This window comes from Sander lucioperca, chromosome 13 (assembly GCF_008315115.2).
Source record: "Sander lucioperca isolate FBNREF2018 chromosome 13, SLUC_FBN_1.2, whole genome shotgun sequence".
NCBI lineage: Eukaryota > Metazoa > Chordata > Actinopteri > Perciformes > Percidae > Sander > Sander lucioperca.
In genome coordinates this window covers 14,222,549-14,283,426 of record NC_050185.1, presented here as the reverse complement: position 1 = coordinate 14,283,426, position 60,878 = coordinate 14,222,549, and the positions used below count along the sequence as shown (strand labels likewise).

The 60,878-nt window shown below is 38.6% G+C and overlaps 2 protein-coding genes across 2 annotated transcripts; both read right to left on the bottom strand.

Moving 5' to 3' along the window:
• Positions 1 to 29,830: 29,830 nt before the first annotated feature.
• On the bottom strand, positions 29,831 to 43,820 carry ltn1 (listerin E3 ubiquitin protein ligase 1). The gene is made up of 32 exons (XM_031320168.2): positions 43,627 to 43,820; positions 43,190 to 43,396; positions 42,894 to 42,992; positions 42,336 to 42,566; positions 42,192 to 42,244; positions 41,904 to 42,084; positions 41,222 to 41,395; positions 40,798 to 40,988; positions 40,331 to 40,478; positions 39,984 to 40,241; positions 39,527 to 39,823; positions 39,019 to 39,234; positions 38,828 to 38,869; positions 38,542 to 38,731; positions 37,800 to 38,039; positions 37,565 to 37,718; positions 37,320 to 37,470; positions 36,940 to 37,150; positions 36,605 to 36,749; positions 36,258 to 36,371; positions 36,027 to 36,154; positions 35,800 to 35,935; positions 35,527 to 35,671; positions 35,054 to 35,267; positions 34,620 to 34,857; positions 34,308 to 34,385; positions 33,950 to 34,136; positions 33,581 to 33,746; positions 33,275 to 33,495; positions 32,956 to 33,150; positions 32,559 to 32,726; positions 29,831 to 30,647 (listed from the first exon to the last, which is right to left on the bottom strand). Exons 1-32 carry the CDS (start codon positions 43,666 to 43,668, stop codon positions 30,585 to 30,587), a joined length of 5,283 nt encoding a protein of 1,760 aa, XP_031176028.1. The 5' UTR covers positions 43,669 to 43,820; the 3' UTR covers positions 29,831 to 30,584.
• Positions 43,821 to 47,461: 3,641 nt separating this feature from the next.
• Positions 47,462 to 57,339, bottom strand: tmem135 (transmembrane protein 135). The gene is made up of 15 exons (XM_031320239.2): positions 57,094 to 57,339; positions 56,559 to 56,686; positions 55,946 to 56,038; positions 55,712 to 55,745; positions 55,542 to 55,607; positions 54,459 to 54,505; positions 54,293 to 54,334; positions 54,022 to 54,198; positions 53,860 to 53,929; positions 53,598 to 53,765; positions 53,248 to 53,311; positions 53,036 to 53,112; positions 51,330 to 51,428; positions 51,185 to 51,252; positions 47,462 to 49,592 (listed from the first exon to the last, which is right to left on the bottom strand). The coding sequence occupies exons 1-15, from the start codon at positions 57,229 to 57,231 to the stop codon at positions 49,457 to 49,459; spliced, it is 1,407 nt and encodes a 468-aa protein (XP_031176099.1). The 5' UTR covers positions 57,232 to 57,339; the 3' UTR covers positions 47,462 to 49,456.
• Positions 57,340 to 60,878: the final 3,539 nt, after the last annotated feature.

Here is a 60,878-nt window from a genome sequence, read left to right as displayed (position 1 = left end):
TTTTTCCCATAAAATGCAGATATATTTAAATGAATTAATTAAAATAATAAAGTTAAAGTCTTGAATGTAAATGATGAAAACTGACATCCACACAATTTACTTTATAATCACTTACCTCCAGTTCATAATCTAGAAAAATGCCAAAAACAGGATTATCTGGCAGTAAGAGTAAGTTTTTGACTAATTATTATAAATGTATATAATATATGCTTAGCATAATGATGACGCATTTAACTGCCTGTGGCAACATAAATATGTGCTGCTAAAAAGTGTTTCCACTTTTTTTCTCACTGTAGAAAGTAATAAGCACAGCCCTGCAGAATGTGTTTGGCTTGTGTGAAGGCAGATCTGCTGAAGAGATGGAAACACAGAGACTTACTAATTAGAGAAACTACAAACATCTTACAACATTTTGACTTTTCATCCAACTTGAGATCCTGCAGTACGTGTCCGACCTCAGAATGCCTTTCACTATAATGTATTTGCCTTCCCACTCAGCCTGTCCCACTAGAGGATTGTGTGCTTTGCATTCCTAGAGATATTTACAAGCAAATCAGTAATTTCCTCACATACAGTATGGTTCAGATGTGCAGGTGTCCTTATCTCCTTGAATACATAATAAGCTTTTGTCTCATGGGACTGTGGACTTCAATTAATGTATGTGTATATGTGTAGGTGCTATATGTATTTAATCAGTCAAGCTGGATCAAATTATAGCTGATGATTGTCACAGGCTCACAAATTCTGTTGACTTATTATTAGACAATCATGATAGTTCTTTAAAAGTACCATTTTATTAGTTCAGTATTTCACTTTCGCCCCATCACCTTGCAGTGTGCAGCTTCTGTCTGTGGGAACAATTGCAAAGGAAATGTTTCATCATTTCATTCTAGCTGTTCCTTCCCAGTAGGATGAACAGAGTTAACTAGAAAATGCATTTCCTGTAGAAAATGCTTGTGAATGCTGAAAAGCTAAATTGATATTGTTAAACTAGATTGCTGGCATAATTGCGCAAAAGTCATAGTATAGTATGTTAAAAAATCATTAAAAAGTCATAGTATAGTGTGCCGAAAAAAGTATATTATGTTGAAAAAGTTATAAAAATTCATAGTATAACAAGTCAAAAAGTCATAAAATGTAATAGTATAGTTTGTAAAAAAAAATCATAAAAGTCATAGTATAGTATGTCGAAAAAAGTCCTAATATAGGATGTCGAAAAAAATCATAAACTGTAATAGTATAGTTTGTCGAAAACAATCATGAATAAGTCATAGTATAGTATGTCGAAAAAATTCATAGTATAGTATGTCAAAAAAGTAAAAGTATAGTAGGGCAAAAAAGTCACTTTCTTTGAAAAATGAATCGCTATATAAGTATAGTATGTTGAAAACGGTCATAAAAAGTCATAGTATAGTATGTTAAAAAAATTATAAAAAGTCATAGTATAGTGTGTCGAAAAAAGTCAAATTATAGTATGTTCAAAAAGTTATACAAATTCATAGTATAGCATGTCAAAAAATGATATAGTATAGTCAAAAAAGTAATAGAAAGTCGTAGTATAGTATGTTGAAAAAAGTCATAATAGTATGTCGAAAAAAGTCATAAACGTAATACAGTAGTATAGTATGTCGAAAAAAGTCTTAAAAAGTCATAGTGTATAATATCGAAAGTTATAAAAAGTCATAGAATAGTATGTCGAAAAAATTCATAAGTCATAGTATAGTATGTCGAAAAAAGTCATAGTATAGTATGTCAAAAAAAGTCATAGAAAGTCACAGTATAGTATGCCGAACAAAGTGATGAAAACGTCATAGTATAGTATGTCCAAAAAAGTCAAAGTATGGTATGTCGAAAAAATTCATAGTATAGCATGTTGAAAAATGTTATACTAGAGTAAATTAAAAACGTCATATAATTGCTTGTCAAAAAAGTCATAGTATAGTATGTCGAAGTAATAAGAAGTCATAGTATGGTATGTCGAAAAAAGTCATAGTATAGAATGTCGAAAAAAGTCATAAAAAGTCATAGTATAATATGTCAAAAAAGTCCTATTATAGCTTGTCGAAAAAAGGCATAAAAAGTCATAGTATAGTGTGTTAAAAAAATCATAAAAAATTTATAGTAGACTGTGTCGAAAAAAAATCATAGTATAGTATGTCGAAAAAAGTCATAGTATAGTGAGTTGAAAAAAGTCATAGTATGTTGAAAACGGTCATAAAAAGTCATAGTATAGTATGTTAAAAAAATTATAAAAAGTCTATAGTATAGTGTGTAGAAAAAAGTCAAATTATAGTATGTTCAAAAAGTTATACTATATAGTATAGTAAGTCAAAAAAGTAATAAAATGTAATAGTCTAGTTTGTAAAAAAGTCACAGAAAGTCATAGTATAGTATGTTGAAAAAAGTCATAATAGTATGTTGAAAAAAGTCATAAAAGTAATACAGTAGTATAGTATGTCGAAAAAAGTCATAAAAAGTCATAGAATAGTATGTCGAAAAAAGTCATAGTATATGTCGAAAAAAGTCATAAAATGTAATAGTATAGTGTGTCAAAAAGTCATAGTATAGTATGTCAAAAAAGTAATATTATAGTATGTCGAAAAAAAGTCATAAAAGTAATACAGTAGTATAGTATGTCGAAAAAAAGTCATAAAAAGTCATAGAATAGTATGTCGAAAAAAGTCATAGTATAGTATGTCAAAAAAAGTCATAGAAAGTCACAGTATAGTATGTTGAAAAAAGTCAAACAAGTCATAGTATATGTCGAAAAAAGTCATAAAATGTAATAGTATAGTGTGTCAAAAAAGTCATAGTATAGTATGTCAAAAAAGTAATATTATAGCTTGTCAAAAAAAAGTAATATTATAGCTTGTCAAAAAAAGTAATTTTTTGTAATAGTATATTGAAAAAAGTCATAGTATAGTATGTCGAACAAAAACAATACACAGCCTGGACTGGGTATCGAACCTGGGTCAGAATCTGCAGTGATAACTTGAAGGGTGCTTGGGGGTAGCAGTGATAACCTCTAAGCCAGTGTGCCACCCGAGTAGCCTAGAAATCTAGACGCACCCTAGCGGCAGCAAATTTAATTTGCAGCCAGGGAGGTCTAGGCACTCTCTGTTGGCTTGCGAGCTGGAAAAACCAAACTCTAGTCAGGCCAATCACATCGTGTATAGAGTCAGTAGACGGGCTTATGGCTGCTGCTGCTGCTGGGAACAGCAGTCTTCTGGAAGACTTGGAGTTAAGCTTTTCTTTGAGAAAAGAACGGCACTGAAATCATTCTTATTAAAGGAAGATGTGTTCGGAGTTTTGCCGACTGGATACGGCAAAAGTTTAATCTATCAACTAGCTACCTTCTTCGTTGCTCTGCCTGGTTGTAGCGCTATCCTATTGCGTGCAGAGGGAATTTGAAAGACAACCGTTTATCCCCCCCTCGGATTGAGCCCTGTCAATGGAGAGTTTCCAGACCCAACATCTTGATGTGGGTCTGGCTTGTCAGGCTACCACCCAAGAGTCTATGTTCGAAAACAGTAATAGCATAGCTTATTGAAGAAGATGATAAAAAAGTCATAGTATAGCATGTCGAAAAAAGTGATTAAAAAGTCATAGTATAGCATGTTGAAAGATATCTCCATCCTGGACTGGGTATCATATCACGGTCAGAATCTACAATGATTATTTACTGGTTACTTGTTGGCAGCAGTGATAGCCTCTAATTCAGTGTGACACCAAATAGTATACATTGAAAACAGTAATAGCATAGCATGTCGAAAAAAAGTGATAAAAAAAAAGTCATAGTATAGCATGTTGAAATAAGTCATAGTAAAGCATGTAAAAAACTCATAATATAGCATGTAGAAAAAAGCCATTAAAAAGTCATAGTATAGCATGTCGAAAGAAGTCATGGTATAGCATGTTTAAAAAAGCCATTAAAAAGTCAAAGTGTAGTATGTCAAAGCAATTGCCTAGCCTGGCCTGGGTATTAAACCTGGGTCAGAATCTGCAGTGACAACTTGGAGAGGGCTTGTGGGTAACAGTGATAACCTCTAAGCCAGAATGCCACCCAAGAGTTTATGTTAGAAAACAGTAATAGCATGTTGAAAAAGATGATAAAAAAGTCATAGTATAGCATGTCGAAAAAAGTGATAAAAAAGTCATAGTATAGCATGTCGAAAAAAGTAATTAAAAAGTCATAGTACAGCATGTCCAAAAAAGACATATACACAAGTATAGCATATCTAAAGATACATCCAGCCAGGACTGGGTATCAAACCTGGGTCAGAATCTGTATTGCTTGCTTACTGGTTGCTTGTTGGCAGCAGTGATAACCTCTAAACCAGTGTGCCATGAAACAGTATACATTGAAAACAGTAATAGCAAAGCATGTCGAAAAAAGTGATAAAAAGGTCATAGTATAGCATTTTAAAAAAAAGCCATAGTATAGCATAGCAAAAAAGTCAAGGTATAGCATGTCGAAAAAAGTCATAGTAAAGCATGTTTAAAGATATTTCCATCCTGAACCTTGATTTGAATCTGCAATGATTACTCACTGGTTACTTGTTGGCAGCAGTCATAACCTCTAGGACCGTGTGCCACCAGATAGCACACATTGAAAACAGTAATAGCATAGCATGTAGAAAAAAGCCATTAAAAAGTCACAGTATAGCATGTTGAAAAAAGTCATGGTATAGCATGTCTAAAAAAGCCATTAAAAAGTCAGAGTGTAGTATGTCAAAAAAATTGTCTAGCCTGGACTGGGTATCAAACCTGGGTCAGAAATTGCAGTGATAACTCAGAGGGTGCTTGTGGGCATCAGTGATAACCTCTATGCGGCCGGCTGTGTGTCGCACAACGGCCAGCGAATGACAGCTCGAATAACTCCCTAGAAATGGCCAATGAGGGGGCTCGTTACCACCAGAAAACAGCCACGAGCAGCCAATGACAGCTCGAGTGTCTCCCTAGAAAAGGAGCCATTGAGGAGGCGCGTTTCCCCCTTCGTTTCTGCGGAGGAAGATTTCAACTTTGTTGGTAAGTTTGTTTACTTTTTTTTACTGTATTTTAAGTGTCATGTTAGCTCCACAAACTCTGAACTCTGCTTCCTTTTGGTGGACTTTTATTAGCAAAGCCTTTATTACTATATAATAGCATCAAGCTATAGGTATGTGTGTGTGGGAGTCTCAGTACAGCGTCATTCTCTTTCTTTCCCCTGTAATGGTGGCTACCTGATATGCTGTAGCTAGCCTACCTGCATTGATATGATGATGATAGATAGATAGATGTGATGATGATAGATAGCGCTATCTGGACTTGTCATCATGTTTCTAACTTTTTTAATAGTCTCTAAGATGTATCATTACGCTAATCTTCTGATAGGTGCTCAGATAAACATGAGGTTTTAACATTGTCTTCCTTATCGACAGATATGGAGCCAAAGTTTAAAATTTCCAGAGTTTCCATCTCCACATGAACAGGTTCATCCCAGGTAAAAACTCATCTCAACTTTAGCACAAAAACATGTAGATTGATGTAGAGAATTAAAGCACAATTGACTAAAACAACTATTGCTATCTTTAGGAACTCTGGCCAGTGCCACGTTCTTCCAGGCCTATCTGGTGGATGGCCTTGCCAGGTGGAATGAGGACAGGGGCATGGCTGAGGAGGGGAGAGTGGAGCCCCACTCCTACAGTGGCCTTCTACGGCATGCTGTCAATCAGCTCGCCGAGGAGGGTCCTGACATACACACCTCCACGGAAATACACTGGTACACTTACTTTGTGTCTAAAAAAATCTCATTTGAGTTAAAATGTTTTGCATCTACTTGTACATAACCTATAGTTTGATGTGTTCACCAGTGTGCCCCCAGCACCTGCTGCACCACCCACTAGACGGTCCCCAGCGTCTGCCGCACCACCCACCAGTGTGTCCCCAGCGCCTGCCACACCACCCACCAGCCAGTCCCCTGCCACTGCAGTGCCCTCCACTGCCCAGTCCCCAGCCGCCACAGGTGTGCTTGCCACAGCCCCTCCATCTGCCACAGGTCCGTCTGCTGTAGCTCCTGATCTTGTGTCTTCATCTGATGTAAGTTTTAACTTTTTTTGCAATTGATTTTAAAGAATCAATCCTAACATATTGTGCTTTGCTACAAGTCTGTCACTATGTTCCATTTTATTCATCTAGAGCTCTGTTGGACCAGACAACATCCCCGGCTATGCAGCAGTCCAGGACGTAAAAAGCCACAGCCTTGCCCTGACACAGGAGGAGGCACAGCACATCATAGCTCTCTGGCAGGGCTTTTCTGACTTTGACAAGGGCAGGACAACATACCCTCCTCGTCACCAGCAAACCCTAAACACAGGTCGGTTTAGGACCACAAAAAAGATTGTTGCAGCAGGGGTGGAGTGGTGGTGAGACAGACCAACCTGCCGCAACATCCTCTTCGCTGCAGCTTCCTGTGACCAGTGCAACACCCTCTTGGCTACAGCGTCCTGCGGCCAGCGCAACATTCACCCCCCCTGCAGCGCCCTTCAGCCACCGCCACGCTCACATCCCTGTAGCGCCAGAGGCTGATCCTGCCAGCCGGTCTTGTGCCTTCAACACCACCCGTTTTAGATGTTAAGAAGAGAGTAATTTTAAACAGTGCTGTCCCTCTCAGTGCCTTCATCTTTCCTTAGTAGCCAGCTAGCGAGCATATTGTATTTATCCTTTAAAAAAATTAAATTAAAAACAAGAAGTTATTTCAGTTGCATGCATGTGCAATGGGATTATCAGAGCAAATGACACGTGACATTAAGTGAAAACTAAACGTGTGTATCATCCACATTTCTCTTAGTTAGCGGTCATACGTCGCATGTGTGACATGTCAGTATCATTCCATACAACGATAGACATCTGTAGCGTAATTTCAATGCAAATATGAACGTGCATGGCGGGAATCGAACCGGCACTTTAGGGGACGCTTTTAGACACTTTATGGTGACAAACCTCGAAGCATGAGTGCTTGCCTTAAGCCGGTGTGCGACCCAACAGTTTATGTTCGAAAACAGTAATAGCATAGCATGTTGAAAAAGATGATAAAAAGTCATAGTATAGCATGTTAAAAAAAGTGATAAAAAAGTCACAATATAGCATGTAGAAAAAATCCATTAAAAGTCATAGTATAGCATGTCCAAAAAAGATATAGTATAGCATATCAAAAGATATGTCAAGCCTGGACCGGGTATTGAACCTGAAGTGATTACTTACTGGGAGCTTGTTGGCAGTAGTGATAACCTCTAAACCAGCACGCCACCAACAAATTTATGTTGAAAACAGTATTAGGATAGCATGTCGAAAAAAGTCATTAAAAAAGTGATGAAAAAGTCATAGTAAAGCATGTCAAAAAAAGTCATAGTATAGCATGTTGAAAAAGGTCATGGTATAGAATATCAAAAAAAAGGATAAAAAAGTCATAGTATAGCATGTCAAAAAAAGTCAAAGTGTGGTATGTCGAAAAAATGATAGTATAGTATGTCGAAAAAAGTCATAAAAAAGTCATAGTATAGTACATTAAAAACAGTGTATGTTGTATAGTATGTTGAAAAAATTCATAGTAGACTGTCAAAAAAAGTAATAGTATAGTATGTTGAAAAAAGTCATAGTACAGTGAGGCGAAAAAAGTCAATGTATAGTATGTTGAAAACAGTCATAAAAAGTCAAAGTATAGTATATTAAAACAAAATCATAAAAAGTCATAGTATTGTATGTCGAAAAAATGATAGTATAGTATGTCGAAAAAAGTCATAGTATAGTACATTAAAAACAGTGTATGTTGTATAGTATGTTGAAAAAATTCATAGTAGACTGTCAAAAAAAGTAATAGTATAGTATGTTGAAAAAAGTCATAGTACAGTGAGGCGAAAAAAGTCAATGTATAGTATGTTGAAAACAGTCATAAAAAGTCAAAGTATAGTATATTAAAACAAAATCATAAAAAGTCATAGTATTGTGTGTCGAAAAAAAGGCAAATTCTAGTATGTTGAAAAAGTTATAAGAATTCATAGTATAGCATGTCGAAAAACGTCATAGTATAGTAAGTCAAAAAAGTCATAAAATGTAATAGTATAGTTTGTAAAAAAGTCATAGAAAGTCATAGTATAGTATGTTAAAAAAGTCATAAAAAGTCATAGTATAATATGTCGAAAGAAGTCATAAAAAGTCATAGTATAGTATGTCGAAAAAAGTCATAAAAATAATAGTATAGTATGTCAAAAAATGTCTTAAAAAGTCATAGTGTATAATGTCGAAAGAAGTCATAAAAAGTCATAGAATAGTATGTCGAAAAAAATCATAAGTCATAGTATAGTATGTTGAAAAAGTCAGTATAGGATGTCGAAAAAAGTAATAAAATGTAATAGTATAGTTTGTTGAAAAAAATCATGAATAAGTCTTAGTATAGTATGTTGAAAAAAATCATAGTATAGTATGGTGAAAAAGTCATAAAAACGTCACTTTCTTTGAAAAATGAATCGCTCCTGATGGGAATCAAACTCCCAACCTATGTCTCCCCAACCAGCCTTCTAAAAGACTGAGCTATGAAACAGATCACAGCATTTTTTGTCAAAAAAAGTCATAAAACGTCATAGTATAGTATGTTGAAAAAAGTCATAGTATAGGATGTCAAAAGAAGTCATAAAAAGTAATAATATAGTATGTTGTAAAAAGTCATAAAACAGTCATAGTATAGTATGTCGAAAAAATCATATTATCGTATATCAAAAAAGTAATCACTCCTGATGGGAATCAAACTCCCAACCCAAGACTCCCCAACCAGTCTTCTAACAGACTGAGCTATAAAACAAGTCACAGTAGTGTATGTTAAAAAAAAGTCATAAAAATGTATAGTATGTCAAGAAAGTCATAAAAAGTTCATTGTATAGTATGTCAAAAAGAGTCATAAAATGTAATAGTACAGTATGCTATAAAACAAGTCATAGTATTGTACATCAAAAAAAGTCATAAAAATGTCAAAGTATAGTATGTTGAAAAACGTCGTAGTTTGTATGTCGAAAAATGTATAAAACGGTCATGGTATAGTATGTCAAAAAAGTCATGTTATAGTATGTCGAAAAAGCTATAAATCAGGTCATAATATTGTATGTCGAAAAAAAAACATAAAAAGTCATAGTATAGCATGTTGAAAAAGGTAATAGTATAGTATGTCGAAAAAGTTATGAAAAAGTCATAGTGCAGTATGTTGAAAAAAGTCATAGTATAGTACTGTATGTCAAAGATTGTAATAGTATAGAATGTCGTAAAAAAGTCAAAGTATAGTATGCCAGAGAAAGTCTGGAAGAACATGCAAACTCCACACCAAGAGGCCCAGCCTGGACTGGGAATCGTCCAGCCTACTTGCGAACATACTGAAATAATTTGTGTGGATAAAGTTGAGAAATGTGGGCTCTTAAGACATTTAAAAAAAATGGTACTCTGTCCTTTCGTCCGGAAATGTCAAGAATGTTTAATAAGGGAGGTCAACGAAGGAATGCTTGTGGCTGTTGTCATTTGGAGGCTCACTGAGCCAAATGTATAAGTCATATTGCTTAAATATGCCCATTGCAGCACATTGGCTGAAAGTAGACAAGTATATCTATGTTTTGATGTATAAATGGTGTATGAGAATTAAGAATTGTGGCCGTGACAAATGGTGGAGAGAAGTTGAAAACAAGCACAAATGTCCTTAAAGAGCTCAACATTTTGATATTTGAATGTTTTTTGTAGCTGAAAGGTCGCCTACTACTTAGTAGCCGAAAATCGTACGGAATAATTGGATAACAATACTGCTGAAGCATTCACACAAATATGTGTTAATATTTTTTGAGGGAAAAAGCTTCCCTTTTAAATAGTAAAAACACAAATTCTTTTTTTCAGTGTGTAGTGTGTTTCTTTCATGCACTGACACACACACACACACACACACACAGACACACAGTCGCTATGATATGATTTGGCCCAGCAGTGTGCTGTTCATTGAAAAATGGGCAAACTGCTGAGCTCGACACCTCCCCATTGTTTCTGAATAATAAGTATTAACACTGTACTATCTTCTCAATGAAAAATGCTCCAATTGAGCAGTGGTAGCTGCTTTTTGTGCGTGTGTGTGTGTGTACTGCGTATAGTACATGTGTGACTTCTTGCAAACAAATGCAACTGAGTTATGACCTTATTTGGATTAACCGGAAGGCTTTGTTGTATAGATATTTATTAATTCATGAAACTATCATGCTGTCACTGTCCCTCCCGGAGGTGATTAATATGCCTTTGACATAACATAGAAGAGAAGTGAATTCCCTCGGGAAATATATGCACTATGACTCCTCTTTATCATTTATCTATGCTGTATATTTGTCTACCATGATAAATCAATTTCCATTATACTTCTAGTCACACCAAGCTCTACTTATACTATGCATGGCTTTCAACATTAATGCACAGAGGACACATACAGGTATACCAACACAGATAATCATTAAGGTTTTAATACACACTTCCTTTACCAAAGATGTTTGCAAGTGAGACACAGCAGTTTCCTCTGTTAAGCAACATTTGGACACTATATGAAAGTAAAATATTTAGGGCCCGAGCACCACCAACGTCAGTGAAGGCCCTATTAAAACTATAGGAACTATAAAATTAGCATTTTCCCCTCCAGTCAAAACAATAACTTTCTTTGGAGTGTTGGTTGACATCCTTATGGCTCATATGAGGAATGATGCTGATTTACAGATATGTAATCACAATTTGTTCAATTTCTTCTCATTTTTAGGAAAAGATGAAATGTCACAATTGCTGTCTTTTTTATTTAAATGTGTGCATCTCATCAGAAAGAGTTGAAGCATAACTGACGCTACAAAACTGATGTCACCTTTTGAAATATATGTGTACAGCATCTGTAAAAAAGAATATGACCTAAAAGTAAGTCATTTGCAAATGAAATATTTTTCAGTTTTAGTTTTTTTTTCAATTAAATGAAATAACAAACCCATTCAATCGAAATGAAAGTGCCACATTTTTCACCTTTCAGTCTGTAAAAGAAAGTGTTTATGTCCTTTATGTTCTTCCCAGCACTGATTTTACTTCATAGCACTAAGACATGCCACCAGACAGCACTTCAAAATAACCCTGTTGAAGAACTAAATAGATGCTCATGCAAAATACACAGAGCAAAGGCAAGATTGAATAAGTGAAGGAGAGATACAGATATGGAGATGAATGAACGAGGTGAAGGACTAAGAAATTTCTTTCCCTGATGGGTTGTCAAAATCACTTTTCACTAATGTCCCTCTTAACCCTGAATGTGTCACTGCTGAGACACACACACACACACACACACACACACACACACACACACACACACACACACACTTCCACATACACGTATACAGGCACAGCCATTCGTTTTCTTGAGCCATTTGGTCGGAGCTTTTAAAGCCAGTTTAGTGGGACAGGAGCACAGACAGAAAGAGACAGATAGTGGGAGCAAGGTGAAAATGGGGACACTGCACTAACTCAATAGAGACAAAGAAGGACCATAATGACTTTCTGGTCACCTTGTCATTAACATCAGCACACCTTATTAAAGGGATAGTTCGACATTTAGGGGAATACACTTATTCACTTTCCTACCAAGAGTTAGATGAGAAAATCGATACCACTCTCATGTCATTAAAATAGGCCTATATCACTAAAGACTGGACACAAGGGGAAGCAACTAGCATATCCTGTCTGTTTAATCCTTACAAAAAACCTTTCTGGAGTCCCCACTGGTTGTTTGGCAGCGTCAGAGTGATGACAAGATATTAATGTACCTAGACCACAAAATATAGCCAGGTTTCTAATCCCCCACAAAATCACAATGTGTGGTTTTTACTCTCTTTTTATATTTGGATGCTAGGCTAATCTAACCAGCTGCTAGAAAGAGTGGTTTCAATCTTCTCACAATTCCTGGGGAAAAGGTAGTAAGTGTATTTCGCAAAATGTCAAACTGTTCCTTTAACATCACCTCACAGATGTTGGACTAAAGATCTTGTGCTCAATCTCAAGGTAAAAGTAGCCTAATATACCCAGAGGCTCCATAGGCCTGTAAGGGACTGCTGTTCATTTTTTAAAGTGCAGCTATAATGGTCAGACTAATATCTATGACAGCCTAACTACAGATTAGACAAAGAATGAAATGGTGTGTTTTGAATTGATGTCAAAGAATTATCGATTACCGCACTGTGTACCATTCAGGAACACACACACAAATGAGCAGCTTTATCATGAGGCCATTCAGGAGGTGTCCAATTTCCCTTCACTAGTCATTGATAAGCGCTCTCCTTGCCCGTCACTCAGGACTTAGACTGATTCCCTCTCGGCCCACGAGCCCAATTTAGTCTCCACATGAATCTATCACACAGCGATGTTATCTGCAAGTAACCCAATCTCCCTCATACCCCTCCATCTGTCTTTCCTTCAATGTCTCTCTCCCCTCCTCTCCACCTTTCTCTTTCTCTGTTTCTCCCTTCTCACCCACTTTTATTCCACCAGTTCTTTTCACTGTTTTTCTAACCTCTTTCTTTTCATCCACTGCTCTCCTTCTAATCAAGTGGGGAGAACCTGACTTTGCATATAGATCATATTCCCAAGGGATAGAGAAGAAAAATGTCTACATCGCTTACATATGAAGCCTTTCAGTAATGTGATGGATGAGTTGCATTTAGCTTTAGCAAACTTTTGAGACATTTCACTGATATGACTTGATTAATGGCCACACTGAGACGTCCACTACATGAGGGAACCTATTGGGGAGGGAACTTCTCCTCAGAAGATTTCAGATAAAACAATAAATGGCTGGTTCTGTCAATCAGTCCTCTCATACCCGTGTCAAAGAATACTAAGTAGATTTATGTGCAATCTTTTGAATGATGACACGACACGCAGTATATCTCTTAGCGGAAATTACACAATATGTTTTTAGGGATGAAAATCAAGATGCCATCAGCCAAAAGAGGGACAAAATGGGAAGTATCATAAATAGTGATTGGCTGGTGGCCCATAGGCTCAAACTGCTTTGGTAATAGGCTCCAGAGATGAAATAATAGAGGAGATAAAAGACAACTCTAGAGGGAGAGCCTACAGACTCTGAACCTGAACAAGCATGCATCACCTATCAGCACGAAACTGTAGACAGGCTATTAAAATCCTCAATTGTGAAAAAATTTTTTAAGCCAGGATGTTGTGAAGCAAAGACTTAATTAATCAATCTTTAATGGTCAAATGTCTTCATAGCATCTAGGGAGAGAATATCCCTAGGGGTTTTTGACCTGGGAGCACATTTTATAATATGAAGCAGATGTTAAACATAATCAGAGCTGCATCTTAATTTTAATGAATCCTGCAGGGTCATAATAAGTGCCATTAAACACCACACGACGCTACAAAGCCTAAAAAACCATGGCAGTAGCTGGTTGAGATTATGCGACAGTATGGAGCGCATAAACCAAATGCGCACCATGAGTGGGGTGTTATACTGCAGGAGACCAGACACTTTATTTCAAGTGACCAGCTGGCCAAAGTCTCTGTCTTACTGGCTCCATTTTGCCCAGTAATCCATACTGTTTCAAATCCAGAGTCCCTGTCCCCATCTCTTAATATGTATCACAACCATTACTAGAGGTTTAAATGGACTCTCTCCTGAATAGATAAACACACACAAATATACAGGAATACATCCAAGATGAGTTCTGTTAATTTCTGATATTCTGACAATGTACAACACCTGTTTAAGTCTACAATGTGTAAAAGAGTATAACATAAAGAGTACAGTGAAATGTATTTCCCCTAAAATATATAAAATAAGCAGTGTCCTGAGTCGAGGCTGCTGATGGAAGACAGGCACACATGGGAAACTCTGAATCATGCACAACATTAAAGTTACACTCTGCCAAGCTCTGCACATTTAGTGTCTCATTAGGTGTGGTTTGACAAAAGGTTTGGTGTGTTTCTGCAGAGTGATTGTGTTTATGGAAAAGCTGCTGCATCAACAAAGTTTTTGTTTGTTTGTAGAAACCTGACACTGAAGTCCACACCACCGTAAGCAGACACTGTGTCTGACGGCTACTTTTAAATTAAAGCCCAAACTATTCCTGAAAACTGAACATTTTTAAAGAGTGTGGAGTTCCCAGTTTTTACCTCACCTCACTCTCTAGAAGTAGTATCGTCTCACACACACACACACACACACACACACACACACACACACACACACACACACACCACATTGATGTGTAGTCATTTAGATTTGTCCTCCTCTGTTTGTCTGCCAGAAATCTTGTGCTGTTTCTCCATGCACTATTGAAGATAAGAGACCCTGTCATTACTGTAATGTGCTATGTTTGAGCACCGTGCTACTACACCAGACATCTTGGTTTGATTTTACCAGAATATGTCCCTTTCCCTCTGTCCCATTTTCCCTTGTATTATAATGAACATGCTGACAGTCGAATTAGCACGGTGTCACTATAGTAGCATGCTTCAGCGACATGTCTGCACAGCTGTCCCACTGTGATAGCACACCACTCTGTTAAAGGATCTTAGTACAGCCACTGAGACATAGAAGATGGTGTTTAGTGAAGTAAGCTGAATCCAGTCATATTTGGATTCAACTATTGTTCCTTTTTAGTCATTTTATAAAAGTTTCTTTAAGATTTACAAAATAATACTGTGGGATTGCCTATTTTCAGCCATCTATTATTTTACAGGAATAGGAACACACTGTTTGCGTAGTACAGAGATATCTACAGTGACGACAACTACAGTTAAATTGACCAACAGAGACTTACAGGGTTGTTTTGATGAAAGGTACCATGGTTTTCTTACGATCAACACATTTTACAGTATATCCAGGTATGTAAGTTTTTTGCACTGAGGGAACCATGTTCAGTCCTTTTCTGGATATCACACACACACAGACACACACACACACACACACACACACACTCACACTGAAACACTGAAGAGACCTACTCTTTAATAGGCTCCCGTGGGTTATAGTTATTGTTGATTTCTATGCAGAAGACACAAAGATGTACATAATCAAATTCACATGTTAGCACGCACAGACACACTCTGCACGCATGCATGAATACATGAACACCAGCAGAACCATAATCAGATACTCCTCGCTCAGCCTTATCTCTCTCTTTCACTCGCATATACTCTTGTGTCTTCTCCCTTCTCATCTGATTTATTACAAGAGATATTTTTATGGAGGAAAAGTGAATCTGTGTGGGTAAAAGGTAAACAAGGACACCCTTACAGCATTGTTTTATGATTTTAGAATAATACAATTATACTGTTGATGACATACTAAACCTTTAACATGTTATTTCTGATATTGTACACATTGGGCCGTATACGACATATAAGCTACTTTTTTGTTTGCAATGTCATTGTAAAAGGCCACTGTGACCTTGTGTGCGAAGTAATGTCAATCACATTAAGTCTCAAAGAATGACTGAGAGCATTTCTGACATGAACCCTTGCTCAGTGTGCATTGCACAAGCCTGGCCTACATATGTATTTCCTATTAAGTCAGTAAGATTGACTTTGAACATTTTTGACACCAGGCCTGCTGCAAAATATCTGAAAAATAAGCCAACAGGAAACTCAAATGTTGCCTGATTGTGAATGAATTTGAAATGTATGATTTTAACAGCTCCAAAAATAAATAAACAACAGGGCATGGATTTTGCTCTACATTCAGTATTGCATTCATAGATAGTCCTCACAAAAGACTATTGTAAATGTTACCATCAGTTGCACTGAATGCATGGCACAATACATATAAGGATTAGTTAGCATATTTGCCCAAACACAATTTACATACAAAATATGTCAAAAACAACATATACATAAATACATACAAAGATATCATCTAATCTGAGCTTAATAGTCCAGATGCAAATTGTAACATAGTAACTGAATGAAAGGCAGGACTACTGGATCAATGCACAATTGAACTGGATCAGATGTTAATTTGGGCCATTCTGCTTTCAGACATCCCATTGATCAATAACAAGTCTATTACAGAAAGTACCCCTTCAAAGGAAGTGTGTTTTGTGCTGCTGATGTTGTAAAAACTGAACCGTCTATCACTTGATTGTCCATCCATCCATCTTCTTCCGCTTATCCGGTAACGGGTCGCGGGGGTAGCAGCTCCAGCAGGGGACCCCAAACTTCCCTTTCCCGAGCCACATTAACCAGCTCCGACTGGGGGATCCCGAGGCGTTCCCAGGCCAGGTTGGAGATATAATCCCTCCACCTAGTCCTGGGTCTTCCCCAAGGCCTCCTCCCAGCTGGACGTGCCTGGAACACCTCCCTAGGGAGGCGCCCAGGGGGCATCCTTACCAGATGCCCGAACCACCTCAACTGGCTCCTTTCGACGCGAAGGAGCAGCGGCTCTACTCCGAGCTCCTCACGGATGACTGAGCTTCTCACCCTATCTCTAAGGGAGACGCCAGCCACCCTCCTGAGGAAACCCATTTCGGCCGCTTGTACCCTGGATCTCGTTCTTTCGGTCATGACATCACTTGATTGTGCCACTATAAAATGTATTCCTAAACATTGCTAGTGGTCAAAAATGTCTCTACTACGTTCCTAAGATTATGAGCCTACTAACTGCCAGGAAAAAGTGGTTTATTTTGAAGAACTGCACTTGGATTTTTTTTTTTTTTTTAAATCTGTGCTATTCCTCAAAATCAGTATTAATATTACAGTTTTCCATTTTTCAAAATACATTAGTGTTACTTTACTTATCTTTTAACCTGTTTATTTCCATTGTGTCCTGTTTTAAAAAGAGAGGAACTCCACTGACTGTGTTTTTATTACCTTGAAGTTTACAGTCAAAGAAATCTGTTTGCAAAGTGCTTGCAGTTTATTTCCAAGTGTGTGTACTCAGCATTGGGAAGTGTACCAATTCATGCTCTTTGTTCAGTGCACTTGATGGTTTACGGTGCACATATAGTACATTTCTTTGTGGTATTAGGGTTAGGTTTTAGTAACTGTTTTCTCTATAATTAAGAAGCTGGTATGACATATGTTTCAAGAAAAATAACGAGCAGCCCAGCAGCTTGTTAGTGTGAGTAACTTGATAGCACAATTGTAAAGATCAGATAAATATAGAACCCTTCGCTTGTGTCTCTGTCCAAGGTGCTGAAGCAGTCAAAGTCAGTTTCTTTATTAAAATATCTGACCACTGACATCAGCATTGGTGTAACATAATTTCCCCACTGCCATTTCCTGTAGATTGTACTCATAATGCTTAACATACATTGTAGAGCCCACAGTTTGCTCTTTATGTACATACTTAAAGATGAATCTCAGTTTTAGCTGTGATCTTGCACCAAACGTCAAGCTTTACTCAAACAATTAGCTTCTGGTGTTTTTATAGACACAAGGAGGTCACAATTTCCTTCACCTCATTATTGTACAATATTTTTGACCCCCTCCATGTGACCCTCCCTTGACCCGCTCTAATTTGCATGTCCCTCAGACAGATGGATAGATGAGGTGATCATTTTTCTCCAACTTCTTTTACAGGCATCAGGAGGGATAAAAAAACACATCTTCCCCGCAGTCTTGTCATTAATATTCATCTAGCTAAATGATTGGAAGAAGTTTGGACTGGACAATTAAATTACTTCTCAGACACTTTTTTTTTTATTATAACAGAGAGTGCCCCGGAGGCAAGGGTTAGTAACACCTGTTCTGGAGTAAGATCCACTGTGGTAACCATGAACAGGTGAGCTCCTCTCAGAGCAGCATTTTTTTGTCTTATGAGAAAAGATGCAGCACATCTTAACTATAACATATTGAAGACCACGGAACTGAACTATTACAGAAACAACCACCTTTTCAGCTAGATACTGTAAGAGTGTAGAACATTGATAGCAAATTCACATAAGTATTATTTTGTTTTTGCACCAGTACATCATAAACACATTTATTTGATCTCTTATATAATTACTTACATGAGACCATGTTTAAGTTGCTTGGCAATATTCAAAGTGGTATTGTTATTATTACCAGTGTTTCATAATATCAAGATGACATTCGCCATGAATCTAGTTAAAACATGTTTGAAGTGATTTTTTCAGTTTTTTACTAGTTCTACTGCACCTTTAAGAAACTCTGCTTCATATAATAATTTCCTTTGGTGTAGTTAGTCGTTCCCTAAAGAACGTTGTGGCTATCAAATTTAATTTCAGATTTGGTTGTATAATGCTTTCAACGGTATGGATAACTAGGAATACAAAATGTAATGCAAGGTCAGTGTTTTTCCAGATGGGGTGCTAGCAACTCATAGAAATATAAGACCTTACATTTTCTATTCAGTTGCTTTACATCTTCTAGAGTTGATTGATGGAGGTGACCTAAATGTTGAACTGTGTACTAAGTAACATATTACCTAAAAGTAACATATTTGTTGTGAGGAAAGGCATATGACATTTCTCGCACGCACACACGCACACACGCACACAACCTCCTCTTATACCTGGGGTCAATTTGACCCTGATCAAGGTCTCTAAATAAGTGCTTGTCATCATTTTTATTTGCTTCATATTGAATGACTTTAACTCATTTAATGGGGACAACTAGGAAAACATAAAATTAAGATGATGTATTTTCAATGTTCTGTACGTATTTTGTACACATCAGTGTTCTTTGGGGTCAATTTGACCCCATGCTGTTTTAGCTATATTAAACATATATGAAATATGAACTGTTATGACTGTGGTCATATTGTTTTCTTTAGTATGCATGTGTGCCCTGTGGTTTTTCTCAATTTTACATGCAAATAAGTGTGTGCCATAGCCAGGAGATCATTGGTGGAAAGCTCTCATGCCCAAATTCGTGATTGGCTGCAGCTGGGGACTACCTGATATATAAGGAGCCAAGATGGTGGCCTTCTGTGGGCAGCAGGCCTTCCTCATCCTCCTCGTCTCCCAACTGGCCACATTGTTGCTTTGTTTAACCTTGCTTTAGATCAGGTATTGTTTCTGTTGAATAGTAAGGGTGGACTGCCAGGTGTGTTAAATCTTGTTTTCTCTTGTTTAATTAGTTAGGGAGGTAAGTCTTTTGTCATTATTTTTGCCCTTTTGTTTTTTTAGGTTAGTTTCTTATCTCTTAGACAGGATTGTTTGTTTGTTGGATATTTTGGTGGCAGGCCGCCCTGAAGCCTTTGTATAATTTACCTATATCTATATGTTATCTATATTTTCTATTTAATGTAAAATAAAGACGTTTTTCTGATATTCAAACAAATACTTGTTTGTGGCTACTTGGGAGACGGGGAAGATGGGGCCTTTTCATGTTGTGTCCTAGGCACCCCTAGACTTGGGCATAACATGAACATTTTACACACATTTGTTTCTAAGTAAATTTGAGGTTAACAGGAGGGTTAAGTACTTGCAGTTGCCACATTTAAGTCTGTATGCTTGTAGGCTTATAGATTTGTCAAGGAAACCTGTTCATAGACACAGTGCCCATTTCGTTATTTTATGCTATGAATTGTTTTAACAACACATTAAGATTCATTAGCATTATCAAATATGATATGATGGTCCATCCCCCAAATTGACAGAATGAAAGTAGCAAATGTGTTGATTAGGTAATTACTAGATTGTGCAGAAAATGTAGCTCACTTTGATACATTTCACTCAATTGTTGATACAATGCCAGCTCTCCAGAGGAAGTACACAGTGCCAAACTTCATGCTAATTGAACCATATGGCAGTTCAAAACCCATGCATCAAGATTACACGTTTAAACAAGCTCAAGTCTTACAAAAGATGGGGCATATTGCAGTTCTTAATACAGTTGTGTACTTGCTTACTTGAACTGAAATGTGTCTGATGCTTTGCCCCTGTGATCTCTATTGATTTTAAATAATGCTCTATTCTTTTTGATTTACATCTAACTTTAAATCTGGTTGCACTGACACATTTGCATTTTGATACCGCCCCTGCACTGCGCATTATGTGCATTTATGTGTGGATTACATAAAAACGATGTGCCTGATACTTTGACATCTAATTTGCACTTTTGAACTTTACTTTGAAAGTGCAAACCTTGATGTCAGTGTCACTGCAGCTGGTGTAAATGTATCTTTTTGTACTCCACCTCACATTCCCACAGTATGGACATGAAAGTCTAATTTACTAACATAAACATGATTTTTACAATAGTCTATATGTGAGCTAATCAGAGCAAAACTGAACATCACAGCTAAACAGATAAGCACACTGTGCACACACACCGACTCAAATGCACACACACACACACACACACACACACACACACACACACACACACACACACACACACACACTTTGGCAGCTGATCTAAACTGGGCCAGGCAGGGCCTTGGAGGGAGAATGAAGCAGGACAGAAAGTACAGCAGCCAAATGGAGAGGTGGAGGGGCCAGAGGGCTGGTGTGAGGGAAAAGGGAAGAAATAGGAATAAGGTGAAAAGTTATGGGAAAGAGAGACGTGAGAGGGGAGAGAAAGAGGACAGAGTTTATGTAGCCCCTTTAGCCTAAAAACACATTGACTTTAAAACTTTCTTTCTCACCTCACTTCTTTCAAATGAATGCATTTACAGTATTCTCCCGTAAAATGCCTAGATGGGACATGGGGGTACTAAAACAAATTAAGAATAAGGTAAATTGTCTAGATATTAGGTATCCTGTTTGCATTTCCAAACTCAGTATCTAATATTGAAACGTTTGCACCTCTATCCCCCAACTATTCATATACTTTTTGTTTTTCTTTTCCTACCTCTAAACCTTACATTACTTTGTCTTCTCACCTGACTTTGAGTTTACGTAAATAGCTAAAATCAAAGTCATGGCTAGGCTTATGGCTGTAAAAGGGCACAAATGTCCTCACGCCTTATGATGCTGGAGCATGTCTGCTCTCTTATAGCAGTTTGCATTTTGGCTTCCAAATCAGAAGTGTATTACAGAAGTCAAACAAAAGGTGTTTGCTTGCGGCCTAGCACTGGGTCCTTTTTGGCCCATCTTAATGGCCCATCTTTAATAAATATTTATAGAGGGCACAGGGGCATATTAAAAAACATGACATGCTAAGATGACTTTATTCCCATGGAGATAGAGATCTATGTAGAGTTAGAAAAGGCAGATAGGTGAGAGAATGAAGGCAATGCAGTCATTTGTTTGGGGATGGCAGGCCAACAGATGACTTTGTCAAGGACATGTTTGATAGATGTCTGTCTATGTAAGCAATGATGCAACAACATTACAAGGGCTGTTTCCTATGGTAGAGCATTGTTGGAGTATATATCTAAGGGTGTTTGCTTGTAACAAAGACTACTATATGTATTTATGTGTGGGGTGTTTACATGTAATAAAGACTACTATATGTATTTATGTGTGGGGTGTTTACATGTAATAAAGACTACTATATGTATTTATGTGTGGGGTGTTTACTTGTAACAAAGACTACTATATGTATTTATGTGTGGGGTGTTTACTTGTAATAAAGACTTCTATATATATATATATATATATATATGTGTGTGTGTGTGTGTGTGTGTATTTTTGTGTATCTACTTATAATATTCAGTGTAGATGTAGAAAATGCTACTAAATAAGTGACTGTTATGATCTACAATGGCTTCATGTATTGTTGTTGACAAGGTTCAGGAGTGACGCCATCATGATGGATTTAGCCTAGTTGTATGAAGCTAATTTATAACTAATCCACTCTTGGTTTTACCTTAACCAAGTGGACTAGTAGTTCATAATCCGAGGCCCAGGGATGCAGGTATGTTTGTTGTATAAACAAAAAGTTTGTGCATCCCATACACTTCTATTGATAAGAAATTACATCAGTAAACAAGAACAATTTAGGTGATATCATAACATCAGAACACAATACCCTTTTAAAATACTCACTTGAATTCATCTTGAATTCAATCTTGATTATTTCTCTGTGATGTTGTGGGAACAAAAGTCAGTTCTCAAGGCCACATTATGGGGACTCAACTCACATTTGGTCCCCACAAGGTTAACCCCGACATTTTAGGGTTAAGACTTTAGGCTTTATGTGACATTTAGGGTAATAGTTATAGCATGTTATGGTTAAGTCTCCAAGACATTGGGGTAAGGCAATGCAATATCCTCTTAAGTGACAAAAACTGCTGCCTGTGTGTGTGTGTGTGTGTGTGTGTGTGTGTGTGTGTGTGTGTGTGTGTGTGTGTGTGTGCGTTTTGAATCTCAAATTAAAACACTGTGCTACAAGGAAAAACAAATGTCCACATTATACAGTATAAACCATAAAAATGTATGATAAATGTAAAATGTTGATTATGTGATGTCAGCACAAATAATGTGAACAATATACTCTTCCATCAGAATTCGCAATTTTGTTTTCCTATTTTTTCCCAAAGTCCATGTTGTGCTATCAACTTTATATGTGGCTTCATACTGATTTTTTCCACACTTGGTACTTATGTATCCATCCTTGTCAAAAACATAAAATATAAATGGAATATGTGACAATGCCAAAAAAAACAGTTAAAGTTGTAGTTAGGCAGTTTGGCAGACAAGGTAACCATGACAATTTCCCAGGATCAGGCTGCAAAAATGTGTACTTGGACGTTGTGTCTGATGTGAAACTGGGCCCTAAGTGGGGTTTTCTTCCTCTGTTGTTGCTGCATTGCACTGTTTTGAGTATAGATCTTTGACTATCTGAAAATATATTTTCTTACCCATGAGTGTCAGTATGCTGGTGATATACATAAGGGAGTTCCCCATGTTATCACAGTGTGGCCACTGCCTTTTTAAGTCTGTCTAACAGTTCATACAGAAACTTACAAAATGGGAATGTTATCTGAAATGAACTACATCTCAACACTGACATTTCTTCTTGCGTCTGTAGGATTTGGAAGGCCTGCTATGTTGTTTCCGTCAGCTGTTTATCTGTGCACAGTAAGCACAGTACATGTATATCTAATGCATTCGTCTGTTGGAGCAATTTTGCTTTACTTCCTCCTCAGCAACAAAAGCACTCTACTGCAGTGATATAATCTTTATTTTTATGAAGATTCTATCAAAAGAGATTTAAGTCTACACTACATAGGCTTAAATAAAGTATCTCAATCCATCAGAACTTGTGTCCCTATTATTAACTTCCTGATTTATATTGCTGATGCAGTCGGATACCCTATGCTGTTCATTTTTAAGTATGTGGCTTACAGCAAACAGTGGGACTCCACTTTGCAGCTCTTACACTTGGGCTTCAGATGGCATTACTAACTCTGTAATCTAATCACTGGCCAGTGTAGTAATGCAGTCCACAGCACAAGCCCCAGGAAACTCCTGGGCATACAAGCAATTAATTAACTTAATTGCATGGTTAACTTAATTGATTACCTTGTTATTTTGCTAGCCTTGATATGGCTCCATTGCACAGTGAGATAATGTGAGTATTAGCCCACTGGCAGCATTGGTTTCAAATATCTCTCACCCCCCTCTCTCTACTCTTGACTCAGTAAAATATCTAAGTGTCCTAGTTGTGCAGTGAGTGAGTAATTGATGTTGAATTATCATTCCATTATCATAAGCTTAATTAGTTTTATTTATTGGCCATTAGCTGAAAACATCCAATCCGGCACAAAATGATAAGCAGGGCATATGAATGTACATGAGTGCTGTTGACTGGTGCGAGCATGGCTGAGTCACGCTAATGTAACAAAGATAAAGGCCATGTAAGAAGACAGCATGGGAATGAATTATGTTTCAGATCGGCCAATAATGCCCTCCTTTTGTGGGGAATTTTGTGTTGTGAAAGAGTCGTTCTCTCAGATAGAGAAAAAGAGAGAGAAAGTAGTTGTGCATGCATCCCTCAGTGTGAAGGTTGGTAAAGCCAGAGGCATTTATCAGTGGAATGAGTTGGCCTCAGATTTGGCCTCAGACAACATCATATCAACACAGCTTTAGGGTAGGGCAGCCAGCTTCACTCTTTTCCTCTTCGCTCTTCATCCCCCACTCCCTGCTCCAGTTCTCCATTATCTTGTTGCCTCCTCTCTCTGTCTTCCCCGTCTGACTTGTCCTAATCTCCCCTTCTCCCCTTCTGCTCACTCATCTCCATTCTTTTCTTGATCTGACACTGTTTCTCCCTTCTCTCTCTCCTCCAGACCTCCATCTGCTGTGTGTATGAGGGATGACTCTTTCTCCCGGCCCGTGTATATTAGCTCCCCGGCCTCACTCTTTCCTGACAGCTCCGACCTTGTTAGAACTACTGGAGAGTGAGATGTCCACGTTTACAGCAGTAAAAAGCTGCAAGGGCAGCTTTACCCATTTTTTTTACCTTTAAGTTTTACCCTAGAAGATGGATGTACATAAACACATCATCATCAGGGGATGATCATTAAGAGCAGATCTGCCAACCCCAAAAGATCTCACTTCAAAACTCCACGTGCGGCTATTTTTAACCGAAGGACTACAGTTGGGGTTTCGAGACTTTTTCCTAAACTTCTTTTGTGGAAAACGTTCACATAATGGCTCGGCGCATACAGTAAGTAGCACCACCGGCCTCACAAGCACACCTTGATTCTTACACTTCTTATTACCATGCTCTATCATGCTCCATGGCACCATTAAATGAGCTCATTAAATACTTTTAGGATTACAAATCAAAGTAATTGGCAATTAGGATTTACCTAATTGTGTAAAAACTTCCAAGGATCTGATGCTTTCTCACTTAGTTTGTTGCACTGCACCAGGCCATATCATGCTGTATACTTGTTTATCAACTGAGCCATTCTGATGATTGATGCAGACAAGCAGAACCAGCCTGTATCACATTTTGATATACTCACCACAGTAAATCCTATAGCTGATGCAGTGAGAAACAGGTAGTCCGGTAACTAAAAAAGGTGTCGCTATCTCTCTGAATGATGTCGGCAAAGATATCAGGGCAACCTTGATGTCGAGGTGAGAAATTAACAAGTTTAACCAAGTTTGAGTCTCATGTCTTGTTCTCAGAGTGATTCTCTGCAAAAAATATTTTGAAAGAGACTACGAGTCTACAGCAGTGGTGGAATGTAACTAAGTACATTTACTCAAGTACTGTACTAAAGTACAATTTTGAGGTACATGTAGTTTATTTGAGTATTTCCATTTTATGCTGCTTTATACTTCTACTCCACTATAAATCAACTAATAAATTATGATAAATTATTATAAATTAAGCTACCCAGGTGTATTTAATTAAAATTACCTTTACCAGCTGCAAAATTGAAGTAATTTTTATTTATTACATATTTGTACTATAAAAATATATATTTATTAATGCATCAATAATTATAATCCATAATATAATATAATATATGTAAAAAGTTATATTCATGATTCTGAAATGGGCTATTCTGCATGCTATGTACTTTTACTTTGGATGTGTATATTTTAAGTATATTTTGATGATAGTAGGCTACTTTTAAAATGCAGGACTTTTACTTGTAACAGAGTATTTGTACACTATAGTATTGCTACTTTTACTTGAGTAAAAGATCTGAATAAATTTGGCATGCTAAACATGCTCAAAAAGCAGATGATGTCCACCCTCTTAGCTTAGCATGCTATCATTTGCTAACTAGCATTTGGACCAGAGTGGTAGACTAACCGACATTGCCATTCCTGGAGCCACACTGCTAGTCTGGCTAAATATATAGCGGTAAAAAGTTTGCTCACAACTGCTTGAATTTCTTTCTGAAAAAATGAAATGTGAAAAGTTTCATGATGGATAAAATGATTAAAACAACAAAATATTGGATATAAATGCGGAGTATGTTTTTGGCAAGCTAATTTCAGTGTTTTCCTCTATTCCGTGTGCCTCCTATGTTAATAAATGTCTGTTACTTTACGGCATGATGTATTTAAACACCCTAAGGCTCAGCTATGGAAACACCAACCTCTCTGAAACAGTGTGGCCATTTAAATAGAACAGTGAATCAGATTTTGCCACAGGGAATAGGAGTCCATTTTCTTAGCCTCTATCACAATATATAGATCATTTGTACAATATATGGGTATGCCTGTGGGTTTCTCTAAATTTAGGGAATGGGCGTAATAGAACTCTTGGTACCTAATTGCTACCTCTGCATTGGGTCATAAAGAGTGCACAGTAGATCTGCTACTTTATATGACATTGCAGAATGAGCTGTTGCCAGTAGTGTGAACTGTCCCTATTCTCTGCCTCTATTTAGCTCATGTGCAAGAGTTAACACTCACACGACCTAAAATATTCAGGAAGTACCACTTATGTGTTTGTCCAAGTTGCATCTAAAAGGATTTGGTCATGCTTGAATTACTTTTACAATTCTCATATGCTGTTATTTCCTTGTAGATAGGGCCCCTACTTTGGGGTTGGTTGACTAAAGCTACATGCAGAGAGTTTTCTGGTAGGACAAAAAGTACACAGCCAGTGTTATTTGAAGGCAGACCTGTGCTGCTGGTTCTTGACTGTGAACTTGCGAGTGCTTCAGAATATATAAATAGTCCTTTGCTGTGCATTGCCCCTCCGGCTGATAAGTTTCATCATGGGAAAGAGTTCAATTAGGCCTAAAATGCACTTTTAAAACTTTGATTCAGATATAGCCTCATTGCAGATGTTCTGATAGAATGTTCTATAATAAAATTATCAAATGTATATTTTAATTGTCATCCAAATAGAATATGCCTATGGTCATCATTTCAAATCAAAATTAGACAAGGCGTTACAACTCTTCTTTTACCCGTTAACACACATTCTGTAACAAAATGATTTTGCATGTTCATTCTTTACTGACTTGCTCTTTTTAATTTTAAAATATAGAATGTTCTCTTTAAATCTACTCACTGTGGTTCAGAGTCTTTTGAAAACAGCACAGTCAGCCATCTGGTCTTTGGTGTCCTCCATTGCTGCTATAACATGGCAGCGGTAATAGAAAATCATAAAAGGCCTGAATGTGATGACAGAGTAATAACAGTAGATTTAAGCTGTGGCAGACCAGGCGGCCTTTTCCAGCCTAAATGACTAACACAAATGCATGTCTAGGAGCCAATAGATTGAGGTCAATAATCATTGTTTATTACCTTCATTATATGAAAATGGCAAATGTTAATAAAATTGATCATTTTGCTTTTGAGTGCAGTTGAGAGAAAATCCCCGATAGAATTGTAAAGTTCCCTGCTTTGGTTTAAGACAAATGAACCCAATAAATTCCCATAGATTCCATTCAACAAATTCAGATATTGATTGTATGCTGTGTGGAATTTCCTAGTGTGCTATATGAATAGGGAACATGGGAGAGAGGCAAAGAGAGAGAGGTGCAGGAGGTGAGGGAGAATAGATACACACAGAGGTAAATAAAATAACTGTGGGATTAATTTCAATAGAACTAATATCAGCAGAGTCATACTGATAAAACACACACACAAATTCAAAGCCATTTCCAGAGCTGAGCAGTTGCCTGCAATGTTGAGAAGTGGCTCGACTGGGATGGGTTCAGCCTCCTACAAACGGCTGGAATGCTAATATGCTTACAAATGGGTCAGGGGGAGATAAATGAGAGCTAACTAGGCCTGCTAATTATGAAGTAACCAAGCCTCCACCAATTGGGTTCAAAGGCCAGAAGGGCCGGTGAACTGACTGTTTGTAGACAGGTTGGCTGCTAATTAGCTTGTACTAGTACAGCAGTTTGATGCAAGTGGGTCAGTGTAGGAGGATAGCTGATGGACGGCATCTCAAACACTTTCAGTGTTAAGGAAGGAGACACAAGTAGAATCTTTTGTGTCTTTTGATCAACACCAGTTCTGCAAAACACATGAATCCCTTTTGTATGTTTGAATGTATAAAATGACATGTCAATATTAATGATCTGTTTTCAGCTACTTTCAGTATAGTTGAATTCAGCACCCATCTCTGTGTGTTAGCAACATTTAACCTGGGTCTCCAACTGTTAGATCGGATAGGCTCCAGTATTGTGACTGAATGTATTCATCAAATTCATTGGGTAATTAAAGATGGCACATTAATAATCCCTGTGGGACCCCTTAGTAATTCTTAAAACTCGCCATTAATTATTTGGATGAACTGAAAAATAATTTGTCTGAAAAGCAACAAGACAGAAAATCTAACAATAAAAATGTGATCTTCATAGGTAATTTAATCTCCCTCGATAGTCCAGAACAATAATCCCTTTTCTTTCAGGTTAATATGTACACATCTCCTTAAATAGTAGTTTTATTCATCGCAGGCCGTGTCTTGTGCTTATGCTGCCATCTCCTGGAAAAGATTGACCTATATTGTAAAAAGAATAGGCCTCACACAGGAATGTATTGTAGTTCATAACATTTGCACCACGGCTTAATCAAGCAGATAATGAGCAATGAGATTTGAGGCAGTCTCTGTGAGTGTGTCAAAACTCGTGAGAGACGGGGATTTCAGTATAAATATTTATGCCCAGCAAACAGATCAATGGCCATTAAAAAGGTCAAGGGCAGATGATGATGGATGCTGGCTGTATTTATTGATATATTTTGACTGCAATGATGAATTACAAATGCACCACACACTTTTGCACACACACACACACACACACACACACACACACAGATAGACGGCAGACCAAATGATAGGGATTAATTCATTGATCATGCTTAATCTGTCATAATTAATTCCATAGGAACAACTGTGATGAGAGCAAGCCTCCATTAAACAGATAAATTATTCAACATGAGGAGGAGGTGCACCCAAGATAAATGAGCGTAGCAGACTGGTGCCAGAAGTCACAGGCTGAGGCTAATTACAGTCTTTTCTTGGAAACTAGCACAGGTTAATTTACAGTTATGGTTATATGGAATTGCCATATAACTGTAATTGGAGGCTCAGGTTAACATAACAGTTTATGGAAGCACTTCGGCTTCATTACAGTTGACTTTGAATAAAGTTATGTAAGATAAAGTGAAAGCATATCATAAATGTCACATTTCTTGACCTATATACCATTATATAGCCACATCATTTATAGCAGAGAGGGAGATCTGGTCCCAGTTGGAATCAAATCTTTAACCCAGTCCCAAAAGGTTTATCCTTTAAACTGTGTATTTCTTGTTCTTTTATGATCATTAAATCTTTAATACTTAAACTTAAACCCTGGAAACGGCAACATCCTAGATAATGATCATTAACATCATTAACTTATAAAAGAGGCTAGCTTTGGCAAAGGGATTTAATGGATCATGAACATAACAATACACCTGGGGCCAGATATATAAAACATTGTGGATTCAAGAGTAAAAGTCTGTGTATGCACAATGTAAAAATATGCATGAGCAGTCTTTGTGCCAGATTTATATATCCCTCCCTGCATATGCATTGTTCTTGATTATAAAACCCTGAAAATGTACACATTGTACTTCGTTCTGTTCTCGTCTACTGACTGTAACATTCTGTAAGGTTGCCAGATCAGCCTTTAGTGCTGTTATACAAATCTATTACAAACTAGTATGTATGTAATGAGTCATAAGAGACTATTGATGGTAATGAACACATCTATACAGCTTTGACATTACTCAGAACTCAAATATGTGTACGCGGTGTAAACCATGCATGGAGGTTCAAGTACACATTCCAATGACAAATTATTATTTCAGGATATGTGTGGAATGTGGCTTACACTTTTTTCTGTGTGCATGTTTTGTTTGACCCTCTAAGTGCTGAATCAAAGACAAATTGCATCCTTTAATAATATCCAGTTGTATTTTATTTATTTTCCAGCATCATTTACAGCTGTATGCAGGCACAGGGGAAAACATTAATATTGGAGAGCATTGGAATTTTAAAACTAAAAATCTCCCCTAAAGAAGTTCCCTTTCCTGCTTTTCATCTCACCTCACCATGTCATAATGGTATAAGGCATGTCACTAATCAGACATAATCTCTTTACAATCCTAAATATTAGGAAATATTTGTGAAACCTGTCCTGGGAATTGCAATATTTAGATCACCTTTTTTTAAGATTGTAAAATTACTTATTTTGACAGGTGCTTATATTCAACTAAAGCACCTGGGCAGCTTTGGTTTACCAACTTGATTCAGCCTCTTCTATACACCTGTACGTTTCAAACGATAAAAAAATTAGGTCCACAAAAAAGATTAAAACTCATTAACAGAAAAACAGCAGGGAGCTACTGATGCTGCACAGTAAAGTACTGGTATAAACAAACTGTTGACAGCTTAACAACCTGCTCTGCTGAATATGGACATAAAGGTCACTGAAATATAATTATCAGTAGATTTTACTGTACTTTAGTTCAGACTTCCACTAGGCACATAAAACAAGATTTTCTGAACCAAATAGTGTCAGACATTTCAGTCAGAGAAAGCCTTGGAGAAAGAATTTCAACCCATACTGTGATCTAATAAATTAGACCTTAATAACCTACTTTATGAAATCACAACAGATATGTCAACCTTTAAGCCGTGGTCAACAGACTGTGTTAGAAGAAGGTTTCTCTGCACAGTGGACAGGTGGACTTGTTGCTGGATGTGAACCATTTGTACTGTAGAAAGATAAGAAAAGAAATAGATTAGTGTAAGACAACAAAAAAACTGTCAGGAAAAAAAGAAGAAAAAAAAAGTAGGTTCACTTCAAACTGTATGTTGTCTTGCAATTGTATATGGTATTTGTGAGATGAAGGTGTATGACATAATCAGTAGTAGTACCAGTAAGTACCAGTAAAAGGAAAAATCCTCATTGCTTATACAGACAAACTACAGTTTTTTGCCACTGCTATTGTTCTCTTCCTGTTATGTGTTGTTATACACTGCATATGTTATATGTGCTCAAAGTTTATTAATATGCATAGTTCTTTTAAACATCTGCAGAGAAGTAGGGCTGGGTATCGTTTGGGTTTTTTCCGATACCGGTGCTAAAACGATACTTTTAAAACGGTGCCGGTGCCTAAACGGTGCCTGAACCAATACGTTTAAAAAGATTTAAAAAAAAATATGTATATATTTAAAAAAGAAAAAAGGAGCACAAAACAACAGTCGCGACATTTAAGAACAGCTTGTTTATTGCTCAAAATTCAATTATTTATTAAAAATGTAATAACAATAACTTATTTCACCAGTAAATTGCTGGTAAACGACAAAAACAACCACTAGATGGAAAAAGGGTATTTTACAATAACTTTGAATGCACTACGAGGCTGGCGAGGAGAGTTTCAAGTGAACGCACCATCTGTGTTGTTTTACCGACAACGGCAGCTGCGGACTGTTACGTCTCGGTGTTGGAATCCTCTACGGTGAAATACAGTCACACCGTTTAACGTCAGCTGTCAGCATTTTAACCGTGTTTAATCCAGCTGCTAGCTAACGGTAGGCTAACATTACCTGTTGCCAAGTGTATTATATTAACTAGCGTCACATGCAGCGATGCTTCTGGTGCCTCTAACGTCCGTTTCGGAGCATCAGAGGGCAGTGCAGGCATTTCAGTAGCACCGAAATGAGGCACCGAAATCCGCGTTACTATTCGGTCTGGTAGATACCAGTTGTTAAGACACCGGTGCCATATAAGCACCGGGTTTTGGTACCCAACCCTACAGAGAAGTAGGGCTGAACGATTTTTGAAAATAATCTAATTGCGATTTTTTTCCCAAATATTGCGATTGCGATTCGATATCCGATTATTTTTTTAAGCTCTTTGTCTTCTGTATTATTCAACAAAGAATAATATAATAATTTATAGTATGAACACACAACTACACACTAAACAGTTAAATAAGTAAAAATATAGTATATATCTACACACACACACACACACACACACAAGTGTATTTTTTTTACAGTGCACAGAGAGGAGCTGCCTCAAGCCCCTCCCCCTCGTGAAGTGCTGCCGTGTGCACTTGTTCAGAGAGGCTATCGTTGCGTTAGCTAGTTGCTGGTGTTCTTGCCGTGGGATTAACTGTACTAATAAAACTGTTGAAACACCGCGGCCACGCTGCTGTGAAAGCTCCCCGAACGTCATTAATCAGTCTGGTTGTTACCCCTCTCAGTGGCAGATCCTCCACTCATATCTTTATAACGGAGCTAACCGCTAATCAGAGCTAATCGTTGCCAACCGAGCCTTGAGTTCTGTGTGCCTGTATCCATTAACTGCATGTATGGACTCAAGCCCGAATAAAACCCTTCATTTTATTAAAATGGCTGTAAAAGTTTTAAACTACATCTCAGAGTTGTTTGAATGACAGAAATCAGCTCAAGGTACAGCGTAGCGTTAGCGTGCTAGTTGATGCTTTCGCTGCGGAGTGCAGACTGATTTGCTCTCGCGAGTCATGTGACCAAATCGCGTTTTGACATATCGCGATATTATCGCAAACGCAATTAATCGTTCAGCCCTACAGAGAAGGCACTCACAATCCTAACAGCCCACCACTGGATGTAATATGATATTGACGCATATTTCTTACCAAACACGCTGAGTGGAATTTCTTTTTGCAGGTGCGGCAACCCTTCTTAGGCAGGGAGTAGTTGGAACCATGGATAACAGAGAAGCAGATCATACAATCCTCTATTCCCTCAAAACGCTTATCCACGTTGTTCTTCCATAGAGCCAGGCCCTCCATTATGCTGCCATTCTGAACAAACAAACACGCATTTACATTTTTCTGAATTATCTCATCCTCTTTTTTTTTTTTTTTGCTGATCCCGACAGAGAAAGTATCTTCACAGCCCCCTTGGCCTGTATTGCTCAAGAAAACTTTACTGGTAGAGATATAATCTGGCTTCAGGTTGAAGATCAGACATTAGTAAAATGTATTTATAAGAGCTTACTACATTTATATCCATTATTGTTTGTGTTTCTACCTGATGTGTGAGGTAGGTGCTCAGTTGCAGCATCCAGTTCCTCCATTGCTGTACGGCAACTCCCACTCGCCTCCCACTCTCTACAGTGATAGAGCCTAGAGGGTAGTTCTGTGGTAGCTGAATCACCAACTCAATGAAGATGTCATCCACAGAATAGGTAGCAATCACCTCCCGCGCTGCTGAGCGGGCCTTCACCTGGGGCAATGAGATAAATATATACACTGTTTGCCTTTGCCATTGGGGGTCTTTTGGTCTTAGTAAGTAACCTAAAACTAGTAAAAGTTGTAATTGTAGATACATAGAGAGCAATGTAACTTACAGTCATGCTGTCAAATATTTGAGTGCTTGAGTGGACAGATGAGATCTCCTGGGCTGAGAGAACGGGGCTGACATATTTAATAGTAAACTTCTCCACAGCTGCGCTCACTCTCTTCTCCTGGCCGTTCCACCATAGCCGCACCATGGCAGGCAGGTCCTGAACTGTGCTGTAGTATACACTGCAAGCCAGATGAGGGAGCTCCCACTCAACATTCTTGCTGTCTGTTGGCAACAAACACAGGAGGGGAAATCTAAGCTTGTTTAAATTGCCATGTACAGAAGTTGTGTGTATGTGTGTGCTACTTACTGTCAACAACCAGAGACTGGCTCTCTGTAAAGAAGGTTTTGGCCTCTTTTGTCTCTGGCCCCTGGCCAGGATAGATGGGGTTCTCAGGCATCAGTTTGAAAAGGTCAAGGAGGAGCTTGTTAAGGGAGCAGCTTCTCTTAAGATACTGGGCATAATGGGCTCGCAGCTAGAAAAAAAATCAGATGAGCATGCAATACTGTGTCAATTCTACAAAGCACTTTCTCCATGGATTATAAATCTGTTTGCGTGTATACACTTCCATACACTAAAAAGTCAAAACCAGTTAAAATATAAATAAATAAATAATTAAAAAAAAGCCCAACATATTGGAATACATATCTGATAATATGAGGATTTATCATGACTCACATGGGAGGGTGAGGATTTGAAAAAGGTGAGGAGAAGCTTCCAGGCCAGCAAGTACCCCAGGATGCAGGAGTACTCCACACTGAGAGGCTGGACCACTGCAAACTCTCCTACTTGAACCCCTGCCAGAATACTATCACACAGTTCCTCACAGGTCGACAGGATGGCCATCAGAGATGCGGGAGGAGAACTGAACACAGAAATGAAGCAGAACTGTAAGAATAATGTAAAAATATAACATATTATTTCCAAAATATTTTTTTGTCCAGTACTGAAGGAACTCAAATGACAATACCTAGGATCCAGTTACTATCACTTATGTGTGAAACCCACAGTAATATGATTTTCTCCATTTACTTACAGACATGGCTCATCTCTATCATCATCAGACTTGTTGGTGTCTCCTTCCCCATCGCACTCGGGCAGCTGAGGCATGACCCTTGTATTGACAATAAGCAACTGTGTTAATTTTTCTTTTATATATCGTGGTAAGCATGAGGTGATCATTCCCAACCTGCTGTGGGGCCCTAAATATCACAGCATAGGTGTAACACTTTGTTCATCAGACAGTCCTAAGGTAGTTTTTAGCAGAAATGTTTTTTTTTTTCTGTTAATTTAAGGAAAAGTTACCAACGTTTGAGCACTGATACACACTCTCAAACAAAATCCTTACTTTTCTAACAAGTGATAGACAGTGATCTGCAGAGGCCTGGCCTTAAACAGCAGCAGAGGACAGAAAGTGTTGAGGAGCGTCTGGAGGGGCTCTGGCAGGTTTGTCTTCTGGTCTGCTATGAACCGTGGTGGCAGGGAGTTCTGTTTTAGCAGTTGCACAGGCATATATGTCAGAGCTACGCCAACTGACTGCAGTACCGCCAATGGGAAAACAGGGTCATCCGGTTCAGTGAAGGTATCTGCATTTAGACAACAGACAGAAATGTGCCTGCTTGTATTATTGCAATGACATACATACATGTCCTTTATTTAAGAACTACCATATTACCTAGGATTATGCTAAATGAAAAGCAACTACAAGAAACCTACATTTTCAAACTAGGCTCATTTCCCAAAGACAAAAGTCATCTCCTCAAATATAAACCACACACACACCTGTGATATTGATAGGCAGAGGAAACAGCAGGTTGTAGATTCCTTCTACAAAGAAGTCTTTCCATTCATCGATCAGTTCGGACGGCAGCTTCTCTAGGACATCGGGCGAAGATGACGTGAAGAACTGGTTCAGCTTCACTATCAATGCAGCGTTCTCACACATGAACAGCTGCACCCATGGGTTCCACAGACTGCTCACATTCTCGCTGGCAGTCTGAAATTGGAAGCAAGCAAATTAAGTCAAAGATAGCGAGGGGCCGCATATTAAAGCCATGAATAACAAACAAAACATATTCATTTTTTAGTTAAAAACAACCGAGTAGCATAGTGAGTATTCTAACAAATTCAATACCTGAGGTCAAGAGTTCACCCCATGACAGGAAGCATCCAGCCTGCAGCACTACTCTGTAGCTGACAATGGTCTCTGGCCTTAAAGTCACAAAACAATACAATATGTATGATCTTTGGCTCACCTCCAACCAGGCTAACATAGAGCAGAGCAAGAAGTCCCACTGGCTGCTCCCGAGAACTGTCGGAAAATGAGTCACCAGCCAGGACAAGAAACGCATCATCTCCACAGCAATGTTCAACTGTTCTGCAGTTGCTTTAGACAGGTCACTGAAATACCAAGATGTGACAAATGTAGATATATCAGTAGAAAACATCTAAACTTGGACAGTGTTTCAAGAGATATTATAAATAAAAACAGTGTGTAAATGTTTGTGTGGTGTATGTGTTTATGTTACCTGCTAAAGAGAAACCAGTCCTCCTTGCTGTTCCTCCACTCCATCACTGTGGCCACGATAGCCTGCACAACCTCCTCCTCTACTTGTGTGTTGGCTTTTAGACAGCACAGCAGCACCGCCAGACACCCATACACATCTGTGACACACAGCCCACAATTATTATCTGCTTGGTTCAAGTCCAAAATGTCCACGTATGCATATGTGTGTGTTTATGTGTGTATTCTCACCGTCATTCTCTTGCCAGTTGATTATTCCAGCAGTTGCCAGAGCAACGAGAGTCTCTCTGTCTTTTTGGGTCATGGTGGGGCAGAGCACCTGGAGCGTGCTCAGTTTGCTTTGAGACACTGGGAACAAACTGACCAAACACAGATAATTTTCAATATACAACAGTGGTGGTGAGAGTGGTCATATAACAGATTTGAGTGTGAAATTAAAAGCATTTAAAAGAAATGATTAACCTGTCTGAACTGCCGTAAAGCTCCCTCAGGGTTGCACTGTGAGTGTCTGCCAAGTTGTTGGTGTGGATGTAGTTCTCTAGAGTCAGAGACCATAGACCTCCATCTTCCACGGACCTACATTGTAACAATACAACACACATATATTCAGTGGATATAGTTTCAAATAACTGCCTGGGAAAATAAACATATCCATATAAATCAGTGATTCTTCCGAAGCTGATAAATGTATTAAATATATAGTTTTTCTTTGTAATCAGCTATTTTTATTGATTGCATGAACATGTGTGAGGCTCCATAAAAGCTCTGTTTATGTAGAAAATCATGTGTTAATCTTGTGTGTAGCTCACCTTGAGTAAAGTGTCCCCAGCAGATCTTTCATTTGAACCTGGCTCTGGAGTCCTTCTAACAGCCCCGAGTCAGTCAGCAGACTGAGATAGGCAGGGATGTACTCTACCTCCCTACACCACTGCAGTGCATACAACAGTTCTGAAACTGCCAAAGAAAAGCATACATATACAAACATATTAAACAGCATCATAGATTGACATGGACATAAAAAACACATATTACAGAAACTTTGTGCGTGCGTGCGTGCGTGCGTGCTTGCGTGCGTGCGTGCGTGCGTGCGTTCGTTTTGAATCTCAAATTAAAACACTATGTGCTAGAAGGAAAGTGTGTGTACCTGTGTGGTTAAGGTTTGGCAAGAGTGAAGGACATTCTGCGTCCTGTTTGTCATGAGGTATGAATGCAGCAGTCCGGGCCACCCTCCCCAACAGGGCACAGGCACATAGGTGGGCTGGCGGCCTAGTTGACACCCTAAACTTCCAGGTGTCCATGGAGGGTTTTTCGCAAACTCCTCGGTGACGGCTAGACAGTAAGGGGGTTTTGATCCACTGCGGAAGACAGAAAAAAAGGGAACAACAACGCATGAATGGCAAGTGTTTTGTGTGGAGAATCTAATTAAAACAGGATCCTTCCAAAGCAAAATGTTTGTAACCATTGTATGGTAGTGCCTGAATAAGTTGTTTTCCTTAAGTAAGGATGATGGATTGGCTGGCTCACCTGAGGAGGTAAAGCTTGTCTGAGTCTTGTCCATTCTGTCTGGCTGGGCGTCACGTGTGTAAAGAACTGGATGAGGAGGGGGGAATCTTGATCGCAGACAGAGATGATTGTCTCCACTAAGTTCTGTACAGCCAAAATAAGAAGCTGCAAACTAGAACACAACACCAAGAAGAGTTAGCAAGAACTACAAAAAAGCCCTGGGATAGAATCTTTTTTTTTTTCTTTTACAGAAGGAGTTAAGTTACCTTTTAATATCCAGAGAGACGGTGAGTAGTTGGTTTGTCACCCAAAGGGCTGCACTGTGCAGGAAACCATCTTCCTTGACCTCATATTCAGAGTGTTGGACCAATGACTGGACCCCAACCACACACACTTTCCTCAGCTTATCTAAAAGTGAGTCTTTGAAAGCAATATCAACAACAATTAGTCAATTAGCTTCCCTGAAAAGTATATATGTTTGTGCACTATGCAAGTGCCTACCAGACAGGTGAGTGTGTGTTTGATCTTGGGCAGTGAGCTGGAAGACCGTGAGCAAGAGTTCCTCGGCAGAGAGAAGTAGAAGACAGTCTTGTACAGAAGAGAAGAATGTGGAGGCCACATCACAGATGAAGCAGATGAGTGGCTCCATGTTGCCTGCATCTGACAGACTCTTGGTCTCAGACAGAGTGGCATGGAGCCTCTCTAAGATCTTCTCCATGTACACCTCCCCTATCAGAGACTCTGGGCAAGTGAAAACAGATCAAAAAGATGATTATATACAGGGTTCATAAGCATTTTAACCAATACTTTTCCATGACTTTTTGGCAAATTTCTATGACTATGTATTCCTGAAAATGTCATTAATTGACACTATGACATTATACAATAAGAATAAAAATCTGTGTTAAAGTTTACCCTCAGAGGTTTAACAATAAAATGAATTACAATTTATGTGGTTCATAGTGGGAGTCGTAATATCGTGCCCCGAATAGAACGGTGAGGTTAGGACGACTTCAAATACATTTATTAATCACATATTATTATACTGTGTTAAAAAAAAAATTCCATGACTTTTCCAAAACTTTCTGGGTCTTTTTATGTTTCCAAAACCTTTCCATTTTTCAAATTCCATAACTTTTTTTTTTTCAAAATGTATGAACCCAGTATATAGTTTGGTGAATGATGGGAAAATCCACTCTAAAAAAAACCACTTGCTGATTTGCTGCTGTTTGTCCGTGTTTACCGTTGTTGTGGTGCTGAGAGAGGACCAGGCTGATAAGTGTCCAACTGTGGTTGCTGGTAGAAGAGGTAGAGCTGGGTGAGCTGTATCCCACTTTGCACAGCTCTTCAGTCAATCCCAGGAGTTGCTCGCCCAGAACTGAACCTTTCAGCCAGTCACGACAGCTCTTAAGAGTCTCAGGATCTGTACATACCTGACAGATAGTAGACAGACGGACAGTAGCACAGATGTTTATAACAATGTACATTTTAATAACACACTTTGATCTGTGTAAAAAGAAGACACATACCCTCTGTATAATTTGCAGGATAATTCCCCACTGTAAATCCATCTAGAAACCAGAGGGAAGAGCATAAATGTCAGCAAAGAAACTACAGCACCATTAGAGTGTAATCTACGACACAAGAGGGATCATCACGCTGCACATGAAAGATCTGAATCAACGTCAGGTCATATGTAATGACATGTGCATCTTGTTACCGTGGTAATGTGGTTGAGGATGCGGGTGGTCTCTTGCTGGCTGCAGCCGTAGAGTGAGCTGAAGACCATCTCCACCAGGTGTTCAGTGTCTCTGCGCCCTTTCTCAGCCAGCCACACCACCACCCGCTCCAGCAGGAACTGCATTGCTGGATTCTTCATAGTCACCTCGTCCCTCTGCTCACTGTCCATTTTTTTGTCATCCAATTCCACCAATGTCTAAGACGAGCACAGTTTGGGGGGAAAAGTCAATTGCATCATGGAATTGTTAGAAAAAATACTTTCCATATTTAATCCTACGGGCCATACTAGTGTTTATGCATGTTCAAGCCCATTAATTAAAAAATGAAAAAAAATTTAACATTACTGCCGAAGATTTTTCAAGAGTGTGCCACAATTTTTTTATACTGAATTAATCCATTTCAATTGTACATATTTTTCACAGACTTGGCCATTACAAACGACTGACATTGAAATACACTCTTATCTTTAATCGTCAAATATGACTTACACTGAAGACCCTGGGTGTGTGGAAAGACTGCAGGAGAAGAGAGAGGAAAACAAGATGTCTCTCCGAGTTTTTCTCTGTCACATGCACCAGGCACAGTTGTGCCAGCTGACACACTACATCCTCAAAATGCTGGGTGCGTAGGGAACCAAATGCCTTCTCGTTCACCAGCTCCGACACTGTCTGAACAGGCTTCTCAAGTCCAGTTTTGTCATTGTCCTCTGGCTCAGAGAAACAGATCTTGACAGATTTCTTCTTCTGGATGAGCTTTCCTTTTACTCTCTCAGGGTAGCGCATTACCTGAAGACGTAAGAGTAAGTGAGAATAGATTTATTTACTGTGGCATGGTGTTTTCTGTTACACTTTGGCTACTTCTAAAGACATGAATGGCTCTGACAGCCATATTGATCTGCTGTATCCTTGTATGTCTAAACCAGAGATTCCCTAAAACCAAACTCACCTGCAGCAAGGTGGCTACCCCCTCCAAAGCTTGTGGATCTGCATCCTCATTGTCGGCATAACGCACAAATAAAAGACCAAGCCCCTCCCAGAAGTCTGCCAGAAGTTCTTGAAAGACACTGCTGCTGCCATTAGCTTCATCTTCACTATGTAGGCCTGCCCTTCTTTCCCAGGATACAAGCATTTCAGTGACCAGAAGGAAAAGAGGACCATTTTGAAGGGAGGGATTGCCAAGAGCCTTTTCTAGTAGTGGCAGGAGCTACAAAAACAAACAAACAATGTAAGACAGATAGAGACTTAAGTAGATCTGACATGATGGGAAAAGTATGTGCAACTGTGTGATCCCACCTGCTGTGAAATAAGCATGGTTCGTATTTTTTTCTGTTCCTCCTCTTCTTCTGTATTGTGCAGTATGCAGTACCTCAAGCACTCAACAACAGAAGTCACTATAACTGCACTTTCCGATGGGCTTGTTGCTGCACGCTCACTAGACAGACTAAGACAAACACACAGACACAAAAGGTTATAGAGTGTGATACAGGAATTATGGTTTATAACTTATATGAAGTGCAAGTGTATTGTTATCAATATATCTCAAGATATAAAAAGTCTACAAAAGTGTTTTTGAAAAAAATTCTAATTATTAATTTTCTTAGATCATAATTATAATTTGCATAGAAATAGTGATTTGACAGACAGAGTTTTCTAAAATGACAACACAATATGAGCATATTGTCACAATAAGGTTAACCTTAATATTCGGTAAATAATAACAATATTCAATTATCACCCAGGCCAAGCGTACAACAAATTACCCTTGTATGAACGAAGAGAAGAAGGTGGTGTAGAAGTCCAAGGTTGGCTCAGTGACCTGTTGGGGCAGTTTGCTGATGAGCGGCATTAGATTAGGATGGAGTGCTTTAGCCATGCCTTTGCCACCCTCTTTTAGTAGAACCCAAAGTTTAGGTAAGAAGCCCTTCTTGGCATTCACATGTGTCCAGCAATCCTGAAATAGGAGCAGGAAAATCTAAGATTAGATGCCACTCAAATATAAATCTCCTTCGGTATCACACATATTTGTGACTCTAGTAATACTGGTTAATACAACTCCTCCTTGCACTACCTATCAAGTCTACTGTAATAATAACATAGAGGGTAAACAACATTACAGAAGACCTGACAATATAATGGCAGTAGCATTACAGTACAGGTGAGGTCACCCTTTAAACTCAAGCTTACATGGATTGTAGACACGACGTGAAGAACAGCCTCCCACACAGGAGGCAGCACTACAGGATCTGTGTCGTCAATGCTGAGGAGAACAGTGGCGCAGAGTCGTGGCGCTTCAGCCTGGACCAGTCCTGGAGTGAACTCACACAGGGCACACACCATCTCGAAAAATGCCCCTCGCACCTGTGGAGCAACACAAAGTAGTAATCATTCTTCACAACCAACTTATTATTGCACGTATATTAGGTGGCATTTGGCAGCACAAACAGATATAATTTAACTTCTCACACAGTCATTTTATGGTTAACAAAATATAAACTACAAAGAATTAGTTTTTGCAGGATAACACATTTTTACATAATCTGTGTGTGCAAACTAGCAGGACATTTTCTCCTTAACATGTTGCCTTTACATGTAAATGTAACCACAGTAACAAGAGCACCTGAGATAAATTCCATGAAACCAAAGATAAATTGGATAGTCAAAAAGTCACTCAGGGCATTTGGAATTATAGGGAACCTGATGGCTTATGCCATATACATAGATATTGGGGTATCACATATTATCCCTCACAACCTTTGCAAAAAACAACCTTTAATTCAAAGTGGAAGAGACCTTATTTTAGTTGAATGAAACTACATTATGCATATACCAGGTGAACTAGTTTATGAGTCCTATTCAATGCCAGTACCTGTGGTGACTTGTGTTTGCTGTACTTCCAGAACTTCCCAGAGTTAAGAAGATGTGCTAGTCTTTCCTCCATGGCCGTCCTGTCACTCTGGAGCAGCAGGGAGAGCAGTCTCTTCACCCCCAACAGAGAACTGGTCAGCATGCGTACATATTTGCCTTCTCTCTCGTCCTCGGTTACACTTCTAGAGAACAGGGGAAACCAGAGCATCAGCAAAGACTATGACGGACTGTACTATTGTTATGCCGACACAGTGAGAGAAATGGACACAAGTTAATGAGCTAAACTTACTGTGGATCGCTCAGTGTGTCTGCCGTTTCCTTTAACAAAATATCTTGAAGTACCTGCAATATATGAATAATAACAATTTAATGTTAAATTTAGTTCAGTAGATTACAAACCCCTTGTCTGCAAAAAGCCACCACTACTACTCACGTTAAGGATCTCATCCTTGCAGAAGCTGAGCGCCTCAGGCTGTTTGGTGGGTGAGAAAGCAGCCTGGAAGGCCTGGCACGCAGCAGAGGCTGCAGGTGTGTAAGTGTCACACTGGGACAGAATCCAGTGGCCCATCAAGCTCTTCAGAAAGGGGGCCAAGCTGCGACGTACTTTCAGCACCAGCTGCTCAAGGGCCTGCTGGGTGGCCTCCCTGATCCGGCGATCATGGTCCTGATAGATAATATAATGATCATAACATAATGATGAATACAAAATTATCCTAATGTAGACACACCTCAAACACTTGCACAAATTAAAGTCCCATTGAAATGTCATCCTTAATTTTTGCGTGGTTTCCAGGCAACCTGTTGTTCTGAGATATTCCCCATTATTTGAAATGGGATACTATACTTCATTTTCTAGGCAGGATGGGACCATATGGATGGGACTGATCAAAATGTATGATGGTAGTTGGAGTGTTTATTTACATGTTTAAGATGCACTGTGACATTGATACAAAAAGGCATTTCATGAATGTGTGGTGAATGACCAGCTCACCACTGATATCTTGCAGTAAATTCTTGGCCAGTATGGCAGGACTCCTTTAACCTCTTCAGAATCCCGTTCCTGACACATGGACCCAAAGTCCTGAACAGCCTGAGAAGAGTACACATCTTCAAGACACTTGGACCAAAAAACAGCTTGGGGTGACTTCAACATACCCAGAAAAAGATTGCTTTTCACGTACACTGTATTTTCAATGGTAGCTTGCAGCATATGTACATAGTAGTTGTGTGTTACATGTGGTTGACTCCACATAGAAGACCATCAAGTAAGTTTAAGTTTAAACTCACTTTCAGTCTGGTAACAGCATCCCTCTTCGAGAGTTTCCTGAGCACCAGTCGGAAGTCAGCATCTACCAGGTTGTCTATCTCCTCCGCGCCGTGGACTGCGGGGACATAACTCAGCTCCGAAGTGACCGTTGTGTCGAAGCCCACAAACCCCGGGATGATACCACCCTCCCGGGTCAGTACTTCAGCAGCTCGGCCGCTACTGGACGGCTAGAATCGAGAGAGAAACGTGTGGTTATAAAAAAAAAAAAAATCTCATAAAGGTAGAAACGTTAAGGTTATGAAAAAGTTGTGACAACACAGCCACACGTAGCCTTAACTAACGTTAGCTATTAACGTGAAGTTGACATTAGCTTGTGCTCGTGTTTGTTGCTAGCAATCTTAACGTTACTTCAACACAGTAACGTTAGCTACCTTAACGTACAAACATTGGTACTTACCCGAACATTTCCTTTAGTTCGCTGTTTATTCTTACCCCCCATGGATAACGTTACGCATTAATCTTAAAAGTATCAGTTACTTCTTGTGTTCGGTGATACAGAGCGAAAGCCACTGATCGTGGTTATATGATGGAACTGAAGACTTCCTGTCTATATCTTTCAAAATAAAGCGTCATCCTCACGACCATGTCTACTATGGTCTATCCATAGACCATGGTCTGTACCATTGTCGGTACACGATCCGTTCTGCCTGCACATGCGCAAAATGTTAGCGCATGCGCGGTTGTACGAGAATTTACGACACTGCACGATCTGTTCCACGCTTCCGGTCGACAGCCAAGCTAACGTTAGTTTAGCTAACAGCTAATTCGGCTAACTGCTAGCTGAGACAGCATGTAATAACTTTAAAAGACCCTCAAAATAAAACTTGAAAATAAACGTTGACATATATAACAAACACCTAACATATATAACAGCTGTTACGTCAGTTCTACTTTACTTGTGCTCATTTAAAATACAATCACTCAATACTTGTCTTTATTGTTATTACTGTGAAGTCTTAATTTAGCTGTAGCCTGCTTTTCCCATTACGTTTGAGTTAACGTTATTTTAGACTGAATCTAGCTGTCAGCTAGCGGTTAGCCGAATTAGCTGTTAGCTAAACTAACGTTAGCTTCCCGGTGGAGGCTAGCCATAGGCTAGCGTGGAACAGATCGTGCAGGTCGTATGGATACGTAAAACAGTATTATCTTGCGCATGTGCAGAACGGATCGTGCAGGCAGAACGGATCGTGTACCGACAACCATCATGCATATAAAACGGTCAGTACTAAGAAAAAAAAGCTTCTTGCCCTCAAAGTCAACCATAGCCTACTGTACAATGGTGGCATTTGTTGACAAATCTGTTACAAGTTTTCACAATTTTTTCTTTGGATAAAAAAACTGTTTCCAATGAAAACGTATTCATTAAATGATCAAGTGTGAACAGGATCAGTTGAAAGGACGAGTATTCAACAAAAGAATGGAAACACAATAAGTCAGGGTAACAGACTGATTTATCTGAATCTATTAAAGGCGAGAGGAAACTGAATCCAGTTCTCAAGAGTAGGCTATTGGACTTTGGAAGATTTTGTAGTGCCATGTGAAATAAAATACCTGTAAGTCAAATGGCTTGGTGTTAGGAACTTTCTTAAAGTGAGTCCAATTTCTCCAAAATAGTTGAGGAGGAGGCAACTCCATAAATGAATCAAGCATTTGCCTTTTTTACAGACTTTAGTCAAAAAATGATATGCATAATAATGTCATATTTGTTATCTGTTCTAAACTAGTATCAGTATGCATACAATAGCTTCCCTTGGTATTCTGATACATGTTATTTCTTTCTAAAAAAAAAATTCTACACTTTTACTTTGAATGGGAAGCCACAAAACAGAAGTGCTTACATCTGTTTTATGGTTTTTACCATTGACATATATAATGGACCGACAGATCCCGTTGCTCTGGACGGAGACCAGTGAAGGCTGTCGGTACACGATCCGTTCTGCCTGCACGATCCGTTCTGCACATGCGCAAAATGTTCGCGCATGCGCGGTTGTACGAGGATTTACGACACTGCACGATCTGTTCCACGCTTCCGGTCGACAGCCAAGCTAACGTTAGTTTAGCTAACAGCTAATTCGGCTAACTGCTAGCTGAGACAGCATGTAATAACTTTAAAAGACCCTCAAAATAAAACTTGAAAATAAATGTTGACATATATAACAGCTGTTACGTCAGTTCTACTTTACTTGTGCTCATTTAAAATACAATCACTCAATACTTGTCTTTATTGTTATTACTGTGAAGTCTTAATTTAGCTGTAGCCTGCTTTTCCCATTACGTTTGAGTTAACGTTATTTTAGACTGAATCTAGCTGTCAGCTAGCGGTTAGCCGAATTAGCTGTTAGCTAAACTAACGTTAGCTTCCCGGTGGAGGCTAGCCATAGGCTAGCGTGGAACAGATCGTGCAGGTCGTATGGATACGTAAAACAGTATTATCTTGCGCATGTGCAGAACGGATCGTGCAGGCAGAACGGATTGTGTACCGACAAAGGCCATTAGAAGCCATGGCTGAGCGTTACTGCGCAGCCTCCAACTGAGAGAGACGACGTAAACGTGCCGTGAGCAACGTGTCTGACAGTTGTAAGTCTTCTGGTAGCTGTGCCAAGAGAAATCTCAATCATTCCGAATATTGCAGAGACGGAGAGCGTAGGTATATGTAAGGAGATAACATAGGCACAGGCTAATTATTGCTAACTAAAATGCTAGTTAACATTGTTACACTTAAACAGCTAATGTGAGACGAAACTGCCTGCGCGCTTCTCCTGTACTATACGGTAATTCCTCTACTATGCGACAGAAAGTCGCGTGGTTATGACACAATCGTACATGTATGTATGTATGTGTACAATGTATGCTCTCCAGAGGACACTTATACATACATACATACATACATACATACATACATACACACATACATACATATATATACATACATATACATATACATATACATGTACATGTACATTAGTCAGAAAATCATATAGCCATTGCTGGCCATTAGATTTCTTGTGTATCAGTGGAAATATTGGCCTGAATGTGGCACTATAGGAAAGGATTTTACCACAGCAAATGTCATGGAAATCAGGCCACTAATTCTGGATGTGTAATAGTACAATATTTTACATTTGACTACTACAAACAGAATAACATTCTTAAGTTTTGGCAAGGGGAGATTTTGTGATAGTAGGGTGGTTATGTGAAAGGTTTAGGTTTCAAAAAACATTAAGGAATCATACTGTAGGACCCATGAATATATTATAAAGTTATAGTTAGTAGTTGACATCTTGTTCTGCTCTGGAAATGCTGGATTTTATGATAAATTACAATTATCTTCTAGCATGAACCCTGAAAACAAATGTATTCTCAACATCAGTGGGTCTTCTTTCTTCTTTGGGGTGGCAGTAGCTCAATCCGTAGGAACCGGAGGGTCGCCTGTTCAAGTCCCCATACGGACCAAGTACGGAGTGTGGACTGGTAGCTAGAGAGGTGCTAGTACCCCTCCTGGGCACTGCCAAGGTGCCCTTGAGCAAGGTACCGAACCCCCAACTGCTCAGGGCGCCTTTAATGGGCAGCCCCTTCACTCTGACATCTCTCCATTCGTGCATGTTTAAGGTCCTGTTTGTGTGTGTGTGTGTGTGTGTTTTGGGCCTTCTCAAAGTGAAGCAATGTGAAGAAAAACTGTAACCATCTGCATAAACTGCATATAGGGTAGGCCTGTTATTTAATTTCATGAGCAGATGATGCCTGACAACTTTGACATTTCATACCAAGCAAAAACAGAGAAAAGTTTGCTCTTTGGTTATTATCGAATAATTTTAAAAGTATACAAGATGAAACTCAGCTCAGAAAACAAACAAGTCACACACTTGGATGGAAAAAATAATTTAATATACACCCTTTTTGCATAAATAAAACAGTGAGTTGCATTATAATTCTGTAGGATGGATTTTTAGTATATAACTTTTTAGTCTAAACATGAATTTTGCACTGTTCCCTGTATGTTTACAATCATGGCTTATGTTATGGAGGTCAGGTTTGTCTAAAGCTGGGTTGGGTTGAAGAACTGAATGCAAAACAAACTGGCATTTCAAATAATTAGCAGAAATATGAGATGTGTACAAAAAGATTTCACATCTGGAATGAACTTATGATGAATGGTGTGCAATGTGTAAAATGTGTTGAACAGAAAGCAGATATCCTCATCACTATGCAACGAAAATCAAAACAAAAGAAGATTGAGCGGTGTGCTTTTTATTGACATAAACAGATTCTTTGTCGCCTTCAGGCAAATGCTTTGATGTGGCACCAAATTCCTCAGCACGCAATGTTTCAATCAATAGGGTTCACCTTGGAACTGACAGTGAGTATTAAATAAATGCAAACAGCAAACATAGTTTTTTATTTTATTTTATGAGCTCATGTGAAACCAAATAATTCATTTGAACTGGGTTTGGCCTGTATTAGTAAATATTACTTATTTTCATATAGATCAGTCTTTTCTAACCCAAAAACCTCCAGAGAATAAAATAAAAAAGATGGATCAGGTTGACTGTGGCAATGACTTTTTGAGCAATATATTTTGTGGTTCAGAACTTTGAATAATTTGCAAATGGTTATTGAAAGCAGACTTAGAATTATATGGATCTGAAAATTTCTCCCTTGCATCACAATTCATCATATTACAAAGTCTTGGCTCATGTAAATACATTTGTAAACTAAAGGCAGTTTCTAAACTTAGAAGCCCATTCTCTGATCAAACCCTTTATGACATTTAAACAGTTTCTGCATTAAATAAAGGGGCACATATGTATTTTGCTAAAACCAGAGGTGGAAGATACACCGGGTATCTGATTGCAACCATGTGCCAGACTTTAAGGACTAGTGAAGTATCACTGTGACAGCAGGGTGGTGGAAGTAATGAATCATTACTTGTAGCTGTACATCAACATAACCAAAATATTTAAAGTCATACTCCTAAACTCAATTAAGTCTAAATGAGTTTATTACACCCAATAACCTGATTTCTTGTGTAAGTAAACATAGTCTCAGTGTGATTTCCTAGTAAACAAATGTTTCCTTAGCCATTTACTCCTGATTTATGCCTTCAATGTAGCATTATTGGTATTTTTACCACTTAATAAACAGTAAATTATCTTGTAAACTGATATACTAAACAATTTTTTCATGTTTCATCATCTTCTCCACAAAAGTAATTTCCAAATTCGCCATGGTCCTTGCTGCTTCCTTTAATGCATTATCTATATGGGGGCTCACTCCATTGCAATCATTATTGTCAAGTGTAGTTTTAAAAACAAAAAAACTAGTATGAGATTTGGAATTGCATAAAAAATCAACTAAAATAAATGTAACTGGTTCAAAATGGTGACTTTCCACCTCTGTGTTTCACATAATAGACCACAAACTAAATGCATCTCCCATTGTCAATACAATATTTAATAAGGCTACATAATTACATATATCATCAGTTGTACCCAATTAAAAAGAACACATTCAGAAATGATCAGGGAGTAATGATCAAAAATTATTTGTCCTTTTAAATCAGATTCAAAATCAGGTATCACCGTGCCTATTTCAAAAAGTTAGTGAGTTTCACCCTCTGTCATGAAAGCAACCAAATAACCAAACTGAGTTCAGTCAGTACAAACCTACAGGTAACTTGCAAAATTAAGAAACTGTACAATTAAGGATAAAATGAATGAAAGTGAAATCATTTTTATTTTCCAATAAACTAATTTTTGGGTCTATTCGTGACTTGAGTGAACTAACCCTATAAGGTGATCTGCTTTACTACTCCCACCCATACCTTACAGAACAGGTTAATGTCACCCAGCCAAATGCAAATGGTCAATTTGACAAAACATATATAAATCATTTAGATGGCTTTCTTCTCATTAGTCTTATAGTGTGCTGTTAAAGGTTTCATTAAAACTTCTATTAATATATGTAAAATGTGTTTCATTTATTTTACAAGTTACCTGTTTTCATACAATCCCAGTCAGTGAATGTGCTTGTGCAGCACCAAACTTGACACTCACGATGCCCTGCTTTGGACAGATCTCGGGCTTTATCCCATCTCATAACACGACATCAACACTTCTGAGCTGTTATAACATCTCTAACAAATCCTTAAGTTATTCAGAAATAACAGCCAAACTGTCCATTTCTTGTTGAGGTAACCCTAAAAGCCCCTCCCACAGCCTGGTCCCAAGTCAAACGAGTTGGATGTCGACTCCTGGTGGTAGCACCGTGGTGTAACGAGGGTCTAGTTTGGGCACAAAGCCTTTAAAGTCCCTGGAGGCTTGAGTCCCAAAAACATCGAGCAACTGTCGGTTCATCAGAGCAAACCTAGGAGTGGAGACAGAAAAATAATCTCATTTCTAGAGGTCGACCGATTCATCGGTTTTGCCGATTAATCGGCACCGATAGTTGATTGGTGGAACTATCGTTATCGGCAAAAATCCATACCGATAGTTTTTCCTGGTTGCGTCCGTTGCTGGAGCGGCTGAGAAGCGCGCGCTGTCATTCATTACACAGTATGCGAGAGCTGAGAAGGGTCTGCTGGCATCATGCATTACAATAGCGGCCTCTAGAGGCGAAATAAAAACTATCACCGATGCCTCGTGTTGTTTATTTTCGACACGTGTTACTGCGCGCTGCACGGAGAGCACATGCTGTGCGGAGAAGGCTGACATCAGATGCGCGTTTAAAGCATCGACAGCAAAAAGGTATGTATACAGTACATTTTGTCATGTCATTATAAAGTTATTAATTTGTTGAATAGATGCTGCATTAGTAGAGAAAGAACAGCACAACAGTATGTTTGTTTGCTTTCGAGGCTGAGACGACGCTAAACATTAGTAGTAGGCTAACTTACCTCAAGCGGTTTAAACACTGACAAAAATAAACGCAAGTCCGACCCAAATGTCAGAATCAGAACCCTAAAGGATCGTCCACGATCCCAAACGGCACCTCTGATTCATATTTAGATCATTTAATAACTGACTTACTGATTGCTGCAGCTAAAACCTAACGAGTTAGCCGTCACGGGGGTGTCTTTGGTGTCTCTGGTGTCTTTCTAGCCTTTACAGGTGATTTTCTATCCAGCCTGGAACTTGTGCCTTTTTTCGGGGTTGTTGAGCATTAAATCCAAACTGTTACATCCGAGATTTATCCACTTGATGTCCATAATTCATCACGTTTTCGGTCATTTCTGCCGCTAACTCCATGCTACCCATAGACAGTAGGTGCTACCGACAAGGGGATCTCCCATGATGCCTTTGTTTATGTTTTCAACCAATGGGAAGGCAGGTCCGTCACACATTACGCCTTATATGGGCATCCAAGCAAGAACAAAGAGTATAGTGGGAAAGATAGATCCCTCCAGGTCAGAGAAAGTCTGTTACCGTTCTAAACCGTTCTACAGAGAAGAATGGCGTCACTGTTTTGAGATTTGGCATACATTTGGGCATTTTTTGAAGAAATGTAAATAGTTTGTCCTTTATATGAATTATAATGCTCATTATGTTTATTTTTGCACTGGATGACTCCAAATATGTAGGAGAACTGTTTTAGACAACACACATGCTTGTGTAGCATTGCTGTGGGTGTAATATCAATAAATATGACATTATTATTTTGATTATTGGCAAAAGCGTCTGGACTTTTTTTGAAACAATGTATGTATTTTGTCAACTGTAAAAGTTATAAATACTATCGGTCGATTAATCGGTTATCGGCAAATACGGCCCAACCTAGCTATCGGTATCGGTAAAATCCACTATCGGTCGACCTCTACTCATTACTGTAATAAAAAAATACAACTCTCACTAACAGATTATCTTAACATGGACAGAAACAGTCTGACTACTGACAATCTAAAAAGACAGAATTTGATTGAATTGGTAAAACACAGCTGACAGTTTCCACACCATACACACCTGCCCTTAGTTAAACGCAGAAGGAACTTCCAGTAAGTAGGCCTGAGGTTCTGCACTTCCATCACAGCCTGTGTAACAGGAAGGAGTCATACATTATATCCTTACTCAGCAAAGAACAATGTGTGTGAAGCATATTGTTACTTACAGCTTGGAAACAGATAGCAGTGGAGATGGCATATATGACCGTGTCTGCATGAGGAAAGTAAGGGAACCGTCCGGCCTCAATGCCTTTGAAGTATATGGTCTAAAGACAGAGATTATTACATGTGCTGTTAATTATAAATTGCCCAGTACAAAATGTTTCAGATAAGGAGACATGTTACTAACATGCAAGTCTATTTTCTGTTGTATCTGTTCTGGCAATCTGAGACTTTAGAAACTACTGTCATGGCATGTCCATAACATTTCTACAAGGCTCTAGTGTGAATAAAAGCAGCCACATTGCCAGATGAGTAATGTTTATTACTGACCTGCTGCATGTATACACAGTAGGGCTGAACGATTAATTGCATTTGCGATAATATCGTGATATGTTAAAACGCGATTTCCTAATCGCAAAGGCTGCGATTTGGTCCCATGACTCGCGAGAGCAAATCAGTCTGCACTCTGCAGAGAACGCATCAACTAGCACGCTAACGCTACACTGTACCTTGAGCTGATTTCTGTCATTCAAACAACTCTGAGTTGTAGTTTAAAACTTTTACAGCCATTTTAATAAAATGAAGGGTTTTATTCGGGCTTGAGTCCATACATGCAGTTAATGGATACAGGCACACAGAACTCAAGGCTCGGTTGGCAACGATTAGCTCTGATTAGCGGTTAGCTCCGTTATAAAGATATGAGTGTTTGTAGTTTAAAACTTTTACAGCCATTTTAATAAAATGAAGGGTTTTATTCGGGTTCGAGTCCATACGTGCAGTTAATGGATACAGACACGCAGAACTGAAGGCTTGGTTGGCAACTATGAGCTAGCTCTGATTAGCGGTTAGCTCCGGTTAGCGGTTAGCTCCGTTATAAAGATATGGAGTGGAGGAGCTGCCACTGAGAGGGGTAACAACCAGACTCTGATAAATGACGTTCGGGGAGCTTTCACAGCAGCGCGGCCGCGCTGTTTCAACGGTGTTATTAGTACAGTTAATCCCACGGCAAGAACACCAGCAACTAGCTAACGCAACGATAGCCTCTCTGCACTCGGCAGTACGCAACTTCACGAGGGGGAGGGGCTGGAGGCAGCTCCTCTCTGTGCACTGTAAAAAAAAAATACACGTGTGTGTGTGTGTGTGTGTGTGTGTGTGTGTGTGTGTGTGTGTGTGTGTGTGTGTGTGTGTGTGTATATATATATATATATATATATATATATATATATATATATATATATATACACTATATACTATATTTTTACTTTTTTAACTGTCTAGTGTGTAATTGTGTGTTGTTCATACTATAAAATGATTTATTGTTTGTCTTTGTTGAATAATACAGAAGACAAAGAGCTTAAAAAAATAATCGAATCGAAATCGCAATATTTGGGAAAAAAAATCGCAATTAGATTATTTTCAAAAATCGTTCAGCCCTAATACACAGATGTACAGTAGCCAGGTTACTAAAGTGTATGTAAATGCCTTAGTAACTTCATTTATTGTATGCACGTAAACATACTTGTATACACCGGGAGATTTGTCTGGATTATGATGAAAATGCGGTATTTCTCAGTAGACCCTATTTATATATAATATTCAGTAAATACTGTTCATCTATCCTTGAGATGAAAAACTAATGTTAGTGTGTATATTTTCTTGACAACGTAATTTTCTGTGATTAATATCACTTGTTTCTGAGATTTTCTTTTACCTCCACCAGCTTAGAGAAGAGATACATGGATATGGTCGTGCTTTTGTAGAAGAACATCGAAATACCAGCCAGGAAGCCTTGAAAGAGAAAAAGATTAAAATAATTTAAACAGATTAAATCAGCCGAGACATGGCATGATATTAGCTGACACAATCAGGAGGAGGATTGCTTTACAATGACTTTGTTTGACAGTTTACACAATCCTGTCTCACCAGCTATCAGTGCATGGAGTTCATCATCAATGTTGCGCAGCCAGCGCAGCAAGCAGCTTGTTCCCTTAGTGAAAAAGAAAAACATTTAAAAAATATATAATATCCACTTGACAACACAAGAGATACTAACATAGGGAAAATATGGGAAATGTTAGCAAACATAATACAAAATATTTGAGGACAACTCAGAGACAGAAATCAGATTACAAATTAAAATGTGCCTTTAAGGAGTTGGGGGACACAACTGTTTGTAAATGTTTTTGCCAACCTAAAAGCAAGAATGGAAGCAAGGAAGAAAAAAAATAACAGATGTCATAGAAAAAAGAAAACCTGTTAAGTATGAAATGTACCTTGTAGATACTGACAAAAGATCCAAGAAAGGCCCCGAGTTGGAAGTTCTCCTTGTTGTAGAAGAGGGAGGGGAGCCGTGAGGGTTTCGTAAACATGTGCCTGAATGCTGAAGGCACTTTAAGACAACACTGAATCAGGTAGCCAACACTGAACATCCTGACAAAACCCTGGACAATGAAAGAAAATAAAAAAAGATTATTATTATTTAATAATATAGTATTTGAGTAGTATAAATCCATCATCATAACAAAAGTGTCTTACTTTCACACAGTAGGAAATGCAGTTGTCTTGGTAATGTTTACAACATCTGTGCCTTGGACCCTTTTTGCATCTGGATTATTTAAAAAAAAATAAAATAAAAAAATCAATTCTGGGCACTCTGTACAAATCTTTGTGTCATTGTAAAGGTATGTATTCTCTCACATTGACTCTAGCAGTTCCCTTGTGTGGGCTACCAGAGTTTTCCTACTGGAGCTGGGCCCTTCTGCCGACGCCTGCGAATCCTCTGTCTCTGTAGCAGCTGTCCTCTCAAGGGGTCTCGTGCAGATCTGTTCTGCCACGACAGAGTGAGTTGGAATCTCTTCTTTTCCGATGATGAACCTGTCACAAAAAATGCACACCGCCTCTGTAAGCTTTACCAAAACACTATCAGTCAATCTAAATTAAGGCATCAGTGGGAACAGGGACAACTTACTTTAATGCAGAGAATGCAAAGCCTTTGAGACCATCTTTACTCCTGCAACATAAAACACAACTTAAGTTAACTCAAACTCTAAACATTCATTCTTGTTTTTAATATTTGAAGGCTATTCATAATAACCAATTGACCAATGTTTCACATTTCACTGTAAGAATTTGACCTGAAGAAGAACGTGAAGAGCGATGCGGTTATGCAGAACAAGAGCACCTAATGGAAAACAGAGACAGAGGGGCATCAGGACAAAGGGTGCAAAGGAATCGGGCCATGGGACTTATTTCACCACCATGATACAATCTGGCCTAAAGGATATACATTAAATCATTAGGGGACACAAACTACTATCAAGGTTATTCATACACATCCGACAACTCATGCTGAGCTATTTCATATTGTTTACTGACACATGCACAAGCCCTGAATGGCAAGCTAGCTAGAGCCTAACCCCTGAAATGCTTCTTTTATCTTAAAACATACACATTTTTTAAAAATCAGGATTGTATGTTGATGAGGCTGCTTACCCTTACTGCACATATTATATACACTATTATGACGGCCATTATGAAGTGATGTACAACGGGCAGTGAGCAATTTTGCTGTCTAGTGGCAGTCTGTGCATGCACGTGATGACAGTCTGTCTGTGTACTGTATGTATACGCATGTATGCACTATGTTGTGCTGAATCCTCTAAACAGCAGATACTGTTTGTGTGTGAGACATATTTCCTTCGGGACAATAAAAATCTATCTTATCACATTTATCTTCATCCTTTTAAACGGACAAACACGTTCGAGATTTGCAATATGTGAAAGAAAACTAAGAACATACAACCAGGGCCACTTGACAGGTTTTTATGCATTATATAGAGGTGCAACGATGAATCGATTAGTTGTCAACTATTAAAATTAATCGCCAACTATTTTGATTGAGTCATTTTTTTATTAAAAAAAAATAAGATTTCTCTGATTCCAGCTTGTTAAATGTGAATATCTTCTAGTTTCTTCTCTCCTTTGTGACAGTAAACTGAATATCTTTGAGTTTTGGACAAAACAAGACATTTGAGGATGTCATCTTAGGCTTTGGGAAACACTGATCCACATTTTTCACCATGTTTTGACATTTTTATAGATCAAACAACTAGTCGATTAATCGAGAAAGTAATCGACAGATTAATCGACTATGAAAATACCCCCCCACCCCAAGCTCCCTTCACTTTCAGCTCACTCAAACCGCCATGTAATCTTACCTCGCCGTGTGTGATGGGTTTGATGATGCCTCGTGTCACTGCCATACGGAACAAAGTCTCAGTGGCCTGACAACAAGATTACAATGTCACACATTGCCATTGTGTGGCAAAAGCAGATATATCTCTTTATGTATAACACATCATGTTTAAATGAACAGGGTAGCTCTTACAAGATTTGCCATGTATATTGTCAGCAGCCCTCTCCTGGCAAGGAAAGGGAGAGACATATAGATTGTCAGTAAACACAGAATCAATATTCACAAGGCCACGCCTGATACTTGAGATGTATACAACAACTGCAATTTTTGTGTAGTGTTGTACTTGGCAAATGTGTTTTAATCAAAACTGGGAGAGTAAGAGAACCAAGAAAAATTTGTTGAAAAAAGAACAGAAAGGAATCTCACCTGCTCTTGCGCTCCAGGAGGATGGCAATATAGGAGGCAGGCAGAGCTGAGCCAAACCCAGCAGACCAGGAGTAGAACCCTCCAAACAGTTTCCTAAAGTCAGACATATACAGCTTTATTTCAATGTTATTTCTTTTTTTTTTTCCACCTGGAAAGTGGACTCAATCACACTGTCAGCATAGATTTTCTTTAAAGAAGCAATGTTTTGGTCAAATATTTTTTTTTTCCTTTTTTAATCAAAGAAAAAATATTATCTAAATGTTTAGATGTTTCAGTTACTAAATATAAATTTAACTTGTGTTTGTTTTGTGCTACTGCAATTCCCGGCTTTCCCCTCTGGGGATTAATAAATGTTTATCTTATCTCATATTTACAAGAAAACTCCACAGGGAACATTTGAGCAACTCTGAAAACGTTTGGAAAAACAAACAACAACAGAGTCTGAGATAATAATGACTATACCATTTCATCTTTAGTTTTCAACGACAAAGATTTACACGGATCCTCAGGTGCATCACTTTAGATTCTGAAACCCTTTGAATCTTATCTTAACTTCAACTGAGTTGTGTGATTGACAGTGTTTATCTGTGTGACATTTCTTGGACCTACTAACCTGAGAATGCAGAAGAAAACAATGTAGAGACTTCCATTGGTAGCGAGGAAAGAAGTAGACCACAGGATCTCTGGGAGAAGCTTTTTTAAATAGTAATCCTTCTTCCTTCTCCTTAGAACTGCTGCTATCTGCAATATAGTTGAGCTGCAGTCAAGGCTGTAGGTGTTTACATTTCATCATTGCACAAGAGTTGACAAAAACATGTTGTGCAATTGTGTTAATACATTCCCGTTGGATCTGATAGCGTTCTGTACAGTGTTAGAATGCTTAAAGTGCACCAAAACTGGTCAACGACTTTACTCTGGAATCAATCAGACGGCATTTACTTATCAAATGTTTTTCAAAACTGTACATTCACATAGTTTGTGCACGTGCAGGAACCTGAACTTAGTCCCCGAATCATGTCAGATGGCGACATGTCAGTTAATCTTTACGACGTTTTCTCAGAACCAGTTAGCCTTACTTGGTTAGCTAGCTTACTTTAGCTTCAGAGACTCCCAAGTCCAAATATTGCAGGTCAAACAGCAAAACTTACCAGGTAAAGAGGGGCGTATATTTTGAAGGAGACCTCCAGAGCACCCCTGGCTACATCCACAGCTGACTGCACACACGAAGGGTTCCAAGTATGACCGATCTCGTAGCAGCTGTGCGGTATTTTACTGAGAGCGGCCATGTCTGTACCATGGTCTGTACACAACCAATAGGTAACGCGCTGTCGTGCGGGTTCACTGTGAGGGGAGCGCGGCCACGCAAAAGAGCTGTGCACGTGCACGGTGCTCTCGGGACTGGACCATAGACTGTATACAGTCTATGGACTGGACCGATACTGATCAAAAGGCATGCATTGTGAATCAATGTTTTTTTTAAAGATCCGTGAATTGTTGTCCGCATCCAGTACAATGAGGCCCTCGTAAAACCCTTGAGATTTACTTTGTAATTTTGTGTGAATCAACATTGTTTTAAATATTTCATCAATTTCATGTCCCCCAAATCAGGGACATTAACTGAAACGGACAACTGGCACAGCTACAGTATAATTTAAGGTAATTTGACATTATGAATGTATTGATTATTTTGGAAACTAAATTATGAATAAATGTAGAATGGCAGTAACGTTACATCTCACTCATCCTTAGCTAATAAATTAATGACATTTAATCCATAAACGTTTACTTGGAAACTGCATTGCCTTGAAAATGCTTTTGCTCTTTCAATATCAGTTCTCTAAATTTAAGATTAAGAGACATGGAGAGGCCCATTAATCATTAAAACCAGAATTAGCTAAATCAGTATAGAGATGGGCTGTGTGACAAGATGTTAAGAGGTTTGTGCTTTGCTTCAATGCCAACATCACAGGTTCAGTTCCCCCACCTGCTCACTGTGGACAGCACTTTAACTAAATAACCTATGTAAATCTGCCTAAATCTTCAACTAAATGCCTAAATCTCTAATCAGATTAGTCAATCAGATTATTTATTCTGACACAAGATGTTAACCATTGCTGTAATAAAATATTGTGCCCTGTTGGTGCTCATGTGGAAGCATGACAATGTACACACTAGCATGCTTTGCCAGTGTTTGGTGGTTTAGTGGTAGCTGAGATACTACACACTAAATTTGGCATATTTTGTTAGACTGTAATATAAAGTACAGCACAGACATGTAGAGCCACAATTTGAGAATTGTATGGTAATCTGACAGTTTAGATTCAGTTGAACTGCAAATCATTAGACTATACTGTAATGACATGTAAAATAGTATAGAAATCAGCCAGCAGGCATCATAATTAATTTCCAGTGGTTTCCATCCCACATTAAAGGGCTGGACTGGAGCCCGACTGAGCATAAAGCACAGGTGATCTTGTTGAATAATGTGTTCTTTCTGTGGGTTTGGATTTCAGGGGGCTACAGGACAAAAATCAACTCCTAAATTCACTTGAGCATGGTGACCTACAATAATAACAATGCAAGACTACAGAACACTTTTTTCAGACTTGCTGCTTTAAGGACCTCATCTTCCTGTAGAACCACTACCCAATGCATTTCTTTTCCATACTGTGCTTGGGGTGCAGATTGTACTCAGAGATTTGTGGGGATTATCAGACATAGGAAGCTCAATGATCACACTCATCTAAGCAAATGAGGGGAGCAAGACCAGAATGACCAGAATATGGTTGTCTTTTGTGTATTATCAATGTTTCTTGCATTTACTTTGTAGAGACAGGTCCATCAGTTCACCCCTCCTTGGTCTCTGTAGTTGTACTGCTCAGAGTTGGTCATCATGTGTCAGCCTCACCCCTTTGATGTTCAGTATGACACAAAGCTTCAGGTTAAAAGATGTAGGTGTAGGTGCTGGGTTGAGGGGAATGTGCATTATCAGGATGAGCTGGCTCAAATTTGGCTCATGTAGGTTTATAGTCAAACAAGATTACCACTTGTAAAGTAACTTGTTACTTTATTCATCATTAATAGTAGTGATGGCCAAATGAAGCTACGTGAAGCATTTTCTTTATTTTCTGAGCCCACTAGATTGCGCTCTCTGTTCAACAAAGGGTTGAGAATACACTGAATTGCAATGCCTTAGGCCTTTCTCTTAAAACCAAGAGCGCCATCTATCTATCTATCCATTTGCACAACAGTTAGTTCAACCTCCACAACATTTAGTCATTTGTGCACATCATAGTAGCAGTTTCTCATTCCTTCCAACAAATTGCAAATGCTTTTGGACATGCATCAATTGCTTTCATACAACTCTCTGTTGTTTTATAACATTATCATTTGCTTATGTCATGTCAGTCAAAATGAACTATACTTGTGAATGCTGAATAGTCATTCCATATAAAACTAATAGTCCTCATTTCATTGCTTGAGTCATTACATACAAAAATGTTGAACTAGTTGTCAAAATCTGTCAAGCAAATTTTACAAATTTTTTTAAATCTTTTTTTTCCTGAAAATGTCTCCTAAATTGAACAATTTCTCTCAGGTGAATCTCAGCTTTCACTGATGAGAAGGGGTGTGTGAAGCATTAGTTGCAACCAATGATAAGCCACTTCTCTACAATCACTGTCAGTGCTGAATCCCATAAACCCCCACTTTACAAGCATATATGAACCAAGCAGGACATAGTGTGTACCATTTCTACAATACTGTGACACAGAAATGGAAGGTCAGCCTCGTGGAAGAGGGATGAGGGTGCGGGGAGGAAGGGGAAGGGGATAAAACAGGGGAAGAGGAAGAAGAGGCCAAGTACATAGGCGGATCCCTGATGAAATCAGGGCTACAATTGTGGATCATGTTGTCAATCATGGCCTCACAATGGCTGAGGCTGGTCGTAGGGTGCAGCCAAATGTTGGGAGAACCACTGTAAATTCAATTATTCAAACATTTTGTCGGGAGAACAGGTGTGTATAAATGGACAGTAATTCAGCACTAAACAATCTGCACTGCACTACTGTCATTGTGTCATACATGAAGCTTGCAGTGGGACAATAACTTGTCACTGTACATTTTACATTTAGACGTACAGCTTTACTGCATCACACATTTAGTGTATTGTAGTGTACAGTAGTGTTACAGTAAAGATTTACCATCTTTACTGTAATTTTACTCTGCACCACACAGGATTGCAATACAACCTTGCAGAGGTGGAAGAGGGCGTATTTTTACTCCGCAACAAGAGGAAGCCATTTGTGCAATGGTGATTGCAAACAATGCCATAAGGTTGAGAGAGATACAAAGTGCTGTTATAGAGGATGACAACGTCTTTGGGAATATTGAATCTGTTTCAGTCGCTACAATTGACAGAGTGCTCAGGAGGAATGAAATGCGCATGAAACAATTGTACAATGTGCAATTTGAACGGAACAGCGACAGAGTGAAGGAGATCCGTCACCAGTATGTACAGGTAAAACATGTATGTGTTCCATGCATATTCTAATGTTCAGTGCTGTAAACTGTTTACTTTGTGTAGTGTCATGCACTACACTTACATGACAGTTCTGTGTATGTGTATTCACAGTGCATACTGTACAATATGTTGTCCAAAATGCATTATGTTACACAGGAAAAGTTGTTAGTTAACTAAAATAGTTTTTCTCACTCCCTCTTCTGTAATAAAGCATGTACTGGAGCTGGAGGCCAGGGAACCGCTGCACACATTCATATACCTTGATGAGGCGGGTTTCAATCTGGCAAAAGGTAGAAGACGTGGAAGGAATCGCATTGGACAGAGAGCAACCATTGATGTCCCAGGCCAACGAGGAGGGAATATAACTATTCTGTTTTTTTAGGAAACAAAATCGCCGCTGTGCTCTTCCCA

Coding starts and splice junctions, on each gene's coding strand:
- tmem135 (XM_031320239.2), bottom strand. CDS start 57,231: ATGGCCGCTCTCAGTAAAATACCGCACAGCTGCTACGAGATCGGTCAT. Junction 56,039..56,558: donor GTTTTCTTCTGCATTCTCAG/GTTAGTAGGTCC, acceptor GTCTGACTTTAG/GAAACTGTTTGGAGGGTTCT. Junction 55,746..55,945: donor CTCCTGGAGCGCAAGAGCAG/GTGAGATTCCTT, acceptor TTTCCTTGCCAG/GAGAGGGCTGCTGACAATAT.
- ltn1 (XM_031320168.2), bottom strand. CDS start 43,668: ATGGGGGGTAAGAATAAACAGCGAACTAAAGGAAATGTTCGG. Junction 36,372..36,604: donor CTGGGGACACTTTACTCAAG/GTGAGCTACACA, acceptor GTTACAATGTAG/GTCCGTGGAAGATGGAGGTC. Junction 33,747..33,949: donor TCAAATCCTCACCCTCCCAT/GTGAGTCATGAT, acceptor TTTTTTTTCTAG/CTGCGAGCCCATTATGCCCA.